The 72,089-nt window shown below is 43.5% G+C and overlaps 3 protein-coding genes across 3 annotated transcripts; 2 read left to right on the top strand and 1 right to left on the bottom strand.

Moving 5' to 3' along the window:
- The first annotated feature begins 14,699 nt into the window (after window positions 1-14,699).
- LOC149088367 (uncharacterized) lies at window positions 14,700-15,581 on the top strand. Its single transcript, XM_089251967.1, has one exon. The coding sequence runs from the start codon at window positions 14,700-14,702 to the stop codon at window positions 15,579-15,581; it is 882 nt and encodes a 293-aa protein (XP_089108093.1).
- A 1,619-nt stretch (window positions 15,582-17,200) lies between these two features.
- Window positions 17,201-18,277, top strand: LOC149088366 (uncharacterized). The gene has a single exon (XM_089251957.1). It carries the CDS (start codon window positions 17,201-17,203, stop codon window positions 18,275-18,277), a length of 1,077 nt encoding a protein of 358 aa, XP_089108083.1.
- Window positions 18,278-27,441: 9,164 nt separating this feature from the next.
- Window positions 27,442-31,855, bottom strand: LOC149088365 (uncharacterized). The gene is made up of 2 exons (XM_089252921.1): window positions 30,305-31,855; window positions 27,442-27,901 (listed from the first exon to the last, which is right to left on the bottom strand). The coding sequence occupies exon 1, from the start codon at window positions 31,671-31,673 to the stop codon at window positions 30,366-30,368; it is 1,308 nt and encodes a 435-aa protein (XP_089109047.1). The 5' UTR covers window positions 31,674-31,855; the 3' UTR covers window positions 27,442-27,901; window positions 30,305-30,365.
- Window positions 31,856-72,089: the final 40,234 nt, after the last annotated feature.

Below are 72,089 nucleotides of genomic sequence, written 5' to 3'. Positions count from 1 at the left end.
CAGATGGATAAACCAATTGCATTCGCAAGCAGATCTCTGTCGGAGACCGAGCGCCGGTACGCACAGATTGAAAAAGAACTGCTAGCAGTTGTTGTGATTCTTGAGAAATTCCACCATTACATTTATGGGCGGAATATCACCGTTAACACCGACCACAAATCCCTGGTGGCTATTGTGTCTAAGCCTTTGGCCTTTGTTCAAAGCACCAAGGCGTTTACAATCTCTGTTGCTAGGAGCAAGACACTATGACTTCAACTTGAGGTTCGTTCCCGGAAAGCAAATTCCTGTGGCAGATGCTCTTTCACGAGCTCCTGCAAGAGACTCACTCCCTCAATTCCATCATACGGCAGATGTGGTGGATTCGATTATGAACATCAGCTTCTTACCAGTGTCTGACCATTACCTACCTATCATGCAACAGCATACGCGGAGTGATTCTACTTTGCAGGAAGTTAAAACGTCTTATATTGGAAGGTTGGCCAGAGACTACACGAATATCATATCGAGATGAATTGACTATCTCCAATGGCATTATTGTCAGAGGAGACCGCATTGTAGTGCCAACAACACTTCGAGCTCAAATGAAGAAAAAAATACATGCCGGGCATCAAGGCATAAATGCATGTCTCAGACGAGCGAGAGAAGTTGTCTTCTGGCCGAACATGTCAGGAGATATTCGGCAGTATATCGAGTCATGTGGCACATGCGCTGCCTTCGCTCTAGCCCAGTCAACTCCAACGATGATAGCTCATGATATTCCTCCGGGCCCGTGGCTGATATTTTTCAGCTGAAAGAGCGAAATTATTTGGTCCTGGTGGATTACTTCAGCAAGTTCATAGAAGTAGACTTCTTGCAAAATACTCTAGCTAGCACAGTAATCCACAAATTGAAGCATCATTTTGCTCGGCACGGAATTCCCTGCACGCTCATCACAGACGGTGGTCCGCAATTCAAGAACAAACAGTTCCTAGATTTTGCCAATGGCTGGGGCTTCTGTCATCTCATGTCGAGCCCAGGAAACAGCCGCTCCAATGGACAGGCGGAATCTGCTGTTAAAATTGTGAAATCTATCTTCAAAAAGTGTGCTCGCTCAGGAGAGGACCAATACCTGGGCTTATTAGCTCAACTTAACACGCCAGATGATCAACTGAGGTGCAGTCCAGCGCAAAGGATCTTTGGAAGACCTACACGGACGAGCCTTTTTTTCTTTTTTTCAAACCGAGCACAACTCAGGTCTATTGCCATAGGCAATTTACTACCAAGTGAGTTGTGCCGGAAGTGTAAGTGCATGTACCTAACAGTCTGAGTGCGTATCTAGTGTTGTGTATGATTTTTCAGAGCTGCCATCTATGTATATCTTAGAAGTGAAGTGAGTAATGTGTAGTGACTGAATATTTGTACTGTTTGTAGGACTGTTGCTCTCTGTGGCGAGACTTTTTAACGGGGAGATCTGCTCGCATTTGCGCCTCGAAGTTGGGAACCACAGAAAACCAACTTCAGCCGACCACCACTGTGGTGACGGTGGGGCTCGAACCCGGGTCCCCGCGATGCGAGTCCGTCACTATGACCACTCGACCACCACAGCGGCACACGGACGAGCCTGCCGACCAGTAGCCAGCGTCTACAATTCACTCTACCGCAGGTTCCTGAAGTCCATGCAAAGTTGTTAGAAAGGCAAGATGAGATTGCTCAGCGACATAATAGAGCATCGCAAGACCTTGTGCCATTGCATCCTGGAGCTTCAGTGTGGCACCGGAACCCTCTACATCAGAGACCGATTTGGGAAGAGGCCTGCGTAACAAAACAGATCAGTCCGCGCACGTATGAGATCCGTGCAAATGAGGGCTCCGCGTTGAGAAGAAGCAGACAATTCATTAAACCACGTGTCCAACAAGATATGGAAATTAAGCAAACAACTTCACAGCCAGCCTGTGAAGACAATATGACATCCCTACCTGAGATGCAAGAGCCTGAGTACAAGCCAGACAGAAGTGGTCCTAAATCTCCAGCAACCAAGGATGAGGTATCACCCCAATGCCAGGTTCCAACACCACAGAAACAGGTAGCAGGCCCGTCATCACAGACAACCCGGGATAATGGATCTTACACGGTCACAAGATCGGGTCACCTGGTAAAGCCTCCATCCAGGCTGACTTATTCTCATAAATTGTAAGAAACTTATGGTTTTCTCCTAAAGGAAGAAAGATGTTGAAGATGTTATTAATGTACCATCATTATTATTATAACGAGTCGCGGAATGGCAACAGTATGGCATTCGAATGTCGTTTCGGTTGTTATGGCAACATATGTCTAGGCCGGATGTTTATTATTAAAGTGTCAGTTATGTTCTCGTTCGTAATCGATGTAGTCGCATCACTAAACATACTTTAGCTTTGAATTTTCAATATAATGTACCATACTATATATATATATATATAATAAAAATGACTTCACAAGCGGGGTGACTTGGAGAAATTAAAATTTGCTAATTGTGCTAGTAGGAGTTTTTTTGCCGCTGTGGTGGTCCAGTGGTCATAGTGACGGACTCGCATTGCGGGGACCGGGTTCGAGCCCCACCGTCGCCACAGTGGTGGTCGGCTGAAGTCGGTTTTCTGTGGTTCCCAACTTCGAGGCGCAAATGTGAGTCGCTCTCCCCTTTAAAAAGTCTCACCACAGAGAGCAACAGTCCCACAAACAGCACAAGTATTCAGACGTTACACTTCACTCCTGAAATATAGATGACAGCACTGAAAAATTATACACCACACTAGATACGTAATCAGACTGTTAGTTACTTACATTTCAGGCACAATTCACTAGGTAGTAAATTGCCCATAGATGGCAATAGACCTGAGTTGTGCTCGGTTTGAAAAAAAGTAGGAACCTTTTAAAAAATCACGTTGTAGACGTTATACCAAGATCCTACTGTACTTTAAACGGTCAATCTTGCCATCTTTGGGTGCAACTCTCCATAAAGCGAGCCAATGATGAAGATTAGGGCACTATCAGTACCCTACTTACTGGAACATACATGCAGGAAACATAATTAGGTACCGCAGAATATCATTTTACTCGGGGACCCATGGCGCTGTTAAGGCGGTCCTGCCTGTATCCTCCAAATGCTTACATTAGACTTTCCCAACTGCGACCATTTCAGTTTCAATTGATGTGCATTTCAAAAAAAGAAAAAATAATATAGTGTTCTCTGTGTTGAACTGAAACATTAATTTCTGAAGATTTAGTAATATGTTTGTCTACTTTACTGCACACCAACTCCGGCCATACGGTAATTTTCAACCAGCGGAGTTAGGCGGGAAATGAAGGCGTCATCTATTGGTGGTTGCCCCGGGTTCGGTAGTTAAAGAACTTGTTTCTGATGTTCTTTAGCTGGATTCTTACTACTGCGTCACTCGGGCACTAATACGTTTATCTGTCTTTCTGAATAAAAAAAAAAATTATACTTAAAATTATTATTTTCACCAAATTTATTACAGTTGAATTAAATTATGAAGAAATCTGATGCAGTCAAGTACCGGTTAACATATATATATAATTATATATTATATATATTATATATATATATATATATATATATTTTCATTTTGTTCCAGTGGAAAATTTTTTCTAGACTATGTCCATAACGATATTTGACAAAATAAATTAGTTTCGTTTTTAGCGTATGAAGTTTATTAATATTTTTTTTCCTTTTTTTTCCCCCATTACTTTTTTTTAAATTTTATAAATCAATATTCAATAATTTCAGTTTCCCATAATCTCATTTCCATTTCTCAATGTTTTACTTGAGATGATTTACTCAATGTCAATACTTGATAATTTCGATTCGTTGCGCCCACTTATAAATAATCGGAAAACTGAAAGACCGGTTAATACGGCTGCCTTTCTTCTGCCTCCACATGAGCTTAATGATCATTTTTTTATGTAATGTTCAAAAACTTGATTCCCTTTGCAACGTATTTCTGTAGTGCTTAATTATTTTGTCTTATGAAATTTCCGGAATGACAAGATCTAATTCCAACTGGCATTGATTTTTCAAAACGGCTTTTTCTTCCGATTTTCTTTTAGTGCCATTGTATATTATTTGGTTATGAGTTGATTCCGAATCAGAAATTTGTTGCACCATTTTTATTTTCAGTGGCAGAGCCGTACTCTTGACATGCTTACAATGGACTTTAGGGATAACGCTGAAAACATTGGAAGGAAAAATTTTGGAAAGACATAGTTGTCTTTCCAACTATTATGTTATTGCATGAATATCCAGCTCAAAAGTAGGTCCGGCTAATTACTTTATATTTAATCTCCTAGGCTTCGTATCTCTAAGCGAACTCAATACTTCAAAAATCGAGAATTCAATACAATTTTTAAAATTATTGATGTGGTGGAAAATTCACTAAATTTCCGCATTTCCACAGTAAAATCGGCAGTGTTAACACTGCTTTCTATGGGGATCATCCTTTGCCTGTCCCTCAAAGTGATGCTGATGATGATTCTGACGACTTGAAAAAGTGGCAAACCATTGTAAAGGCATAAAATATTGTAAATATACATTACAGCATTAAAGCATTAAAGAAGTGACAAACCATTCTAAAGGCACATATAAGTTTGAAACGCAATGCTAGGGAACCACGGTAACCAAAGTAAACTTTCCGAAAGTGATTGTTGAGACCCCAAACCCATTGTTCCCCAACAGTTTTTCGCCCATTTTGGGCATTTGCCCTGCTCTGACGAAATTTTAAAGTAGCCTATCGTTCAAGTCGGGTCCCATTTGGTATATGTGCAAAATGTGGCGACGATCGATCTAAAATTGTAGATTTGTATAGAGAACATATACATGCACACACAGATAGATAGAAAATTAATTTTATATATATATACTAGCTATACTACCCAACGCTGCCCGGGGTTTCGTCAATGAGGCTTTTTGGATCACGTGATATCTCCCTCTTTCTTTGAGGGACATGCAAACCGTGTCTAAGTTAACCAATATGGCGACTTCCTGCGCGAATCATGAAATAAAGAAATCTAGATTCAAAGAAACGTAGAAATGAATATTTTTCCTTTTTTAAGGGGTTGCTAGGTATTTCGATTCCCCCGCAACTTCAAGTTATCCATCTGCCTGTTTCTGCTTCAAAAAATGCTTAATTAAAGCTGTGGAATTTCTTCGATGTACTTTACGGACCCATAATTAATTTTAAAATATCCTAACCCACATGAATTTATGCAGTGCAATATCAAAAGACAATATGGAGACTTTAATTTTCATGCTTGAGAAGATATAAATAAAAAATTGAAATCAATGTTATTGCCTGGATATATCGTGGTATTATGAGAGGCATCGGTTGTATTAGATGGTTGCGTGTAGTTTCAAGACAGAGACATGCATTTTTGTCTTCCACGAAGGGACGGACTTTATTTACACATCATACTATGTACAGGACGAGAAACGAACTGCGTGATAACTCGAATAATCACATGATGGTGCTTTGAGCGCGTACATCAATCATCGCTCTGAGGAAGTGGCTTTCTTTTCCCACTCGTGTCGGTGGCGACGCCATAGACTATCCCCCCAGTCAGCGAGCGAACGCTAATGTAGGAAATAAGAGATTGACATTCACATATTGATGATTCAAAATTATAACAAATAATAAGCAATATGCATGTGTGTATAAATATGAGCGACAGGTTAGAATTCAATATTTTACAAAGGGGTCATTCAAGTCTTACGTCATCATCGATGGGGGTGGGGAGTTTCCGATTTGCTGACTTTTGATGACAAGGGGGGAGGGGGGTTTTGGATAATGCTTATGTCATCAACCACCCTTTTTATGAAAATATGAGTTAGGATTCAGAGGGGGTTCAGAGGATTCAGAGAGCTGATGATGAAATTTTGCTGACAAGGGGAGGAGGGGGGTCAGCGGTTTGCTGACTTTTGCTGACAAAAGGGGGGGGGGTCAAAAATGGCTAAAAATTTGCTTACGTAATACTTGAACGGCCTCAAAGACGAATGAAGAACTATGAATGCATACGATGTAAACACATTTGCAAAGGATTTGAAAAAATGATGTAAATAAACACATATGCAAGGATGTGAAAAAAAAAATTTAAATACTTATGCAAGAATGTGATAAATACTATAAACACATATGCGAAAATATAAATACATAATATAAATGGGCGTAAAAAACATGTGCAATCAAAAATAAGAAACAAATCGTTCTGGAAAATGAACTCTTCGTCCATAACGAGTTGTTACTGTTTTTTCTGCGGTTGACACTGGACTTTCAGAGTCCTCTTTAGAACTAATATAATTTATATTAGTTCGGTGACTGCAGGTAGTTCTCTGTCATCCATGGCGAATGAAGGTTTGACGCTGTCAATAGACACTGAGATAGATTTACCATTCACTTTGATTACAAAAACTTTGTCGGTCCTTTGCACTACAGGATATGGTCCAGTGTAGGGTGCGCTTAATGCAGGTCGAACTTTGTCTACGCGTAAGAACACATGAGAACAAGATTTTAAGGAAGGATGAACATAAATCTTGAAAGCATTCTTATGAGATGGAGAAACGGGTTATAAACTCCTCATGAGCGAAGACAGCTTTGATGAATTCAGATGGCAATCTAATAGTGGTTCCATACACCAGTCCGGCACAGGTAGCTTGAAGATCCTCCTTGAAAGCGGATCGTAGACCCAGGAGGACTATAGGAAGCGATTCTGTCCATTTGGTATTGTCGTGAGCAATGATAGCACTTTTTAGAGTGCGATGAAATCGCTCGACCAGACCATTGGCAATTGGATGGTATGCAGTGGTTCGTATACGATCTGTTCCTAGTAGTGCTGCGAGCTGCTGGAAGAGATGAGATTCAAATTGAGTTCCACGATCTGTGGTCACTGTTGAGGGACAACCGAAGCGACTGATCCACGAATTAAAAAAGGCTTTGCAGATGGATTCGGCGCGTATGTCCGGTATCCGTGTTACTTCGGACCATCTTGTAAATCTGTCTATCATGGTGAGGCAGTAGATGTTCCCGTTTGACGGTGGATATGGACCTATAATGTCAATGTGCACATGTGAAAACGAGCGTCGGGAAGTGCGAAGGTGCTCAGAGGTGCTTTTGTGTGCCTCTGGATTTTTGATCGCTGGCATGATTGGCAGCAGCGTACCCAAGCTGTGGTGTTTTCTTTCATGTTTGGCCACACATATCGTGAGCAAATGAGATTTTTTGTTACAGCGGTTCCGGGATGCGATAGATAGTGAAGGTGGTCAAAAATCAGCTTTCGATACGAGTCTGGAACGAAAGGTCTGGGTGAGCCAGTTGAAATGTCACACCATAATTCACCATCTGTTAGATGACATGGTTTCAGTTCCAGCTGTAGAGATGTGTTGTTACCCTTCAAAATTTCTTTCAGTTCCGGGTCGCTTGATTGACATTCCCCAAATTCTTTGAAATTAATGTCCTTAGAATCAATTATTGCGTCGATTTCGATTCTTGACAGTGCATCTGCGACATAATTTTAAGAGCCTTGGACGTGAGTTATCGGTTGAATACTGGGATATCAAGTCCACATGACGAACCTGTCGCGGAGAACATTTGTGTGGATTCTGCTTCAAGGCATAAATCAGGGGCCTCTGATCTGTGTAGATAATGAACTCCCTGCCACCGAGCATGTGCTTGAATTTTTTTATAGATGAAAAAATTGCAAACAGTTCTCGGTCGTAAGCGGACCATTTGTTTTGACTTTTGGACAATTTCATAGAGTAAAATTCAATTGGTTCCCATTTTTCGGCTAATTGCATGAGAGCACCACCCACTGCGACATCTGAAGCATCTACCCAAACACTTAATTTAGCTCCAGGAAAAGGATGTCTCAGTAGTGTGGCATTTGCCATGGCATCCTCGGCCAAAGTGAACGACTTTGTTGCTTCATCGGTCCACACGAGTTGGTCGTTGGTACGAGCAGAACGAGATGATTTTTTATTTTTATGACCTTCGAGAAATTTTATTAACGGATGTAACAAATCGGCAGCTTTCGGAATGAAACGTCGATAAAAATTGTACATACCGAGAAATCTTCGAAGTTGTGTCAAGGTCGTTGGGTGTGGATAATCCACGATACACTGAACTCGATGCAGATAGCCGGAATCCAAGGAAGTCGATGATTTCTTTACCGAAGTTGCACTTGGAGACGCTGACGCAGAGTCCATATTGTTGAAGAGAGTCTTGAGATGATGGATGTGTTCATCAGGATCTTTTGATGCAATTAGGATGTCGTCGACGAATGCATAAACTACAGAAAGTCCTCTGGTCACTTCATCGATGAATTGCTGGAAGGTTGCAGAAACGTTGCACAATCCGAATTGCCTCCTGGTGCTTTCAAACAATCCGAAAGGTGCGCATATTGCTGTTTTGTGGATGTCATCAGGATTTATTGGGATCTGACGGTAGGCTTTTATGAGATCCACATAGCTGAAAATTTTAGTACCATGCAGTTCAGCAGTGAAATCAGCAGTGCAAGGAATGGGATATTTGTCTTTTAATGTTTGTGCACGGAATCCCCAACAGGTCTCCATTCCAAGGTACCCCTTTTTGGAATCATATGAAGTGGTGAGGCGCAATTACTCCTCGAAGGTCTCAAATGCCCCAGTTGCAGCATGTTGTGAAATTCCGATTTCGCTACTTTTAATATGTATGGAGCTAACCTACGAGGGTTCGCCACCACAGGCGGTCCTTTTGTGGATATATAATGGATGGTGTTGTGCTTTACTGGTGCATTTGGATTAGGAAGTTTAGTGATCTCCGGGAATTCAGAAATCAGCTTGTGATACACTGAGTCACCGGTAATCGTTTTCACCGAATGAATGCACGTTGCGTTTGAGACGCGTCCGGGACTTTTCAATTTCATTTTCAAGTCACGTAGGAACTTGTTACGAAGGTACGGGGCCAAGTCGAAATAATGAAGGAAGCGCGATGTAAAATGGCCAGGAAAAATTTCGTCTCAAGCCTAAATCCACGGAAAGAATACGTTGGTCGTACACCTCGATGAATGATAAATTCGCGGCTGCGAACGCTTGAACAGGCCGTTGCTTGCGCTGAGAAAGGCTTGCCGGCAAGATCGAAACATCACTGCCCGTATCAACGAGGAAGGATAGATTCGTTTCCATGTCTTTCACAAACAGGCGACGTGACGTAGGTGGCAAAGAGCAAGTCGCCTCTACTCTTTGCTGAGTTCGTTTCCCGAATATTTGCAGGGAGAGACACATTTCTTGGCATCGGTGCCGAATCGTCGATGATACTAACACGTGTCGCGATATTTCGATCGGCTACGCTGTCGCGGGTAGCGATTTCGGTACGGGCTACGACTTTGCCCTCGGGAAATTTCGTCGATTCGCAGATGCAGCTTTACGATTTCCGACAACAAACTTTCCTCGGTGGATTTCGCGGAAGAGTTGGAACAGGCACTTACCGCTTGTGGTGCTACGTCCATGACGCGATCGGCGATGTCGGCCGCTTTGTCCAACGTAAGTGGTGTGACCGCAGCCAGGATGGATTGCACAGATGTCGCCAAATGCTGAAGAAACAGTTCCAACATGAGCTCGGCCGGCACGCTGTGAGATTCTGCACGACGTCGCATGGCACGCAAAAGTTCACTTGGGCAACGATCACCAAGTTGCTCCCCAGTGAGAAGCTCCCGTATCTCTTGCTGTGACGATTCACCGCTGCGCTTGATTAATTCCGATTTCACGTAGGGATCTGTTGCCGTTGGATTCGTGATGGCATCGAGGATGATGGAAGCTGCTTCCGGTGGTAGATGGGCCACTATGTAGTTGAATTTTGTGCGGCTGTCCGTTACCGGTTTCGGAATCCCCAGTTCGAAAGTTGATTCGCACATCAGAAACCATAGTGTAGGATCGGCGAAATTGTACGGTGGTATCTTTGTACGGTGGTACCAGATCGGTTAGGCTTAGTTCGCTGTTTGCACTGACGAACTTCATGATGAAGGGCTGTAACTCGGTAGGAGACCTCTGCGGGACTGTACGGGAACAGGACGTGTTTTCTGCGCGCTCCGTCAACGTGATTTATTATCTTTGATATTGTGTCACGACTTCGAACGTTCGGATTGCGGCCTTTGAATTTGTGTTTAGTGAACATTCATGTGTACGCATGGGAAAAATCGTGATGTTTAACCGTACAAAACATGGGAAAAATCTCTTTTTTGCATCGTGTTATCGTAGTATCAAGATAATCGATATAGCCCTAGTAATTCGAGACCATTTTCACAAGCGGGAACTTTTCTGAACAATTAATGCTATATAGACTGACCATATACGTGTGAGACATTTGTGGTACTGGGTATACGTCGATTTGTTATTCTGCACAGATCAAACTGTCGCGTATTTTTTAATGAGTTTTCATGTTGACGCTCATTTAGGGGTTACCTGTATTTCATATATCATTCCCATATTTTATATATATTAACTTGCATACTTCTGAACGAAATTTTTGATTTTTAGGAGATTGTTAAAAATTCATCACGTATACATATATCCTGGCATTTCTCATGTATCTTATATCGATTATGCATATTTTTCAAAAACCACATCATATTGTTGTGCTGTCCCGTATTTTGCAGCATTTCCCCCCCCCCCCACTCCTTTTCATTAGTCATAAGATGAGCTACAAAGTTCGTCTGGCTTATATGTTCTGACCCACTATCGTTGTAGAAGTGAACTCTGAATAATCTCAACAATTGTATCTGTAATATTGATAGATAATTGTCATAATGGCAGAGGGTGGTAAACCACCAGGAAGGTCAACAACTCTTAGTGTGGATTCAACACCGAAAAGAACAGATGATGGACGTTTCCAATTTCGAAGCAAGAGAATCAATGATTCATTTGAACTTAACTGCTACAATAAGCACTCAGCTAATTCAAAAAAATTAAAGACGACGACAAAAGCTGATAGGTTTCTTGAGATGAATCCTCATCGGACTCAGAAGAGGATTCGCTATCCAGCTCGTTGGGCAATATGTACTCACACCTATCACAGGAAAGTTTGAACTCTGAACGTTTAGGCAAAGATATAAATTTTGATAGGAACTCTAGTCCAAATCTACAACATAAATCTCGCTTAGATGATTCTTCAGATTTCGGGGAAAAGTCTTTTCTACAACAAAGTGCTACGGAAACCCAGATGAATAATAATATGAATATCCCAACGTTAGAAATTTTGTCGAGTTTCCTACAAAGCACGGTTTCAGAACCTGGAATAGACGATGAGGTCCGCGATCTGGTTATTAACATACATGATACACGAGGTTTCTCTGCAAATTCATGAAAGTAGAGACACTGAGGAACCATTTTCTAAGGGCACGTCTGATGAAGTGTGGAGTGATTATTCGTGGGAATTCGAGGACATGGAAAATTCTTCGAAGCAATCTAAATTCTTCACACGTCCTCGGGACACAGCCAGTTTCCAAGACAAGAGGAATGCTAACGGGGATATCAGTCCTTCTGATCAAAATATGAGGAACTCTGCAGAAACAAAAAAAACGAATAACTTTTTACTTACTGATCCTCATACAAGTACTTCTGAAAGAGACAGGAAACGTATTAATGGTAGGCAAAGAACAAGCACCAAGAGAAAGCAAGTATTTGATAATTCTTAACTCCAAATATTTCCAGCGAACCGGATGGAACCTCAAATCCTTCAAACAACAAAAAGCCGTTGAGAAGGAAATACAGCGAAACTCTAATAACAGACAGATGAATAGAAAAATACTTCCTGTGGATGAACTCAAAACGTCCAAAATGAGTGATGTTATCAGAGATCTGCAACAAACAGATCACCATTATACTTTGGTTTCACTTCAGCCTCTTCCTAAACCACAAAGAGTTCCCAAGAAGAAAGAGTTTAAAGCTACAACACACCGCGAAAACTCTTGCATACAAACAAGAAAGGGGAAGCACTCCGAGGATTCCATTAAGAGAGAACGGTTTAATCAAAACCTCTCCTCTTGCACCATCCAAGAAATACACCGTGAATCAATGGCAAGTTGTGATGGGATTACTTCGGAAAACAATACAGAACGTTTTTCAAACACTCAAGAACTTCGGAACAACGTAGCGCAGAACCCTACTAAGTTTTCTGCCACAGATCATCCTTCTATCAATCAAATTTCTGAAGATAATTTAGAAAAAGTTCTAGATCCATCAGAGATCGAAGATGACCTCTTCCAAGAATTCCTAGACCGCATCTATAAAACGAATCCAGCCCGTGCAGAATTGGGAACTCCCAATCTTAGATCCAATCATCGACTTTCAACTATCCAACAAATGCTGGACGGTATTCTAAGTATAGTTAATTCAACTACAGGTTCAGATCCTCGCACTCAAAAATTTAAAATTCCAAGTGCCCCTCGAAGAAGAGCCAATACATTACTTTTTGCAATCAAGGAATGGTTGGATAGCAGTGATACTGCAATGATGTATTTCGGAAAATTCAACCAATCATGATTGCATTACAAATACAGAGGAAATATATCCAAACGAAGTGAACAATGCGAACAAAAATATACAAAATGAAGACCAGTTTACGTTGGTTTCACGAAAAAAGAGAAGGAAATCCAGTAATAAATCTAATGTCATTACATGTAATGAAAATGCGACTGATCAGTCCTTTGATAATTCTACACTTTTGGTCTACAATGTACGGAGTAAGACTTCAGCGGCTCTAGATAGAGATGATCAAAGACTGGGATTTTTAGATAATTTCCAATCACAAATATATTTGATACGGAATATTCATAGGGGCATTGCTATCGATTGTATTGACAAGAAAGCTAGATAAGACATTTTGAATTTCATGGTGCAAAATCAACTTGTTGGACAACAATTCTATGACATCCGACCCACCAGAAGGAAATGGAATGGTCGAACCGTACAAGAACAGACTGTTCCTCCATATCGAACTGAAAAATCGGGTTTTCCAAAGCAGAAAAATACAGATGATGAAAAAATAAGCAGATGACATACTTGCAGCGCTTTGGACGATCATCTCACAATGCTTGTAAGTGTGGTGCTACGGGCTCGCTATGGCATTACGTCTGCCAATGTCCACACACATCAGCGTTTCATTTTGGTCAGATGTCACAAAGTCAGATGACGGCATTCAAAAGAAGAATACTAAAAAGTCCGATGAACTTCTCACGCATTCAAAATTTGATTCAATTTTTAGACCATAACCTATATTTGCTGCACGACAAGATGGGTGGACTACGGAAGAAGCAGGATGAATTTCAGCCTTCCAGACCAGTAAAGCTGATACCAGGGAGAGTCTACAACTTGCGGCCACGTAGGGGTACCGGAAATTCACGAAACTGATACGTCGTTGAACGGTGAACTTTATTGGAGAAACTATAAACACTTAACATGTTAACGTTGTGAATCAATGCACCCCATAATCCAGCTAGCCAGCCGATGTAGCTTCGGGAATGATGAAATCTCCTAATTGCCCAGGAGAATTAAGACCTAGGATGCTTATGGAACAGGAATGTGTTCCTAGAATGAGCTGAAACATCTGGGTGTCCGAACATTGGCTGACTTGGACACTTGGACCAGGACATGTGACGCAAACATGACACCGATTCATCGTTGTACGGCCTACATGACTAGTGACATCCAACGAACGCGGACGGACCGCCACCAACGGAATTTGATTATCGAGTCTGGACGTGCCCCAAAGACGCTATAATATGAATTTAGATTTCGATTCTTAGATCATGATTTATCATAATTATTTTGTTGATTTATACTCCTGTAATTGGACTTGTTATTCCGTTATACAAATTTATATAGATATATATACATATACATATTTAATAAAATTCCGGATGCACCCATCTTTCGGGAACGCTTTGATATCTCCTTGAGATGGGAAGCGGGGTGTGTCCGGTCCTTCAATGTTCAATGCCCACACCGTACTATCATTCATATTTCAATCGAACACCTCCAACCAGAGTAAGAACGAGAGATTCGGGGAATCGAAGTGTCTCACATAGACAAGCAGAAGAGATCCGGCAGAATAATTCAACTATGCATTATCGTCGATCGTATATCGATCGTCCGAAATGGAATCTCAAAGATCCCCGTTCTCCTACATATTCCAGCTACCGAGATATGGTGGTCAGATCTTCTAACGCATACGATGGGAATCTTACTCAACGAGATAACTCTTGGCAGACCAATATCCGGTTGAATTATAACGATCAAATACCCTTCTCTCAACCTGGAAGATCATCTGTGCAACATTCGTCTAGTCTTGACCAGCGAACTTGGACCCGCTCTGTAACTGTAACCAAAAAAAAATAGAAATACTTTGGACACATTGGAATCAAGTCGCGCGAACAACATTAGAGCACTTTTTGTCAGCAATCAAGATCCGAAATTCACTGTGGAAAATCTGGTACAACAACTTGAATATGCCAGATTGACGAGCTTCATCGGAAAAATTTTTAGAGATAATCTCGGAATCTCGATCATCTGTAATTCCACGTCTGGACACCAATTTTTGACCAAAGAAATTTCCAGAAATTTTAAACTCAAGCGTCATCTTTCTATTGTTAATTATCAATAACCACATAAAGGTCATTTCAATCCCGCTCATCGACTTGGTATAATGTCAAATGTTTATGCAATGAATATAGAATGTCAAAACAAATCTCACAATTCACGAAGAACTCCCGTCATCGTATCATCTTCCTACACAAAGACAACCTGTGTCAATTCTGTAAATGAACACAGGACTCAAAACCAATTCGTCAGGTTGCTACAGTTCAACGCAGACAGGACCAGAGCGGCCATGACGCAACTGAAAGAATACGTTGATAAGAACAAAACAGATATAATACTCTCGCAAGAACCGTATCTGAAAAGCGCCACAACGAACGGACAATCGTCAAAAGAAATCGGAAGTGTCCAGCAACAATGGCTGAAATGGGAATCTAGGAATAAAAAAGCTGCTATTCTCGTACCAAATAGAAATCTGTCCCCTATGACATTTTTCATCGGTGAAAATCTGGGTGCAGTAAAAATCTCATTGCGAGAGGAAGACCTTGTCCTAACAAGTACATATGCCTCCCCTAAGTCTAACATCAACTCACTGCTGATAGAGACTGACGCGTTGTGCAATAGCATCACCCGATCTAGTATGATTTTTGGAGGTGATCTCAACGGAAGGGCAAAAATATGGGGTTATCCAAACGACGACAGAAGAGGAGGGAAAATTCTTGAGTTCATCAATAACCACGATCTCCATCTCCTGAACCACAAGAACTCCATTCCGACATTCCAGACAATGCACGGGAAAGGTTGGCCGGATCTTACGATCACGAACTACAACAGAATTGCCACTGAATCGGAATGGAAAGTGATAGACACGCCCACCCTGAGCGGGCACCGATACCGATACATTCACATCGATATAAAAGGATCTATGAACACTCATCACAGATTGAGATATCATACAACTACTCGAAAATTGCGAATCTTCTCCCGTTAGAATACACACAGCACTGGCATCTGCGACGTCATGTCTCAAAATCACAAAGAACTTCGAAGATTTTGAGCAAAAGGTGAATAACGTTATGACAGAAATCGAAAACCATTGCAAAACGACATTCAAACAACATCAACCGCCCAATAGTCAAGCGAACCCGTGGTGGACGGACGCCTTATCAGCAGCCAGAAGAAAACTAAGGGCAATACAACGCACTCTCAACAATAGCAAGAGGAAAGAGGATATAGCACGATTGAAAACAGCATATAACAAACAGAAAGCAAACTACGTTAGAGCCATCAACGATGCCAGGAAATCATCCTGGAAAAAAGTTTGTGAACAAGCAAAAGAGCCCTTTAGTAAGCCGTTCAAAGTTATCACGAACAAGAACCGCATTCAACCTCAAATCCCCGCAAACGGCAACCTTGGGGATATCACTATGCTTGAAGCAGCACAGGCCCAACTAGATGCCATCTTTCCCCGGGACTCCGAATCCCACGGTCGATGTACTGATTTTCCAAGACTGAAGGAAACATCCTCACGGCATCAGGAGGAACCACCGTTCACTGCAAAAGAGATAAAGAGGGCGCTTCATTCTCTAAATAACAGCAAAGCACCTGGCCCCGACGGTATAAACAATCCTATACTGAAAACAATATGCGAGACATCGCCAGAATTCCTTCGAACTCTCTTCAACCTGTGCCTTCAGTTTCGCAGAATACCTTCGACTCTGAAGAATGGGCAGGTAATACTTCTACTAAAACCGGGAGGGGACCCTATACTGACCAATTCGTACCGACCAGTAACTTTGCTGAACACAACCGGAAAGCTTTTAGATAAACTCATTACACAACGTGCCACATTCCATCTGGATAGCACCAACTACATGAATCCCAACCAACACGGATTCCGGAAGGGCTATTCAGTTGACACAGCACTTTCGCAGGTCACCGACAATATAAAGAACAAAAGGAAATCAGAGCATAACATCGTACTTATATCGTTGGACATACGAGGGGCATTCAACAACATCAGGCACTCATCTATAAAGGAAGCCCTCAGTAAGATCCCAACTCCATTGAACCTCCAATACCTCATATTCGACAATATTGCCAACCGGCGGATCGCCCTGCACACGAACAGCGGTGAAGTTTCAACGGTGCAAACAATGGGGTGCCCCCAAGGGTCATGCAGTGGCCCCTTGCTGTGGAATCTCATTGCAAACGATCTGCTGAATCAGAGCTGGAATGAAAACATGGAATGTCAGGCATATGCTGACGATTTTCTCTTGATAATCAGTGGCATCACAATCACTGAAGTGACGAAACGATCACGTGCAGCAGCAGCGATCGTTGAAAAATGGCTTGATCACCACCATCTCTCAATAGATTTGGATAAAACAAAATACCTGTGGTTCTCGAAACACAAAACTCGGCCATCCATAAGGATAAACAACAAGCCTATCAAACGGGTAAACCACTTGAAGTATCTAGGTGTCACCTTCGACAGCGAACTCAACTGGGCAGAGCACATTAGAAATGAAAACAAAGGCAGACGCCAAGTTGCTCAACCTGAAACGCATCGCAGGTAATAATTGGGGGTATTCTTCAAAATTCAGGAACATGCTCTACAAAGCGGTCGTTCTCAGATCTATAGCACACGGCGCAGTTGCATGGTTTGACACACCAACAGTTCGGATGAAGAAGAAACTTGAGTCCATCCAGCGAAGATTTTTGCTCTATGTAACAGGGGCCTACAATACCACAGCAAACAGTGCTCTTCATGTCATAACGGGTAATGCGCCCATTGACATGCAACTCAAATATGAATTACAGTGCGTCAAGCTCAGGCTCAACAAGTTAGTAACCATAGGAGAGACCACACTTAGCCCCAACATAGTTGAAAATAAAGCAATAGGGTGGACTCTTCATCCGGCTACCAATATTCTAGACAAACAGACCATCTTTAGGGAGACGAACAACTCCGGGACGTATACCATATTCACGGATGGTTCCAAAACGGATAAAGGGGTAGGTTCAGCTCTTGTGGTTTATAAAAATAACGAAGAAATGGAAACATGGAACAGCAAACTGCGGGACACAAATTCAGTCTTTCAGGCTGAACTGAGAGCAATTTGCAAGGCCGTAGAAATCGCTCAGTCACTAAAGTGCACGATAGTAATCAAGTCAGATAGCTTATCTTCCATCAAAGCAATCAGCAACCCTCTTTCACCGCACCCAATGGCCAGAGAATTGAGACAGCAACTTCTTACGAACAGCCACATCAGTATAAAGTGGGTCAAGGCTCATAATAATAACGTTGGCAATGAAAGGGCCGACCGGCTTGCGAAGGAGGCCACACGACTGCAACATGAGGATAGCTCCATTTTGCCGCCCAGGTCATGGGCCAAACGAATCCTCCAGCAAGACCTGCTCTCGACATGGCAAGAGAGATGGACACATGCAATTACTGGAAGGTCCACCTTCGCTGTACGACAAAGGGTAAATCTCAAAAACCATCCGTGGAGACGAAGCAACACTTTGTTCGTAACTGAACATGGACCCTTTCAGGCGTACCTACACCGATTCCGCATTGTTCCCACTATAACGTGTGTATGTGGACAAAAGGGAGATCTCAGACAGACACTACATGACGGAGTGCGTGACTACATCGTCCTATCACGTCAAAGTACGAACTGAAGATCGCTCAGGAAGTTGAAAGAAAGTACTTCTCAATAATCCCACTGAGTGCAACAAAATACATGATATGATGACTTTTTTAGAACAACACGACGACCTCCTCATCAGAAGGCACAGGGACTCGCTTGAGGATTCCGAAGATGAGCCCTACGACGCCGAACCACGTCAAGCGAGATATTATACACGACTGCAGCGAAGAAAGGAAGTGGAAAATATGGCAAGCACCCGTGGTGAACAGTGATCTGTGCCGTGACTTTTCGCGCGCGTGTGTATGTTGGTATACTATGATATAGCGCGCTGCTCTGGTGAATGCTTGCTGGATTCTGGTTCTGATTCAACTGAGTCTGACAATTTTTTTTTTTTTTGTGTGTGTCGAGGTATGACGGGCTGCACTGATTTGCGCAAGTATTTTTCAGCCAGTGAATGTAATACTGAAAAGTTGTACAACACTGTATTTTTGTTGCTGTTATTATTATTATTATTTTCTTCTTCTTCTTCATATGCAAGAATGTAAACCTCAGGGGCACTAAATGTCTGCTCGCGAAATGTTAATGGTGCTTCCTGGGGTAAAATAGGTGTTGTTGTTTGTTTGTTTGTGTTTTTTCCCCCTCCTCCTCCTTCACAATCGAGTCTGATATCAGGCTCTCCGAGACCGTCCATCCCTTTGGGAAAGAGCGCAAACCATCCCAAGATGGTCTCTCTGGGCGGTCAGCGGTCATGTCTCGTCTGTCTGTAACTCGGCAGCGTCGTCAATTGGATCGGCATCACTGTCCAAGCTTGTACCTGGAGAATAATCAGGAGATGCGATTTCATCTGGGCAGTTACGCTCCTTTCTTGATTTTTTCCACACATGAGTTGAGGTTGCAGGCGTCTTTTTCACGATACGCATTTAAGGCCTTGTTGACGGTCTTTCAGTAGACGTTTTTTCGGCTTGTTTGAAGTTCTTGCTATACGGTGAAAACCGGCACTTGCGATAATTCGCCGTGTGAAATAGCAGGCAGTTTGTGCATTGTGGCTGATCAACTCCACGCACGTTGGGGCACAGTCTCGACGGATGAGGTAAAATACACTGCCCCCACCTTTCGGTCGCCTTACATCCGGAGCTGTGATGACCCCAGTTTTGGCATCGGTAGCAGATCAGGAACTTCTGCATGCTTTTTTTCCTGAATTTCTCGACCTTGATATGGCCAATGGTCTTCAAGTCCAGGATCCGCGAAGACTCCGAGATTTTCGGGAGGTCCACCTTCCAGATAGGCAATTTCCTTCCGTCTCGACGTCTCCGAAGCTGTTGGACTTTCAGAACCTGAAATTTAAATCCTGCAAGGAGAGAGAGATATCCTCATTTGAGGAATTAATCTCGAGACCCTTGATGACATAAGAGTCTGGTTTTTCGCAGTCCAATAGATATGTGCGAAATTCAATGATATTGGCCTCACAATACTTGGTAATGAGGCGATGATCGTTGACACTTCCTGGAATTACCGTTACCCTGTCATTAACGGTATTTGCTTGGTAACCAGATGTGCAGATTAAGTCCAGATCTTTCGATATTTTTCTCCAGTTACCACTGCTGGAGACGTGAATTGGAGGAATTTTTCTAATTTTTCCGCTATTCGTCAGTCACAGTCTCCATTGGACGTCTTCTTCCTCACTCTTCACCTCAATTGAGCATGCCACCGTAGGATGGTACAGTGGTTTGAGAGGAATAGTCTGGTCACCTTCACTCGAGACAATTTTTTCGGGCGATGAAAAAGGAACAGGAGAGAAAACCGGAGCCACCGGTTTTTGTGCAGATTAGCACAAGCTTTTTCTTCGGCTTTTTCTTCCGTGCTATGTTGCAGGAATCACTGAGACATCGTAAGAGTGTAGAAGTTCTCAAAAACATGATTAGAGAGCTTTTCTCTATTCCTTGACATCTCCATGGATTCCATGTGCTTCACAACTCCGAAAGTCCTTCTGAATAGTAAATCGTCTCTGCAAGTTCTCTTGGTCTGAGGAAAATCCCGAGATTTCCTTGGCATCATCTTCCAGGGACTTCATAAGTAGTGTCACGGTTTTGACACTACTACACGGTCAGCTTTCTTCTCGGCTTCCCTGTCATCAGAATTTTGATCAGTGAGTATCTTGTATTTTTTAGATAATACAAACCACGTCTTTTTATGCGTGCGGATTAGCGTTTTGTGAACTTAACAGCAATTAAGAATTTTGCTAGCCATAATTCGCAACAAAATTTCACACGATACTACTACCTTGTGTACGCGTGTAGTTTCAAGATAGAGACATGCATTTTTATCTTCCACGAAGGGACGGACTTTATTTACACATCATACTATGTACCGGACGAGAAACGAACTGCGTGATAACTCGAATAATCACATGATGGCGCTTTGAGCGCGTGCATCAATCATTGCTCTGAGGAAATGGATTTCTTTTCCCACTCGTGTCGGCGGCGACGCCACAAATATCCAACTCAATTACTCAAAAGTAGGTCCGGCTTTTTGGGCTTCGTATCTCTAAATCATAGTTTCATAACCTTTTATGTCCCATCGCCCCCTTCTTCAGAATTTTTTTTTTCTTCAATCGCCCCCCAACGCAATCTAACCCATAGGATCCTATGTTAAACCCGTAGCTTCTACCCCCTCCCCCGGAACATTCCATCGCCCCCGAGGGCGAATGAACGAACTCAATATTTCGAAAATCGTGAATTCGATACAATTTTTTTTTAATTATTGATGTGGTGGAAAATTCACTAAATTTCCGCATTTCCACAGTAAAATCGGCAATTTTAACACTGCTTTCCATGGGGATCATCCTTTGCCTGTCCCTCAAAGTGATGATCCCCCTGCCGATGATGATTATATGATGTCTATTGAAAAAGTCTCATTACTGGGAGGATTGAAAAAGTGGCAAACCATTATAAAGGCATAAACTATTATACATATGGTAACAGGATTAGAAAAGTGACAAACCATTGTAAAGGCATATACACGTCTGAAACGCATTGCTAGGGAACCACGGTAACTGAAGTAAACGTTCCGAAAGTGATTGTTGAGGCCCAAAAACCATTGTTGTCCGAAAGTTTCTTGCCCATATGGGGCATTTGCCCTGCTCTGACGAAATTTTAAAGTAGCCTATCGTTGAATTCGGGTAACATTTGGTATATATGCAAAATCGTGTGCGGAAAATTCACCGCCAGCAATTCACCGACCAACAATTCACCGCTAGGAAAATTCATCGACTAGCAATTCACCGACAACAATGCAATGCGACTCAGTTAGCGAGGGAGTGAGCGATGGAGTTACTGAGTGAGTGAGTGACCCACTAAGTGACCGAGTGACAGAGTGAGTGAGTGACCCAGTGAGTGACCGAGTAAGTAAGTGATTGAGTGACCGAGTGAGTGATTGAGTGACGGAGTCAGTGATTGAGTGACCGAGTGATTGATCCAGTGACCGAGTCAGTGAGTGAGTGACCCAGTGAGTGACCGAGTGAGTGAGTGACTGAGTGACCGAGTAAGTAAGTGATTGAGTGACCGAGTGAGCGAGTGACCCAGTGAGTGACCGAGTAAGTAAGTGATTGAGTGACCGAGTGAGTAAGTGATTGAGCGAGTGAGTGAGTGACCCAGTAGTGACTGAGTGACCGAGTGAGTAAGTGATTGAGCGGGTGAGTGAGTGACCGAGTGAGTAAGTGATTGAGCGGGTGAGTGAGTGACCCAGTAGTGACTGAGTGAGTGACTGAGTGACCGAGTAAGTAAGTGATTGAGTGACCGAGTGAGTAAGTGATTAAGCGGGTGAGTGAGTGACTGAGTGACCGAGTAAGTAAGTGATTGATCGAGTCAATCTTTAATTCGAGAAAATTTTTAATTTTTATCAATTTTAAAACGAATAAAATCCAGGGCCCACATCCAGTAACGGGGACCCAATACGCAGATATTTAGTGGGGCACCCAGACACTGGATTTATCTCGGGCTTCCGCTGTTCAAAATTCTACAATGTTAAACGACAGAAAAGAATGAGATTCATCCAGTGCCCCCAAAATGAAACGGGGCCCCTGACTCGAAAGTCAATCGGGCTTGTGAGGGCCACTGCAAATATTCATTTTACCAACGAATAAAATCCAGCCCCCCCCCCCCACCTCATGCAATTACCCTTGACCGAATTCGCAAATTTTATGGGGTCCCAGACTGGATATACCTTGGGCTTCCACTATCGCAAGGACCCCTGGAAATGAAACCTTTTAACTTCCCCATGAAGGTATATGTGCAATCCCCCGGGTACCCCGACCCTGTATGTTGGGAGCACTGGCGATATATGCATATTTTACGTATACATACCTCTCGGCATGACCCCCCACGAGGGCAGGGCTGACAGGGGCCGGAACGTTTCTTATCGATTTTTGATATTTTCACACTATAAATTAAGCACAGAGGGGCCCGTGAAAAAGTTGGTTTGGGGGCCCGCCATCTATTTCAGCTTAGGGGACCTGCTGTAGGATGTGGGGAAACTCTGGGTACATGTTCATTATTTGGTCCCGATGTGTCAAATGGGTCCCGATATATGCAAGAGTTAAATGAAAACTTGACCCCAAAATCGTAACCGACTTCCGTAACACAAAAACGTAACTGATTTCCATCACTCAAAAAACGTCACCGACTCCCGTAATAAAAAAATCGTCACTAATTTCCGTTGCATAGGAAGTATATATATACGTATATAGTAAATATAGAGTACATATAGATACGCACTAAGGCGGGATTTTTGAAAGTTCATCACGTGAAATCGCGGGTAACAGCTAGTTCAGCATAAAAAAAAACCATTGGTTACTGATGATCAGCGATGTTTTTTATAATATCAAAGGAGATGATTTTAAGCATTTTTAGGGGGTTGATTTATCGCGTATCCACTTACTTTATTATCTTTTAATTCTGTTATTATCCCTTTTAACATTCCATTAGAAGTTTCTGAGTAAAACCGAGTTAATGGAATTTTGTTGAATATACTATCTTGTATTGGACAACAGCAATTTGTAATTTATACAAATACAAGGCCACAACAGGCAAAATGCCCAGCGAGAAAAAGATGACCACAATAAATATGGATGTTATATATTTCAAAAATACAGCAACCCGAATCCGTATCATCTGAATTTCTTCTCATAAAGTTATTATTTAAACTTAATTACTCACTCAATAGATCACTCACTCACTTAGCAGCTCGCTCACTCACTCACGGACTGACTTACTCGCTCATTGAATCAGTAAACCACTCGCTCACTGAATCACTTGCTCACTCGGTCACTGGGTCACTCACTCAGTCACTGGGTCACTCACTCACTCAGTAACTCAATCGCTCATTCCCACGCTAACTGACTCGCATCGAACTGTCGTCGGTGAATTGCATGGCGGTGAATTTTCCTAGCGGTGAATAGCATGGCGGTGAATTGTTGTCGGTGAATTTTCCGTAAACCATGCAAAATTTGGTGACGATCGATCTAAAATTGTAGATTTGTATGGAAAACATACACACACACAGAAAACCAATTTATATATACAGGGTGGTAACTATCGACCGCCCAATAATTACACACGTGATTCCTTTTGAAAAACTAATATAGAAAAGTGTTTCTATATTAGGACGAATATTAAGTGAGTTATAAGCTTTTAAAATTTTGTGACGTGCCATTTTTCTAACGGTCAGTTATATGCCAAATACCGAACCAAAGTGCATTTCTCCGCCAGCAGCGGGTTGTCATTTCCTAAAAATGAACTGAAATATTCAATCCCATTAGAAGCCAAGTTCGGCCTTCTTCTTTCACGATTGGCGCTTTTACTCTCAATGTAGTGTGACACTATAACCTCGTTGTTACGTGTAATTACGTATTAGTTTCATCCACTATGTTGGCAAATTTATCACCAGATTTTTAAAAGAGTTCAACTGCAAAATGTCTCAGCGCTTCTATAATTTTCACATCAGTTGATCAAACTTGGCAGTGGAAGAATACCCATGCGCCCACGCACTGGACTGATTTCCTTCCCAAATGGATTTTGCGAGTTGTTAAACTTAGTTCAAGAACTTGCAGACAAACTCTTCCCGAACATTCAACAAAATCACCGAAACCATGAGTGGCTTTGTGTGAGAGCGATTCTGGCACCGAAAAGTGACAGTGTGAACAAGATCAACGAGAAAATCCTAAAAACTATTCCGGGAGACTCCACATCTTACAAATCGGTTGACACTGTCACAGACACAGAGCAGACAGTTCTGTATCCTGCAGAATTTCTGAACTCCTTTGGATATTCCGGGTGTGCCACCACACAATTTGACCCTCAAAGTCGGAGCACCTATAATGCTTTTAAGAAATTTGGACACACCGAGACTCTGCAATGGCACCAGACTCTGCGTGAAGGAATTGCACAATTACATCATCGAACACCGATTCTAACTGGATGTGCCAAAGGAGAAGACGTCTTCATTCCACGTATCCTAATTATCACTGAAGAAATGCCATTCACTTTCAAGCGATTGCAGTTCCCGATTCATTTAGCTTTTGCTATGACAATCAACAAAGCGCAAAGCCAGTCGTTAGCAGTGGCAGGTATCAACCTGCTTGAGCCCTGTATTTCTCACGGACAGCTTTTCGTCGCCTGTTCGCGTGTTGGTAATCCCAAAAATTTGTACATCTACACACCAGATGGAAAAACAAAAAATATTGTGTATCCAAAAGCAATTGTCGGAAGTTTTTAATTAAAATATTTAAAAATAAAAGTAATTTTCTCTTACTTGATGCAGAAATTTTTTTGATCAAGAAATAATTAATAAGCTATACATTTATAATTCTTTTTACGGGGCGGGCAACGTTGCCAGGTATCAGCAATTCCATCGTGAAACGTCTTGATACTGCAAGAAACCCGTTCTCGTTCTATTAATAAGGTCAAGTTCGCAAGTTTTTCATTCTCTCCAGTTATAAATTTGAAAATAAAATAGAATTGAATTAATAATGATTTGCTCCATATATTAATGGCGTCATTCTCGAAATCCCTGTTCCCGTTTAATTAACAAGGCCGAGTTCGCATATTTGCTAATAGATCGCGCTGAGAAAAATAATACCGAGTGAGGTACGTTCTGCTCGATAGATGGCGCTGCGAGATGATTTCCTAAATAACCGTCTTCGCCTTTGGCGACAGAAGCCCATTTCCTCTCTACGGCGATTTCATTCTTTGGGGACAGTATGGGGGGGGGGGGCGCCTTTATATTCACCTCTGGTGACAGGGGCCACTGTATTGGCCTCTTCATATTCGCCTCCGGCCTTTTTTTTTATATATTTTTGGGGCACCGGAAGTTATGAATGAGTTTCAATAAAAAAAACTACGTAAACACACTGATATACCTCTTGAAGAAAACTTTCCCACCCCCCAAGCCAAAAGTAATTTCGAAAAAAAAAATTTACTATACTTTTCGATCCACCCTAATGTTCAGCATACCGTTCCCCCTTATGCCAGAGACATGAATGTGCAAATTTTAACTTTTGGGGTTTTTTTAATTTATTTTTTTATTTGGATCCTTCAGAAACAACTCCTCGTGTTCCACAGAGTATGCCACGAGGCTTACAAACGTAAGTAACAACAACAAACGTATACGGTTCAAGAAACTCAAAATTGCAATACAGCGTAATACAAAAGAAAGGATAAATCAGATCAGTATGTACAATAACAACATACGGATTCAATTCGAAAGCACAATATTGCACCAGTGAATGCCATATGGTATCGATGCAAACTTTATCAGCTGGTTGGATCACTTATTTTGCTAAGTTTTGCCAGAAACGCGCAAATGTGTATCCCCTATTGAAACACATTTTGAAAAACATTTTACACATTAACTCATAGAAGAATATTATTTTAGAAATATATGACATCCATGTTTGTTATGGGCACCTTTTTCTCAGCCACCTCATCGGGCATTTTGCTGTTGTGGCCTTGTATTTGTATTGCATTTGTACTTACAAATGATGCAACTGGAAAAATGATGTTCCGAGGCTAGAAGGACGCAAAAAGTGTAAAGGTAGAGCAAACATTCAAAAGTCGTTTTCCAAGTTCTAGAAGTTATATCTATTCAGTGGATAGATGCGTGAAATGAATGGAACATATTGTTATGAAAATTATGTAAATAATGATTATTTATCATTTATTATGTGATCTTTCACCTGTAAGTAATCAATAGCGCATATATCTGTAAAAACCATCCAAATTAACGACAAACTTGGCGCGTTTGGCGACAGCTCTAACATGATACCAAACAAGATATGTATAGATGCGAATAATCGAGATTTTTCTAGAACGTTTATGTTTCCTTTACAAGTGGTGCCACTTTTAAGGAACTATGCAGTCGTTAAAATTATATCGGGAAAACGAGACCTTGTCTGCAGATCGCTCTCTCTATTTATAGGTCGTGTATCGTCGAATCGCTGCTTGTAAATACGTGTAAATAGCTAATTGCTAGTAATATGTAATTTAGTAATGGTAATGTAAATAGCTAGTTCTACGAATAAATCTGTGACGTCCTGCATTTTGTTTCATCCTCTGCTCATTTCAAGGACTTGTGATGAAATTATCCCGAACAATATTTTTATGACATCAATTAATATTACATAGTTACCATCACCCCGTTTGCTATGAATGAATGGCATTTGAAAAAATTCGATTAATCGATTAAATTTTTTTCGATCAACCGGTTAAAAATTTCAATCGATTCCCAGTCCTAGTTATAGACGAGTTTGACTGTATTAGAATTTTGTGTTTTCCAAATAAAACTTCCGATTCCCCAAAATTCGTAAAATTTCCTCTGGGAATAACTGGGGGGGGGGGGATTGATTTTTAAATCGGTTTTTATTTGCCATATGCATATGTATATAAATAATGACCATTTGCATAATATGAAAAAACGTCTTCGAACGAATATAAGAGCGAACGACGACCTCAAACGGTGTTTGCGAAACTCGAAACAGTGAACAAATAAATAATTGGCTGCTATAGTTTTTTTTCCAAGAAATCCGTCAAATATTTAAAACGCTATTTAAATCTCGGTTTGTGTGTGCGTGTGTTTTTTTTTTTCAAGGAGATAACGAGCAGTAAGTATACACAATACCGTGGAATAAAAACAACCTTGGATAAAACAAAAATCAAATTTAATGATGCGTTCAAACGACGGCAACAACAACAAAAAAAGGTAGCAAATGAGGTTCCAATTATTGTCGATGAGTCAAGTCGGACGACGAGAGAACCCAAAGTTACGTAATCGACGCGTTTTTTGTATCTCGAATCATACGAATAGCTTTAAATTACAACACAAATGGAAAAAGGAGAGAGAGAAATTACTTTACATTTATTTTAAAATTATTCTCTTAAAGAAGAAGAAAAAACGTAACATGATCAGCAAACTGCTAAGAGTTTTTAATGACCCGAAATAAAAACAAACGTAAGAGTAAAACGCATGTTCGTTGCCACGTGGGTTTCTGCTGCACTTTCTTTTCAAGTTAACAGAATCGATTCGGCATTTTATCGAGGCAGAAAATATGGCCATCGTGCATGTGCAATATCTGTCTGTGCGGGACATCATCTCTGCCTGACATCTACGAATAAATAAAATTGCTTTAGTTATTACTCAATTAATTACTCAATTATTCTCTATTATTATTTTACTGAATAAATAAATACATGTCCAAAATGTATGCAGTGATGAGCAATCGTGACGGAAAATTCACGGTAGGAAAATTCACCAAACCAAACCTAAAAACCATGGCCATCGCTCTGTCCCCACGGAGTATATAAGCTGGCTACCTCGCAATTCATTGAAAGGAAAATTGTCCGTGAATTTTATAAATTGGCATGGTGAGTGAGTGGATGAGCAGATGATTGAGGGGACATAAGTGAATGAACGAGTGAGGGCCGTATTCGCCGACATGGTTAAAACTGTAGTCACAATTTTTGGATAAGAGACTATAGTTTAAACTATGTCAGTGAATACCACCCTGAGTCACTCACTCGGTAACTTACCCATTCACCAGGTTATTCATACCGTCACTCACCCACTCGCTTAAATGTTCACTCACCCATTCGCTTTATGGTCACTGACCCGCTCACTCACTCGGTCATTCATACGGTCACTAGTCCACTCAATTGCTCACTTCACTCAATTGTCACTCGCCCATTCGTTAGTTCACTCATACGGCCACATTACCGCTCACTCACATGATCATTCATATGGCCATTCACTCGTTTCATAATTCACCCTCTCAACTCAATCACTAGTGCGGTTACTCACTATGTCACTCACCCAAAATCACTTGATTACAGTCAAACCTCGTTAATGAGTCACTCTTGGTAGAGCAAAAATATGTAAGCGGAGTGACCCGTTAAACGGAGTAAGCCATAGCTTGCCAATTCCTGCATGAGGACAATTGGGACTTCCAAAAAGTGACCAGATAAGCGGAGGGACGTGTTAACCGGGTGACGCACTAACGAGGTTTGACTGTATTTATATGGTCACTCATTCAGTCGGTCACTCATATGGTTAGTGAAGAGAGAAAGTTGTCTTGCACAACAGTTCTGGGAGTGAAATAGTCATCATCAATCATATTGTTCGATGATAGATGATACGATTTTCCAGGAACTACGAGAACTCTCGAGAAATTTCTCTGAGCCTATAAAAAACGATACTAGGACGACAGCAGGAGAATGAGAGAAGACAGAGACTCTATGAAAAGTCAGTTGTGATTGAAGATGTCGCCGGCCGTGATGACATTGCCACCGCCATCGCTGGGGTGAAGAATGACATAAACACTGTCGTAGCTGCAGTGAAAGAACTCTCTATAAAAGATATTTCAAGAGCCAACAAAAACACACTAAACACAACAAAAATGCAGAGAAGATCGATGAAATGCGCAGCGCATGACGCATTTGACTCCTCCAGAACCAGTTGGCCAGTCATATCCGAGGTAAAGCGCTGGCGTGAGGCGTGTTGCACGTTGGAGGAAAACATTCAACGCGCTTTTCCTCTTGGTGAGTGGACGGCTTGTCACGCTGGGCGACTCACGTTGTACGCGGCGGAAAAAACCTGCTCGTACAAGGCTTAAGAGGGTTGGTGCACTTTCCAAGAAACACATTTTTCAAGATTTAAATACTATGAAGTTTTCTGCGTCCAACTGTTCAAGTTTTTTGTTCTACCCTATACTAGAAATATTTTTAAAATATGTCAATATAAACTGTTGGCAGGCATTACACATGCTAATATTTTTCACTAAAATGCTTCTTTCTCAAACATTAAGTTCATTGACACGAGTTACAAACTTTGACAATCCCATCCGGCGGACGGCGGAGTCAGTCGGTCATCGCTTGTTGCCTCCTAAAGTAGGTCGCTCAAGATCATTTGTTCTCTTGGAACTCCGATTGGGAACGTAAAGAGCCAGTTTAAAGCCAAACCAAGCCTCTACACAATTAATTTTGATTTTTTTAATCATTCATTAATGGAAGAAAATGTCCATTTCATCAGCGGTAGATGTCTCCCTCAGACATTCACCGAAGGATCGTAACTAAGATTTTTATGGAGGGGGCAAACGAAAATTTGCCGTTCCCACAATTGCAAAATTCGATGATTTCGTAACGGTGTTTTTGTTCTCTCCCAAAATATTTGTCTCCCCTGAAAATTGTCGCCTGCTATAATTTGTCCCTTTTGCTCCCCCTTCCCCTAGTCATCTACCTAGTGGAACTTAACAGTTTATCGACACTAATGGGGTCTCTTCCTGGAGGGATAGATAGTTACAGATAGCTGCGCTTGTGTAAGAATACCTGCATCATATCCAGAGGCGAGTTTATGGTTTTGTCCCACCCTTCTCCCGTTCTAGTTCAGTTTCCTTGACCATTAATTCGTCCGAAATTGCCTTGCCTACTGAGGCTATATTACTCCCTTAGCCACCCCCCCCCCCACCTCTTTAGCACATACGTCTCTGCGATTCGTGAAAGAAATCATCACTCACCTCTAGCTTGTGAGATCGGTGATATGTGAAACTTTTTTTTCCGACGAAATGGTCGAATCATTTATACGTCTTTCTGGAGAACGGCTTCCTCGCTGAGCGTCTGTATGCCGTGTGCGAGCTGAGTTAGTTGTTTCCAGCGCTGCCCTTCCAGACGAGTCGCTGCTTTCGAGCTCTGGATGAAATCCTCGACGGAGGAGTGCATTTCTTGCACTTTTTGCTTCAGCTGCTGTACCTCCGCGTCCCGATTCTTCAGCTGCTCTCTGACCACGACCAATTCGTCCCTGAGGGCTGCATTGTCTTTCAGGAGCACCACATTCTCTCTTTCGCGGGTCCTTATTTTATCGTCCTTCTGTTCTAGTCGCTTCTCCAGGTAAGACACTTTCTGTTCCTCGCGCTGCTTTGAGCGCTGCTCGTCAGCGTATTGTGTCGCCAGCTGGGAATTCCTCTCCTTCCGCTCTTGTAGCCGTTGCTTGACGTCTTCCAGCTGACAACTCACGGCGGACAGCTTGCTCTTTTCTTCGGAGCACTCTACTATCGATTTGAGGTGTATCTCTTCCAGAGAAGCCCGGAGACTCTGTTCTTCGCGCAGCTTGGCTTTGACTTCGGAGAGTTCCGCTTCGGTGTTCGCGTGTCTTTTTATCAGGTTTTCGTTGTCTTCCACTAAACGATCCTTGAGAAGTTTCTCGTGTTGAGCCGCCTGGGTAGTGACGCTGAGCTGCCCCAAAACTTTTTCCAAGTCCGCTCTCATGATCGCCGTGGTTTCGTTTCGATCGACGACGCATTTGACTTCCAGTCGCATTTTGGCGTCGAGGAGAGACTTCTCCAACTCGAGCTTGCGTTCCTGCAAGCAGTCCATCACCTTTCCTGTTTCGCTAAGTTCCTTGTGCATTTCTTCGACCTGCAGGCGTAGACCGTCGCATTCTCCCTGGAGATGGGTTTCCAGTTGTCTCTTCTCTTCGAGCTGGCGCTCTAATTCGAGGCATCTGTCGGCGCTGTCGTTCTTCTCTTTCCTGAGTGTGACAATCTCCTCCACGTAGGCACTCTTTTGATTGAAGAACGCACCCTCGTTCTCCTCGAATTTTCTCGATATCCTGTCCCTCTCGGACTTGAAGAAGTCCAGGGAGGTCTGCCTTTTTTTCATGTCTGACTTCAAACTCTGAATTTCCTTCTGGGCTTCGGAAAGCTTCTTCACCATCTTCTCCGCTTCCAAATACACCGACGGCTGAAGTCTGTTCTCGTGTTCCACGAGCATCCGCAAGCACGAGATCTCGTTCTCCAAGAAATACACCTGCTGCTGCAGATTTTCGATGCACAACGATTGAGAAGCGATCAACTCGTCCGGCAAACACTGATTAGCGGCGGAGCACATATTATATTATATTTGTGTACCGATTCAATTGAAAACTCGAATTACATGATGCACAAGGTGTGGTGGGAGAGAATCTAAACGGCTAATCGAGATATTTAACATAGTTCTAGATACGTTACCTCAACTGTTTGCGTATGTGAGACATTAGTGAACGGTACAATTGAAGACGAAAACGAACTCCTCCCTTTCTGGCAGTAACCACGTTTAAAATTTGTTTCGGTTTGTTTGACGGTAACCGAGGAAACGGTTTCCGTTTCTCTCTCAGAATTTGGAAAAAAGAAAAAAAAAAGAGGATGAATGATTGATCCTCGTGCTTCAAAGTCACTGACGACCGTTCATAACACAGAAAACTAGAAATACGGTCCACGCCGCTTAATGTAATCACATCGGGACTCGGGGTTTCAACAATATCCGAAAAATCCCGGATGCAAGCACGATGACTGTGTTTCGTTTGGACGAACAGGACGTATGGAAACGGGACCAATCCGTTTTTGATTGCCACTTAAGGCCCCTTTCACACGGAGCGGATGCGGACGCGGGTCCGCATACCCTTTCAAACGAGCGCTGAAGATGCGGACGAATCGCCCGTATCTTTAGTTCGAAATTCGTGCATAAAAACTGTTTTTTCGCAATTTTTGTAATTATTTTTCTCCTTCACCCCTGATTCAGTGCCCATAGGCAGCCTAGAGGCATTCTTTGGTGGTTTTTATCATTGAGCCTAAAGATGCCTCCATTCCGATCCTCACAAGTAGTCGATGGGAGAAAATATCTTAAAATATTTTCAAAAAAGTTTGAAAAAAAAATCTGTCTTTTCGGAAAAATATGAAAGAAAATTCTAAAAACACATCCAATGTTCGAAAAATCCAATCGAAAAACATCCAAAACATTCGATGTTCCAAAAAAAAAAAAAAAAAAATTCAGCAAATATCAAAGAATTTGCAAGTATGAAAAAAAAGGTGGGGGGGGGGGGGGAGGACTTTCAAAATGTCTGTGCTTAGAAATATTCACATCACAATTCTGTCTTAGGCCGGGATTACACTATAAAAGTTTTGTAAAAGCTCTTTGATAAAACGTGAAAAATTCAACCATTAAGATCACCGGTTGCATTTGCTTGAATGCAACCGATGCGCCTATTGGTTGAATTTTTTAACTTTTATAAAAGATCTTTTACAAAACTTTATAGTATAATCCCGGCCTCAAGTACGGATTACACTATAAAAATTTTATAATAATTCTTTTAAAAAAGCAACTAATAAATTTATCGGTTGCACTTGCAATTTATTAGTTGCTTTTTTCAAGTTTTATAAAATAACTTTCATAAACCTTTTAGAGTGAAATCCCATCCTTAGATTAGTCACTTCTGAAATATAAAATTTCATTTTTTAAGTTTATAGACTGAATATTGAGTAAAATATACTTGTAGGTATTCGGGGGGAACCACCAAAACTATTCAAGTGCTAGGGTCTTCAAACGTCTTAATCCGGCCCTGAGTGAACACCGTACGTGGATAACGTTGTTTAATAAAAGTATTTTTTTTTAAAGTTTAAAAAAATTAACAGATTAAAAATTTAAAAACATAACAAATATTTAAAATAATATTTCAGATATTTATATTTTTTAAATAATTTTAAAAATTTAAAAAGAAAAAAATTAAAATTTTTAAATTAAATTTGAAAGTTATTAAAGTATGTATAGTCAATTAAATATTCGTAATGAACAGAACGGCTTATAATTTTGGTCCCGTCAGTGGCCGTTGTTGTCAGGTTTTATCGTATAAAATTGTAAAGTATGGACAAAAGGCAGTTAAAGTTGCTATATATCTCCATCTCAGAAGGAAACAAAGGGATAGACGTATGTGGGTACATCATATTTGATGAACAGGAACCCTCATATGGTGTTTTTAAGGGTATTTATGGCAAAATAATTAAAAAAATTCCGTGCAAAATCACCTTCAAAAAGTAGCCAAAGATGCGGACGAATTCGCTCCGCATCCGCATCGTCTGAATAGCTCCGAATAGACCTATTGTCAAAAGTTCTATGTGCGGATGCGGAGCCCGCACTTAGGTTTTGACACATGCGGACGACGTCCGGACCCGCATGAACATTTCCTAGGTGCGGAGATTTTTCGGCTCGTCTGAAAGGCGCAGTATATTCCAATTGTTAAAACTTCTTCCGGACCCGCATCCGCATCCGCTCCGTGTGAAAGGGCCCTAACAGGTTTCAAAATGTGAAATAATTCATTTTTTTCCAAAACCCGATTTCCCTTCACCCCCTTGAGTTGGAATATTTTTTTTTGTTCAGAAATTGTGAGGAGTTAGAATATAACTTTCTAATGCGTATTACGAATAACGATACTTTTTATAATGTACGGTACGTTCCATAAACTGTAAAACCAGTCATAACCCAAACTCTGTCCCATGAGGGAAGTGCGTTCCATAAACATGAGTGGAAAGTCTTCCGGCCGAGGAATCGTGAATGTGGTCAGTTGTAAAAGAAACTAATCATGTGAATTGAAGGGGAAACGAACTTTTTTTACCTTACACATACTTTCACTATAGGAAAGAAATCGCAAAAAGAAGCGATACACGTACTTGGATTACGGTTCGATTTGGACATTATGAATAGAGCACGGGAATATTGTCACAATCCGTGATTCTAATAATAACGTCGACGACCTTAAGAAACTATTCTAAAATTATTATATAGAAACAGGCTGAAATTTTTGTCGGGTACTGAATTTGTTCACTTGTGGGCTGCCAAATGTCCGAAATTCCTGAGTAATTTTGATCGATGGTGTCGACCTACTATAATGTATAGGATATTAAGTTGTTATATCTATCAGGGAGGGGGAAGAGACATGGTTGATGTACTCGTGCAGGCATATTTACGAGGGGAGGGACTTAAGACTTGGCCCAGGGCAGCAAGTCCAGAAGGGCAGCCAATTTGAGGAATGATTCGTCAAGTAAATTTGTAAAATGGAAGAAAGGTGATGAAATTCGTTGCCCGCAAGCGGTAAAAATAGAGTTTTGTGTTCGGTTTGAATAAAAAAAACAAAACAAAAACCTCAAGAATCTCCGTTAAAAAGTCTCGCTATAGAGAACAGCAGTAGAACGGTACAGCTTACAACGGTAGAAATATTCAATTATTACACTTCACTCACATAGTTCGAAAAATAAATTGCTGCACTATAATAAGCATTAAACAAAAACAAACTTCGGGTTCACAACACACACACACACATTCAACATGTACCGATTCGTTAGAGGTTCCGTAGGGGAATATGGACAAGGTGTGCCTGTGTGGTTTAATAGCACAAGCTTAGTGTTAATGAGCTGGAAATAACTCTGCCTGCTTCTGGAGCAAAGAGCTTTATAACGATTGCGCGCCTCTTTATAGGTACTAAATTTCTCGGTACTGAAATTTCGGTGCACAGCGCGAAGTAGAGCTCGAGCTTTTTTTCTGAGCAGTCGACATTCTTCATATTTACGAATACGCGCTTGAACTTGAAATACCAGACAGATACCCATGCTAATACCCACGTTTACCACAGATATTCAATTTTTACCAATACGAGCTGGGGATTATTCATAATCATCGATAAATGTGAAAAACAAAATTTATTATACTTGCAAAAACGGTTGTGTGCAATAAATTGAGAGTCCACCGCCACCCAGGTTCGACTTAGGTGGCCGTGAGGAGGGCGGCTGAAAGAGAAATGAGTTAATTAAGAACTCCAACACATTGATGGATCATGAGTCAGGCCATGAAGATTAAAAAAGGGAAAATTTAATTTGTCATAATTTCTCCTGTTGCTGTTACAAAAATAAACCATTAACTTAAATCGGAGGATCATTGATGCTACTTGTTAACATGGCAGGTCTAGCGCATCGTTTTATCAAAAATATATATATATATACACTTTATATTTTATATCATTGTTAAACAACTAATATTCGCCGATCGGTAATTAAATAGTTATGATTAAGTATTCATTTTAATTAATTAAATTTTCATATAAATAATGCATATAAATAATTTCATTTGCTAGCTGATTTTAGTGCCCCCCCCCCAAAAAAAAAAAACGTCACACAAAACTTATCTCATTTGGTCCGTGACGGTTTGCTGGAACCTCTTCAGATTGTGCGCCCCGCACACGCACCGTGGCACATGCGATGAACCGATGACCCGTTATTATGGAAAATTTGCAGGTGCTCTGTAGACTAACATACTGTCGGTGAGTTGACAATCGACTCTAAGGCATTCTGGATATCATGTTTGCTTTTGCCACCACCATTCCGGCAACAGGGCGGGCGAGACTTCGAAGATCATGGAAAAGGGCTACCTTTTCTTCAAGCGTCTAGCATCGTTCTCCAACTGCTCTCCACTGAGCGAAACTCAGTATTTTGTCAGGCCGCTGTGGTGGTCGAGTGGTCATAGTGACGGACTCGGAACCGGGTTCGAGCCCCACCGTCGCCACAGTGGTGGTCGGCTGAAGTTGGTTTTCTGTGGTTCCCAACTTCGAGGCGCAAATGCGAGCCAAATCTCCCCGTTACAAAGTCTCGCCACAGAGAGCAACAGGCCTACAAACAGTACAAATATTCAGTCACTACACATCATTCACTTCACTTCTGAGATATAGATGGCAGCACTGAAAAATCATACACAACACTAGATACGCACTCGGGCTGTTAGGTACACACACTAACACTTCCGGCACAACTCACTAGGTAGTAAATTGCCTATGGCAATAGACCTGAGTTGTGCTCGGTTTGAAAAAAAAAAGTATTTTGTCAGTATACTTTCTCGGGAGCACGTGACTCGAGGCCCTTCATTGGTTGAGGGCCCCTGTTCACATGTCCTCAGTCAGTATATCCGGTATTTGTCCACGTGATAGTCTTCGGAGGCGAGTGTTTGTTGCGATGCTGATGATGGTGTGGTGACTCATATACAGGGTGGTAACTATCGACCGCCCAATAATTACACACGTGATTCCTTGTGAAAAACTAATATAGAAAAGTGTTTTTTTCCGTATTTCGATCGGACGAATATTAAGTGAGTTATAAGCTTCTGAAATTTTGTGACGTGTCATTTTTCTAACGGTCAGTTAAATGCCAAACACCGAACCAAAGTGCATTTCTCCGCCAGCAGCGGGTTGTCGCTTCTTAATAATGAACTGAAATATTCAATCCCATTAGAAGCCAAGTTCAGCCTTCTTCTTTCACGATTGGCGCTTTTACTCTCAATGCAGTGTGATACTATAACCTTGCTATTACGTATCGCTTACGTGTTAGCTTCGTCTTCTATGTTGGCAAATTTATCGCAAGATTTGTACCATGTTAGCCAAATGAGATCTGTTTGAGATTTTTTTAGCCAAATCGACACTCTTTTGCCAAAATGTACAATTTTTTTACCTTCACTATTAAGTCTAATCTTCTGAGGGAAGGTGCATACAGTGCGTACGTGTTTACTGCGCGAACGTTATTTTACGTTGTTGTTTTAATCAGATTACAATGTTGATCAATAAAACGGCAATATATATATATATTTTTTTTTTGGTTTTTTTGAACTTTCATCGAAACTGTTACTTGTAAAAAGCTCCAACACGAGGGATGTCAAAAAGTCGGCTTGACGAAGGTGTGCCTTAGTGGAAACAGTAAAATAATAACAACGATTCAATCAGAAACTTTTAATCAAACTTATTACCTTACGAATTGACGTATTCAGAATAATTTTTGGTTTCGAATTTTTCTGTTGTGATTCACACTATTCAACTCTGATGTTTTTCTCAACGATATTTCAGTAATTTTAGGGTGTTTTTGGAGCATGATTCTGGATCTGACATTGGTTTTAAATGAACGTTGAATTTCGATGGTAATACCATAAGCAAAACGCGTATCTATTGCGGGTGGAGGGGGGGGGGCGAAGCAAAATTCGATAATTCATGAAATTTTCGGAACTTCTACATGATAATATTGCATTCAATCAATCAGTTGAAAATTACCTGTATCAACGTCTTTGATTAAATAACAAATTCAAGAAAACTTTGACTAAAAAATACGAAAAATCACTACATATTTTTAAAAAATATTCGGGACGGAGAAAAAACAGAAATAACGAGACTATTCCCCGGAATATACGAGACAAAATGAAGGAAGTATGGTCACCCTATTCACAGTGACTAGCTCATTTTATTTATTTTTATTTTTTACATCATAAAAACTCTTATTTTTAAATCTTCCTCTCCCAACAGCGAGCTCTCGATCCGCTCAGGCCATAAGCCAGCATGCAAATCACACTAGAACTGTACTAGAACTGTATATGTGTGTGTGATCATCATTTGATCATTTTTGTCTCACCACGGTCATTTTCTGCATACGAGGCGGTAGCAATCTTTTTCTGTGGTCATGTCACCGTTTCTGTTGTACCCCTGCGTAAGGAAAGTTTCTCACGATAACGAACCGGGTATCGAACTCGCGACACATCTAAACATCCTTTGGTACTTTTAGGCGAGTATCTTATCAACCTGGGACACCGCGCCCACTACACTTAATATCAATACATAAAGATCACTGATGTCTGGTAATGATATAAATGTGATAATGAGTTGAATAAAATAGGAAAGTGAATAAAAATTGGAAAGAAAATTTCTACGTAAAAATTAGTGACTGCAGACTACATTGAAATATTGATAGTGTACCGAAACCATCAGCAGTTTTGAAATCAGCCGCCCTTATATACCCTAAAACCATTAAAATTCCCTTGGAAACATCAAAATGTTTTATTTTCAGACCTAAAATTCTGATATTTCAATCACAACGTTTAATTCCCAAACGTTTAGTTTTATGGTAGCCAATATTAGAGCCAATATTATTCGAAAAAACAACTTTGAAGAATAATTTCATTACTCTCAAAATTTTTTAAAATCACTTTGGAAGTTTCTTTCTCTCAAACCGAACAAAACTTCGATCTATCGCTATCGCCAATTTACAACCGAGTGAATTCTGCCGAGAATGTGAGTGTGAGTGCCTGACAGTCTGATTGAGTATCTAGCGTTGTGTCTGACGTTTCAATGCTGTCATCTATATTTCAAATTGTGAGTGAAGTGTAATGATTGAATATTTGTACCGTTTTAGGTCTGTTGCTATCTTTTGCGAGACTTTTTAACGGGAGATTGTCTCGCATTCGCACCTTGATGTTGGGAACCACAGAAAACTAACTACAGCCGACCACCACTGTGGCGACGATGGGGTTTGAACCCGGGACCTCGTGATGCGAGTCCGTCACTATGATCACTCAACCACCACAGTGGCTAAAAGGAAGATTGCATCTTACATTAGTAAGTGCTCAAAATGTGCTCCGTCCATTGACATACATGAAAAAGCACGGCGTGGGATGGAAAGTTGAACCCGCTCTAGCATGGAAGGCATCACTGTTGTCATTGCCACGTGCAAGGCGGCAACAAGGTCTTCTTGCGAGCCAAGTGTATGCCTATAAACATGCGCTTTGAGATGGCTCCACAAGAAAAAACTAAAGGGGACCTAGCAGGCCACTGTATTGCGCCACCGCGGCCAATCCACCGATTTGGGTATTCATGATTTAACCACTCGCGGACATTCGATGCGTAATGAGCCGGTGCCCTATCATGCTGCAGCCAAAGATTTCGCAAGATAGCCAAGGGAAGGTCGTCAAGAAAGTCTGGGAGGCAATCTCTCAAGAAAAAGAGGCAGTTTTCAGCAATCAGACGTTGTGGAAGCAGATATGGTTCCAGAAGACTGTTTTTTATATAATACCGCACAAAACATTAATTCTCCAATGAACCTGATGAGCATTTGGACGTGTTGCATAGGGATTTGAAAAATCCCAGATATGGCTGTTAAAGACACTTTCACGAATAAATGTTGCTTCGTCAGTGTATAGAATCCTATTTAGGAAAGTGCTGTCATTGGACTGCTGTTGAAGCAGCCATTGACAGAATTCTTCGCGGATAATCTTCTGATGAAAGTGCTTGAACCCGTGTGTAATGATACGGATGCAAAAACTCATCGCACAAAATGTTTAAGACCGTTACGTGACTTGAATTTAATTCTCGTGCGATCGCTCGACTGCTGGTGGTTGGATCCGATTCAACCAACGACAACGTGTTATCTTCGAAAGCCAGTGTTCTTACAGGTGATACTGGCCCAGCGTCTATGTTTGGTTGTGGTAATACACACCCTGACTCGCGCAATCGGCGGTCCAATCGCAAAATAATTTTATGGTCTGGGTGCTTTCGCGTTGGATACCGTTGACTGTATAACCTTGCTGCTTGCAAGGCTGATCCGTGGCACTCACCTAATATAAGGTGCATGTCACAATATTCTTGTATACTGAATGCCATCAAATTAGAAATTATAACAATAAATAATTAGATGCACTACTTTCTGGAGAATAAAACAAAACGACTAACGCTTATCTATAAACTCTGTGAAGCTAGGTTTGTGAGATGCAAACAACCTGTTCTGACTTGTAAAAAAAGTTTTTTCTTTCCTGAAAAGTGCGAGGGGAAAAAATGGTTTTTATATCTCTTTCGTTTTCTGTATAGCAGGGTTAATACATTTTTAGTATTGTCTAAAACGCCAAGTTATACATTTGGTGAATTTTTTCAAGTGACGCGATCAATTTTTAAAGCGTTATAACAAAAAACGGAAAACACTTTTCCATATTAGTTTTTCACAAGGAATCACGTGTGTAATTATTGGGGGGTCGATAGTTACCAATCGTCCTAGGTATATCTGTATATAGGACAGATTTCAAGAACCAACTTGCAGAAGATTTTTTTGTATATTGCACACAGGGTGTTTCAAAGCATTATGTTATTTCTTTAACGCGCACTCTCAAATTTCTTAACTTGACGTACATTTTTCGATTAATTTTTTGTGGAAATTGAATTCACATAATGTACATTATCTTACATAATGTGTACACATCTTCATACACTTTTCAATTTTAGAAAAATTATTCATTTTATATTATTTTTCTATTAGTACATTTCATATTTTTAACTTTTCATTGGTCTGTTGTGAGCCGCCTCACGGTACTGCACAGTTGGTAACTATGCATAATATCTGGTGATTATGCATAATAACCGGATTTATAAAATTTGTGTAACATATATAATTAGGGTGACCATAAATCCCGTATTTCCAGGTACAGTCTCGGTTTTTTCTGCCTTCCTGGATGTCTCGACTTTTTTGCAAAAATGTCCCGGTTTTTCTCGTATTTTTTGCGAAGCAAACTTGATTTTTTTTCTCTATTTTATTTTTCACACCAGCTATTAAAATTATCTTCCAAACTCAGAAATTACATTATGGTAATCACGATTACAAGAATATTCATCTTACATATATGTGTCGTTTTTTTAATTATCTGCAATTTGCAGTAGAGCTTCAATTCCCGCGGTTGGCGACTTCTTTGGGATGTCAGCGTGAGTTGGCAACTTTGCTTACTTTTGGCATAATTTTTGACAATAATTGGCGACGTCCCGTATTTCGGAGACCACTTTCCTGTATTTTCCTCGAGCAAATATGGTCAGTGTATATATGCTCTCGGGAAATATAGCGATTTCCTTTCTTGGTAAGAAAAGTGGCGCCATCTATTGCAAAATTAGGGAAAATCACGTCTTCAAGGCGGCCGCACAATGATATTTTCATATATTTATATATTTTTGTGATATTTTCTTTGAGGTCTGGGAGGAAGCGTTTTCAGAGAAGTCCTAGTTTTATGATTTCCGCAGTTGCGCGTATAACACACATTTTGACGAGGTTTCGACGTCATTATTTCACAATAACGACGTTTTGACGAGGTTTCTTGAACGTCGTTATGTAGAGGTCTTGAGTTTCGGAAATACCAATTCCTGGCGACAAGCTCCCCGGACACCGTTGGGGACGGACGCATAAATTTTTGCTCTTGAAATGATAGCTTAACTTATCATCTACGGCCCGTACCCAGTCGGAGCCTTAAATATACTAAATGTTCAAACTTAATTAACTTTAAACTGTCTTATAAGTATAACAATTAAAATGTCTAGCAAAAGTAAAATTCGCTGCTTCTTTCACGACATCGTGATGGACCCACAAAACTGGAGATGGTCTGACGTTGTCCAGCTATCCGAGGACCCAGAAGCCGAGGTCAAAACTCGTGCTAAAGCTGCCAAAGAACTTCTCAGGTTCATTGAGCGGAAATTCTCAACCTTCCAGAGAATGAAAAGAAATGCAAATCTCCAACAGACATGTAAAGGTGATGCGGTCCTTCGCAAGGTCTTGGACTATAGCAAGATGAAACCCATGGGGAATGGACCGATAAATCCGGATGAAATCCACTGGATCACTTTCAGTGAACTCTTCGATATGCACAGATGTGGACTTGCTACTGTGAAAGCCCAGATTGGTCACACTGACGCTCTGGAACTTCAAGATTTCCTGGAACTCCAGGCGAATCAAGCAGGAAGAAAGCCGCTCAAAAAACGGGAAAAAACCGGAGACGAAGCCAAATCTCGTCAAAGCAACGCACACAACACAGCAGTGCACAAGAGCAGCCAATCAAAAAACGGCAGCAACACAGAGGCCCCACCCACGTCCGAAACTTGCGTTGGAACCAAGCGGATGCCGGGACGAGTGGAGGACGGGAAAGAACGTCGGAGGACGCACAGCGAGTACGGGGAAACCCAAGCTGGACCACCGAGGCTTCCAACCGACCTCCCGCGCCCTGCGTGCCCCGATGGGATCCTGGACCGAGCCGAGGACAAAGACGGCCAAGGCAAAACTTTCTCCGTTGAACTTCGAATTGAAGGTAGCTGGTTTAATCTGGCGCCATCTATCGAGCTAAAGTGCAAATCTAAGTTCGAAGTGAAATTTTTGAAAGACAGCTATAGAATTTTACTCCAGAATTCTAGGGATCAAAATACTGTGCTCCAGATATGCCGAGAAAAAGGCGTAGAAATCCTCAATTTTACGAAGGAAGAAAAAAGCACCGCCAACTACGTGCTAAGAGGCCTCGACCCAAACACGAGCGCCATGGAAATACAGAACGAACTTGAAAAAATGGGGTTCAAAATTTTAAACATTTTTCAGCTCAAGAACACATTGAAATTTTTTCATTCATTCAGGCCCCTAATCTCACAGGGGACGGTCGCAAAAATTTTTGCTCCCAGATGCTCTCTTAACTTAATAGCTTCTACAGCCCGTACTCAGTCGGCGCTGAATTAACTTAACCATCAAGTTAATAATTATCCCAATGAAAAAATACATAACAGTCTAAGCAAGTGAAGTAAATATTTTCCCATGATGTCTGATTTTACCAGTCCAATCCAAGTGCCCGTATGTCTTTTTTCACGACATTGTCAATCAGCCCACCAACAAGTGCTGGAGTGAACTGACAGCGGTGTACCAACGGAAGGCAAATCGTGACACCAAGGAGAAAGTGCTTCTTCTGCTTCTCAAAGATACTATCACAAATCGCAGCCCATACATCGAGGCAATTTCCACTTCGGAAAAGCCTGCAAAAGTGGACACACTTTCAAAACAGCCCTGCTGGACTTCAAAAAAATCCAGACTCTACAGGATCGTGCAGAGATCACACGACTTTCGAATCTCGTCGAAGGAGCCATCAAATATCTCCTCAATTATCCCGATCCCTGCTACTACGAGGACTACCCAGGGCTAGCAAAAATGAAATGCGAAGAAGTGATAAGCAACCTCGATCAGCTGAATACCAGAACCAGAATAAAAATTTTAAGGGGATGCCTGGCCCTTATGCGGGTCATATATTCCCCATACAGGCTGGGGGCTCGTCGCGTCCCCCTGATGAAGGGAAAGACAAGAGAGTAATGTTTGTGTTTTTATGTAGTGAATGTATGTGGGAGGAAAGGTCATCATCATCATCAACATTTTTTTTTTTTTTGTCATGTTCGGGAGAAGATTTTTCGATTAAATTAATGGTTCTTGATTTTAACACATTTGCAGAAAAAATGCCGGCACAACCTCAGATGTTAGTGTTAACATGAGAAGGGAGATAGCGAAGTTGAAGCTGTGAAGAAAACGTTTTTTTTTTTTTTTTTTTCCGATGTTACAATGCGACATGAAAATTGGCAAAACCAGCTGTGGTGCAGGAGAGCCTGGGCGGTGAGAAGAAAAAGTGGGAGATAGAGGAAAAATATTAGTATGTTAGGGGAGGGGGGAAGAGGGTGACAAAGGAAAGGGGGGAGAGAACAAGAGGTGGAGAGAGGGTGGGAGACACTGGCAAGTGACTCGGTTGTATACTTATCAAAATTTGAAATGAGAAAAACGATTAAGAGCGGGGGAAAAACGATGGAAAGCCGAGAGAACTACGATTTTCAGTGCTGCCATCTATGTGAGTTTAATCGAACTAGGTTATTTCCCAACCGAGATCAGTGAACTGTCTCGGGTGACGATATTTCCTTCGTTCACCAGGGTCGTAGACCAGACCAGACCAGACTCAAATTTTTCCGATGGTGACTGGCCCTTAAAGCGGGCCATTAGCCAACATAAGGGCTGGGGCCCCTTGGGGACCCCCGATGAAGGGACAGACAAGAGAGTTATGTATGTGTAATGGTGTATGTGCATGTAGAGAGGGGAAAGGGGTGCCCAATGGCTCTTTTAAAAAGAAATTGCCGAAATAGAATTATATATATATTTTTTTTTTTTTTCTCTTATAACAAATTATTTATAAGAGTGGTCAAATGGTCGGTGGAGAAATTTTAACAAATTTCATAATTTTATGCGATGACAATGCGACAGGTAAAATGGCGGCACAACCTCACGTGTTAGTAGTTAAAAGCGAAGTGAGCTGTGAAGAAGAGACGTCCTCGTTGAGACTGGAGAAGAGATGCGATTCGTTGTTGGACCTGCAATGCAGGGATTGGTCGATGGTGAAGGGGGGTGAAGAGGAAAAGGGGAAAGTGGGAAAAGGTGTTAGTACATGGTAAGGGGGGGAGAGAGCGTGACACAGGAAAGGGGAGAAGACAGGGGAAGAACACAAAATGGAAGACAAAACAAGTGGCCAGGCATAGGCCTCTCTCTCTCACGATTGTGTGTAGACGATGGGGGGGGGGAGCCGAAGAACGATGGTGGAGCGAAAAACGGTGAAGTATTTTTGGTTGACGAAGAAGTGATGAAGTCGGAGAAAAATGGTGCTGCCCTCTATGTGGAGCAGAAGTAATTATAGTCTGTCCCAGTCGAGGTTATTGATCTGCTGGGCTCGACGGTCCCAGGGTCGTAGTCAACGATGGCTCGTATGTGGGCGTGTTCAGATTCGAGCATACGATTAAATTGGGCTTCGTTCAGTGAATTATAGATTTAAAAAGGATAAGTTTATTTTTAACGGTGAGTTTAGCGTTTGGGAAGGTTATTTTATTCAGCATTCCGATGATTCCTGTTGTTTTATTTCGGACGTGGGCGATATGTTCGCGAAAAAGCAGTTTTTTATCGAGTGTGACACCCAGATATTTGACTGTTGTTTTGGGTTGGAGGCGTTGTCCTTCAAAACGGAGGGGGGCGCGAGGTAGCTTTGTTTTCCTGGAGAACCAGGCGAAGACGCATTTATTGACGTTCATAATGACGTCAGATTCGAGGCACCATTGTTCAATCTTTTGAGCTTCGTCTTGGAGGTTCCAAAGGGCGTAAGATGCATTTCTTGCCCCACAGAGGGCGACTGCGTCGTCGGCGAAGAGTGCTAAGATTCCGCTCCGGGGGGATGGGAAATCATTTATGTAGATTAAAAATAATTGTGGGCCGAGGACGCTACCCTGGGGGACTGAGGCAGTGATGTTACGTTTTGATGAGAGGACCTCGTTTTGTTTAACTTGAAAAGTGCGTTGGGTGAGATACCGGAAAAAGAAAATTATGAAGTGTGGAGGAAAATTAAGATTAATAAGTTTGTGAAGAAGCGTGGCGAAGTTACATTTATCAAATGCTTTAGATATGTCGCAGAAGAGTGCAGCCACGGAGTCGTTGTAGTTAAATGAATTTGTTATGTATTCTGTTACCCGGAGCAGTTGTGTAACACATGAGTGCTCCGGGCGAAAGCCGTGTTGTTCTGGCCGTATAATATTGTGATGTTTGTTAAATTCGGACAGGCGGTTTGCCACTATTTTTTCAAAGAGTTTGGAGAGGCAAGGGAGGAGGCTGATCGGTCTAAAGCTCTGGGGACTGAGGGGGTCGGCCCCTTGTTTGGGAATCGCTTTTACAATGGCATGTTTCCATGGGGATGGGAAGTAGCTTGTGGCGAGGCAACAGTTAAAAATGTTTGTAATAGAAGAAATTATGTTCGGGGGGAGAGATTTTATTGCCCTGTTTCCGATTCCGTCGATTCCTGGTGATTTTTTGGGGGCGAGCTGCTTGATGTACTGTAAAATTTCATCGGTGTTTGTGAGGGACATATGGTCAGTGTTTTGTTGGAGATGACGATGTATGTAGGCGGAGCATCTCTGCCGATTTCGCCGTGACGTTTCAAGTGGTTGAACACGATTGGCCGAAAATTGTTGTTGAAAGGTGTCGGCAAAGGTTTCAGCTATTTCGTCATCGTTAAATATTAGAGTATTATCCCTTTTAATTTTATTAATTCTGGGATTTCTTGGTTTGCAAATTCGCCACGCCTTCCAAAGATTCCCGTTTTCGGATGTGGCATTACTTATAAATTCGGTGAAGCGGTTATTTACAAATTCGTCGATTTCTTTTTTCAGTTGTTTTTGGAGACGGTTGACAAGCATTTTATCTATACGACGTCTGTATCGCTGCCATTTTCTCCTGATCCTGTTTTTGAAAGCAATTTTTTTCTGAATTTCGTGAGGGATTCCGAAGCGGAGGTCATTTCCGACAATTTCGGCTGTGGCACCGAGGAGAGCAGATTTAATTCGCTCGGTGATTTGGATAACGGCCTGGTCTATGATGTTGGGTGTTGGGGGCGAAGGCTCGAGAGGGGGATCCGAGGACAAATTTTCCTGGAATTTGCACCAGTCTGTTTGTTTGATAATACGTTTTGTTCTTGGAAGAAGGAGTTCTATCTCGAAGAAGACGGGGTTATGTGGCGAATTTAGTAAGGGCGCTGTGTGTGTGGATATTTCGTGAATAAAATTTTTTGATATTCCGAAATCCAGGATATCACTCCGGTGTCCCGGGCAGTTTGGGAAATGTGTGTCGTCTGTAGTGGCGTGTATTTGGAGAAAGTGTCTGAGGCAATATGTCCGGAGCCTTCTTCCCTCGATGTTGGTTTGCTGACTATACCATAAGTTGCTCTTCGAGTTCCAGTCGCCCCCTACGAGAGTGGGGGTGCGATCTGTGAAGAGCGAATCCAGTAGTTGTGTGTCAATTTTTTTGTTTGGTGGTTTACAGATGGCGCAAATATTAAATGTGAGCCGGTGAGCATGTATGGTGATAGCTATTGCTTCCATATCTGAGGAGGGGGGGGAGAGACAGAGGGTGGCTGGGAATACCGTTTCTCAGGAAAATTGCTACGCCACCGCCTTGTGCGTGTGTTCGATCTTTGCGAAAGATGGTGTATCCTGGAAATTTGATTCTATTACTCGGAAGAAGCCAGGTTTCATTGAGCAGAAGAGCGTCTATTTGAAGTCTAGTGGCGTCTGCGTGGAGTTCACGTAGGCTGTTTTTTATACCATTGCAGTTCCAGGCCATCACTAGAAATGGCCTGGGGGGGGGGCGACTCTTGTATTAGCTATTGTTTAAGTGCAGATAAAAGTTCGATTAGGGCTGATATGGTGTCCTGTGAAAGTGTGGCAAGATGGGTTGCGATTTTTTCGTGAATGTTAATTTTGGGGGCGGGGGGCAACTGGTGGATGTCCGTGGAAATTGGGTTGTTGTCTGCGACAGTGTTGATTGGTTGGGTTGGGAGAACAGTGGGTGTGGGCAGGAGGGCTGGCCGTGGGGCTTGAGGAGATGGGGCACTTTTGGGGGCGACTGGGGGCGAGTTTATTTTTTCTTGCGAGACGTCGATGTCACTGATGCCGCTTATGTTGAGTCTGGGCCTCTGGTAAATAAGTTCATAGAGGCAAAGTTGGAATTTTTTTCGATTATTACATGTTTCAAGTTCAATTTCATACTCCTTCTGGGATTTGACTTTGAACGGTTTTGCAAAAGGGGGGGCGCCGGGTCTGATTTTATCGTGAAGTTGTTTTTGTTTTTCGATGTCATTGTTGATTTTTTGGGGGCAGCTGGTTTGTTGGGGGTCGTCTTGTGGTATTGGGGGCGATCTGAGCGGGGAGTTGCTTGGTCGAACCTCGATGGGGGCCGTGCCCAATATGAAGTCTTCATCAATGTCGTCGATGGGGGTGGCGCTTGGTAGCGTTGGGAATTCAAATGGATTGGGGGCGATTAGTGTGGGTGATATTTTGGGTAGTATTGTTCTACCCCGGGCATTTAATGCTTGGGGGCGGTTTTTGCACCCTGGAAAGGTGCTCGTGTGTTTGCCACCACAGAAGAAACATTTTAAGAAATTGTTGTCCCCTTTGCGTATGCACCTGACTGTTTCATGGCCCCCAGCGCAGAAGGCACACACAGGTAAATTTTTGCAATATGGGGCTGAGTGCCCCGGGGCCATACACCGCCTACATTGCAATGGGGAAGTTCCTCCTTTGAGTCGTTCAACCTCGATGGGGGCGCCTTCGATGTTAGTTATGTTGGCGAAATTTTTATTGGCGATGTTAACCTCCACGAGGAAGAGAGGGTATAATCTTCCAGTGGTATGATTTTTCATGGGCGATATTTTAATAGTTTCTATGCCCTGGGTGCGGAGAGCCTCCTCGATTTCGGTGGTTTTTACATTAGTGGGCAAGCCTCTTATTACGAACTTGAGCGTTGGTTCTCCCTGTAATTTGTACGTGTGGTATTTGAATTTTTTTGTGTCAAAATATTTAGTTACTGCGCGATGGTCCAACTCTGAATAGGCTTGGAAGACAATTGAGTTTGATGTGGGTTTTGCCTCGGGGGCGAACGTGCAGAGGGCTCTGACTGCTGCAAAATCGCGGAGCCAGTGATCCCCCCATTTTGTTAGGATGATCGGTGGTATATTAAACTTTTTCCTCCCTGACGTTTGCGCTGAAGAGGGAGGGTTTTGAATTGGGGGCGATTGTGTTGTGCTCGATTTTTTATTTTGTTTTTTGTAAGAAACAGTGGTGAAGCCGTCCTGGTCCACCCCTGGAGTGGTGTCCGTTTCCTGTTCCACTAGGGGGCCTGATGAAAGGGGCGAGCCTTGCAGGGGGGGCGAGCATTGTTTCGAAGTGCCTGCAACAGGATTTGTAAGCTGGCTATTATCTGGTTCTGTATTTTGTAACAAAATATCTGCCTTCTGCGGGACAGATGGTATGTCCTTTGGGGGCGATTTGGTGGGGCTGTCAATGCTGCTTGGATAAACATTTTGTTTGGGAAGTGCAGAAGTTTCGATGGAGTGGTCGGTTGAAGTGTTTGGAGAGGATTCCGATGCATTATTGTTGGTTGAACTGGACAAATCTGTCGAATTATTCTGACTGCTGGATGAATGGTCAGTAGAATTAGTTGATGAATCTCTGCTTGAGTTTAGTTCACGGGGGGTGGTATCCGTTACAGAGAGGTGGAGGTCGAAACTGGGGTTTTCCTCTTCACTACAAGTGCTATCCATGGGGGCGTCAGCACTGGGGGTGTCCGTCCCGTTTTGGGGGCGACGCTTCTTTTTCGTTTTTCTTTTCGGAGTGCTGTCTCCGGGGTTTCGTGAAGTTCCCTGGTTTATTGGAGTCGATGTTTTTTGTACTCTGAACATCTTCGATTTGTTGTGAATACAATTATGTTGTTGGAAGAAGTCCAGAAAATCGCGTGTTTCGATAACGAAGGAGTCCATTATCGATTGTTCTGAGTCTTCGATTACTGCAATTGACGAGATATTATTTACACTCTCGAGGCGATTACTTAATTCAGCGTAGCTGATTACGAGTGATTCGAGTTTAGAATCGATGATACAGCTGTCATGCTGAATTGTTGGCGAGTCGTTTATGACTCTTTCTTTCGATTGGAGCCATGGAAGGAGAACCTTCAAGAATGCTAGCTGTTGCTCTTTCGAGAGCTCGTCGTAGTTCTCGTGGCTTTCGATCAGTTGCCTAAGGATGACGTCATCCCTGGCCGAGGCATGGGGGCACAAAATACTCATTTCAAAAATAGATAAGCGCACAACAAAAGTCACTTACCTGTTTAGAGTTATCCAATAGTAATCCATTGGAGGGGAGGGGGGGGGGGAAACAGTCACTGAAAAAAGGGGGGGGGAGGAGAAGCGTGCACTGTGGAGAATCTGCGGCTAGCGCACCGTTGCCGTGTGCCGCCAGCCTTGTTTATCACTACCGGCGAAGAGCACTCGATCTCTTTTGCGGCGTGTTGAAGTTTTCTCGCTGAATTTGGAGATCAGTAGACAATAATCAGTGGGACCCGTCCGGTCTGACTGTGACCTAGGTCCCCGGGTACTCCCTTGGCCGGGCTGAGATATCCTTCTCACCCGGGCCCCTACGGGAGAACGTTGGCCAAGCGTACAGTGTCTGTCGGAGCTGAAAATCTCGTCCAGACCAGACCAGAATGAAATTTATTTTCCCGGGCCTGGCCCTTAAATTAGATTGAAAATCTCGCGGAATGCGGAATGCAAGGATTTTCACGCCGAGTCCTGCCCTCAGGGCTATTGCAGCGGCTTACGAAAGGCCTGGCAGCTAGGTGTCAATGGGCCAAGAAATAAATTTCCTGACCCAAGGGCCATGGTCAAAGTTGGGTCGAATCCGCTTATGAATTTTAAATTTCGTAATTTTTTGCAGTCGGTGCACAATAGTGCCGGGGGTAGAAATTTAGTAGACAATGCGACAGGAATATGCGCTGGGCTGAATTTGGAAGAGTGGTTCTGAATCTCGGAATTAATAAAATTAATTCCGGAGTGGAATAATGCCGTCACAACCCCAAAAGGTTAGTCGTTTTACCAATACCAATACCATACGTAGTGGGTACGGGGTGCCAATTGTCACTGCAGTAGTGACACATACCCCCTTTATTTATCTTCGCCGTCTGCTAGCGTTTAGATGCGTGTAGCCATAGTTGTTTACAGACTAAATTATATTTAGTACTTCTCTTTTGTGAAGTTATTGCCCTTGCGGGCTTGGCACGGTTCAGTTGTTTACTTTCTCGATCGCTTGGGGAGCCCTGTGGCGCCGCTGCGAGATTCGTTATTTGATTTTGCCTTGGGCCATTAGCTGTATGTCTTCTATTTCCTGGGGGAACGAGTATTTGCGAGTAAAAAACGGGTCTTCTAAGGGCCTGCTATTTACAATATTTACACTTGCATGTTTTAGTTTGTTTGCAAATTTATCTTATCACTTTCTATTTATATATATTTACATTTACATAGGTGCATTAAAAGAATTAATAAGAAGAATATAAAGGGTTAAATAAACCTCCACCGAATATATACACGTTTGGATTGGGCGGGCCCATTCCCTATCTATTTACAAGTGTAGGTGGGTGGGGGCGTTGCCCCTTACCCCTTCACTGTTTATTTACTATTGAGCTGCGACAGTAGCTCCCCCTGGTGGGAGAGCTGCTCTTCGCTTTAGGGTTTCCACTTATGCTCTTTTCCCTCTTTTTCTCTTCTTTCTTAGCTGCTCCTGATAAGAGCTCCTTCCTCTTATCTGCGGTGTATTTTACACTGCTCCTATTGTTCTTTTGTCCCCGCGTTTCTCCCCGGCTTTCGCAGTGGGGGGGGGGGGATGTGCTGCTCCTATTGTTTCCGGAGTGAGGTTCTCTCTCTTTTCAGAGTAGTGCTCCTCGCTTCTTTACCTCATTTTTATTTTTATTTCGCTTCTCTACTCTCTGGGCGTTGTCATGGTGATCTTGCTATGCGCTTTTTAATTACGAACGAGATGGGAGCTCTTTAGAGTCCTGGGACGTTTAGAGTCCTGGGCGTGTTAAGCTGAGAATATTTTTCGGTCTCCTTCTTGAGAGGATTTGGCCACTATCATATGGTGAAATCTGTTTTAGGTGCTCAAAGTCGGAGCTGTCGATTTTTTCATACTGGCGCTTGGCCAGTTTTTGGATGAATTCGAAAACAGTTTCTGTTTTCATATCTTGTCGTATGTGGTGGTTCCTCACGAACCATGGTGCCTTGAGCACTTTACGTAGATATTTATTTTGTTCTCTCTCTATTTTTATAATGATGCCATCCCTATGAAAGAACCAGGCGATGGCACCGTATGTCATTGTAGGTCTTACGACCAATTTGTAGAGAATTATTTTATTTTTGGGTGAGAGAGATACCCTACCTTGGCATCTCTTTTTCATGATCGCTGCAGCTATATTAGCTCTTCTGATGGCCTCATTGCAGTGGGCCCGTAGGGAGAGCGGTCTGTCAAGGATAATTCCGAGATATTTGGCTGTATCGGACGGAGTGATCCTGGTACCGTTTATTACCAGAGCTGCATTCTGTGGTAGGTTCGTCGGTCTTTTCCCTGTTATCCACATAAAAATCGTTTTGCTAGCGTTGAGCTGCGCCCTGCTTTTTACGCACCACTCTTCTATTAGCCTTGCATTCTCTTGAAGGGCATTCAATGCCCCCATAGGGGACCAATGACTCTCGGCGACTGCGCTGTCATCCGCGTAAAGGGCCGTGAGGCCTGTGTCGCTCACCGGGAAGTCGTTCATAAAGTAATTATGTAATGCCGGGCCTAGAACGCTTCCTTGGGCAATAGATGCCCTAATGGGGCGAGCGGACGACATGGTCTGGTTAATTTTGACTGCGAAGGTTCTCCCTTCGAGGTAATTTTTGGTAAATTTAATTAAGCTGTGGGGCAAGTTCATGCGAATCAGCTTATACAATAGCCCGTTGTGCCAAACTTTATCGAAACTTTTGGAGAGGTCGTATAGGGCTATTGCGACAGTTTTTTGTTTAAGTCTGGCCCTTTGGAGGTATTCAATGACCCTCAAGAGTTGCGTCGTAGTAGAGTGGCCCTCCCTGAAGCCATGTTGCTCCGGGATCAATATGTTATGTTGCTCGTTGTACTCGTGATACCGACGTACAATTACTCTTTCGTAAAGTTTGCCCAGTGAGCTTAGGAGCGAGATTGGGCGCCAGTTTGTGGCAATATCTCGGTTCTGGTCTGCTTTCGGGATCAGTATAACTATTGCGTATTTCCAAATTTTGGGAAAGTGCTTATGTCGAAGCAGCTCGTTGAAAAGTTGAACTATTATTTTTATGATATTGGGCGGCAGCTCTTTGATGGCTCTATTAGTAATTGTATCGTGTCCGGGCGCCTTATTTTTCTTAAGTTTTTTGATGAGGGCCCTTATTTCTGTTTCGTCGGTTGGATAAAGCGCCGTGCCACTTTCGAATGATGTGGAGGCAAAGTATCTGTCCACCCCTCTGTTGACTTTGGCTATCTGGTTAGCTGGGGTGTTTGTATGTGGGCTGAACTGCTGTTCAAGTGAGTCCGCAAATATCTCGGCTCTATCCCTGTCAGACGCTGCTAACCCGTTGGGTCCTTGGATTGGGCCCATGGTCGGGGACCTGGGTTTACATTGCTTGTAAAGCCTGTAGAGCGACCCGTCTTCGCAACAGGCCTCATTGATGTAATTTTCGTATCTAGCATTGACGTAGTTTCGGATTTCTGCAGAGACTGTGTTTTTTAGCGTTTTGTAGTCTCTGTATTTTCTCCTGTCCCTGGTTCGCTGCCAGCATCTTCGTAGCCTGTTTTTCTCCTTTATTCTCTCCCTGATGTAACTCGGAAGGGACAACGGGTTGTTGTCCCGGGAGGAGACTCTCGTAGCGTTGTCGATGTTGGATTTAATGGTGTCTGTGAGGCTTTCTACAGCGGATTCGATCACCTCAAGTGGTTTGAGTATATAATCCGGGCTGGGAAGTGTCGACATTTGTCGTTTAAAAATTTCCCAGTTCACTTGTCTCTTCGGTGTTTGACCGCTGGCCACAAGGAAGTCCAAGTCAATGAAGAGAGGGTCGTGATCAGATGTAAATAATTGCTTGACTTCAAGAGACAAGGCGCAATTAAGATTTTTGGTGAGAGCAATGTCCAAGGTATCTGATGGTTTGCGGTTATCCTCCGGATTATATGTGTGGGTAAGCGTGCCGTGTGGTGTAATGTTGTTGCTTCTGCAGTAGTTTTCAAGCAGCCTCCCACATTTGTTGTATTTACGGCTATGCCAAAGTGTCGATTTACTGTTATAATCCCCTGCGAGAATTGCCGGGTGCCTACAGTCAAAGAACCTGTTAAGTAGGCGGTAGTCAATATTGTTACGGGGGGGCTTGTATATGGCGCCCAATCTAATCACGTTGTTGTTGTTGTTGTGAATGTCTATCGCGACTGCTTCGAATTCTCTCGAGTCTGGGAGGCTGACAATTCTGTATGCTAAGTGACGTTTGACAATCACTGCGATCCCCCCTCCCGAGTCAAAAAGCCTGTCCTTCCGAATTACATCGTAGTTGGCTATTCTAACGTTATGCTGAGGTTTCAGCCAAGTTTCGTTGATTAGTAGCACGTCAATGCTATACCGGTCTATAACTTCTCGTAATTCCGCCATATCACCAAGTATGCTTCTGGCGTTCCACGCCATTATCTTCAAATTTTTGTGCGTTGTGACGTACCTAGTGGCCATTGAAGATTATCCTCTGGATTTCTTTCATAAAAATATTAAAGAAGATTGTCATCTTCTCGGCTTTAGTTCTGGCCAGGGCAATTTTAAGGAGGCAGTCCGACACCGTTGACATTAGTTCCCCTAACGGGAAGTCATCGGAGTCGTCTACCTCAATGGTTTCGCTTTGGAGACGCCCCTCCCATCTGATGCTGTTGTTATTTATCTTGGCAACCGTTGCCACCTCTTTTTCCTTTCCCTCTCTGACTGTTGCCACCGGAGCTGGGCGTGTTTCGTCCTGTCTCCCTGCGGCGACCTTAGCTGGTTGCTTAGCAACAATCTTCTTGCGCGGCGGCAGGGGAGGAAAATTTGCGGAGGTAGACGGGAGAGGGGGAGGGGTCGTTTCGTGCTCACTGGGGGGCACTACGTTATCAGTTTCCTCCTCCGCTGGTCTTTTCTCTCTCGTCTCCCTGCGCTCCTTTTCTCTCCCTTTCGCCTCGCGCGGGTCTTTTTCTTTTCTCCTCACTTCTGTGGGGGCGTTCCTTATGTTCGCGGGCGCGCTTACGCCACTGCCAGTTCCTTGGCGTATCTTATCCTGCCTGCTGGTGCTTCGTTTCCTCCCTCCCTTGATATTCTTGGGATATTTTGGGCAGCCGCGGTATGAGGCCGGGTGCCGGCCGAGGCAGTTACAGCACTGTACATCCGCGGCTCCTTTCTCTTTACTGCACTGCGTCGTATGATGGCTTTCGATGCATTTGACGCAGCGGGGGGCGTTCCAACAATTTCTCGATACATGTCTGTATGACTGACATGAGTGACATTGGACCACGCCCTGTCTACGCCTATAGAATTCTATTTTAATTTTTAAGAAATTAATACAATCTATGTTGTAGATTTCTTTGCTTTTGTTCGTGCGTGGCAATTCGACGAGCCATATTGGCAGAAGCACGACTTCTTTATTTGGGTGTCTCCCACGGTAACTCTTAAGTTGGGAGATATTAATTGGGTCGAACCCAAGCTCTTTTAGGGCTTCTTCTATTTCTTCTTTTAGAGCGTTATGCTCCATGCCCTTTATTACCACTTTGATCGTACGATCCGATGGTAATGAATATGTACTAAAGCGGATTTGTTCTGCCTCGAAGGCCTTGGTCACCGCTCTGTGATCGTCCTCCGACTGAAGTTGGAGTATCAGATTTTTACCCGCGGTTTTGGCCGCAAAGGGTTGTTGACAAATTTCTTTTAATTTGCCCGAGACTTGTGCCCAGCTGCCATACTTGGTGATATGGAGGGGGGGTATCTTTCTTTTGGACCTTTTGACTAGGTTCCAAGGGTTTGGATTGTCCGGGTCCGGGTCCTCCTCGGTCGTAACGCTCTTTTTTGGCGCTGTGTTGATGTTTACATCAGCTGTGACCGTGACGTCATCGCTGCTGATGTTTACGTTCGTCGGGGCGCTTGAAGCGCCATCTGTCGATGTTGCTGGGCGAGCTAAACTGTCGGCCACTGGGGTTACTTCGGGAGCTCCCCTCTCGATCGTAATTTCGGCGCTTTGGATTTGGTCCTTATCCTTTTTTGCCTTTTCCTTCGTTTCCCCTGCTTTTTTCGAAAATTTACGGGGGGCTTTATTTTTTGGCTCTTTGCCCTTATCGTTTTTGCGAAATTTTCCGCACGTGGTGAAATCGTTGGCCACCATTAGTTTGAGGGCCCCGATTAGTTCTATCTGGGATGCCCCTAGTTCGTTATCCGAGGTACAGCCCTCGACTGCTATCATTAGTTCTAATACTTTGCGGAAGAGAACGTCAAGTGCACAGGGCACGTCGTCTTCGCGTATTAGATCCATGGCTCTGGACATGCTCGGACAGTTAGTTTTCACTATGTCTAGGCAATCCATAGTCGCCGCGTCGAGATTATCTATTTGATCCTCAGCGGACATTGCTGAGTGTTCATCGAGGAGGTATTTCACCTCGTTCCATCTATCTATCGTTTCCTCATGAATTATATGAGAGTGCACGTAGCACGGTTTAGTTTTCGCGGGTGCCATAACTTCACGCGAGCATGAAATACAGTTACCTACGCTACTGGCTACTTATCGAAACGCTAGCGGATAGTTACTACTAAATAAAGGCGGGTATAGTAATGGGACTTACCCGTTTATCGCCGCCGCAGCCTCGTCCTCGGAGGAGAATGGCACGGAGCGACAAAAACGCGTAAAGTTGGGTAAAACCTTTTACAATGCCCGGATTATTGCTTTCGTGTCATCAGAGAGTATTTCCTCTATGCAGCTATTCCTCTGTTACTAGCCAGCTCAGGGCCGGCTAGGGGCGAGTAGCTCTGTACTGCGCCCGGTGGATTTGCGCGTTCACCAGAGACGCTGTCACGCCACGCTGTCGAAAAGGCTTAGTGCTTGTCCACGTTGAGAAATAGGCCTAGATTTCCGTTGACCGGGAGAGCTTATTTTACACGTCTGTCCACTTCGGTGGTCAGCGATCGATCTCCGTTAGTCGTTTTAGTGAAGAAGTATAGCTGTTGAAGAAAGCCGGAGAGACTGGACCTCGGTGATTGGACCGCTTCTTCGAGCCCTGGGATTGGCTGGACCTCTCTGCTATCTAGGATCTGAAATGAGAAAAGTTTGGAAGACAAAGTTCCTAGACGATAGGGAAAAATGTTAGAGATAAAAAGTAAATGTTAGTTAAAAAATGGAAACGATTTTTTTTTTTTTTTTTTTTTTAAATTATTAAGTTTTTTTGAAGAGATTTTTGGGTTTTTGGAAAGAGGATACCAGGAAAATAAAGGAAGTTAGATAACTTAGAATAGGCCTAAGTTATCTCGGGTGACCATCTGCTTTTCAGTCGTTCTGCCTGTTGGTAAAAAGCACGAAGTTCCTCGAGAGCTATGCCGTCAATGATGTTGTCAGCTGCCATGATGCCGACGGTATGAGAAAAGTCCGATATGACTGTGGCTAGAGTTTTCGGTTCACTTCTCGAGCTGGCAGATGAGACGGTGTTTGGACTCAGAGCTGGCGGTGGGCTGGCCGATGGCGGCCCCGTGACCCTTAGGCCGGGGGGTGTCTTGGCACTCACCGCTGGAAGAGAACGTTCTTTGGACTTCTGAAAAAGAGCAAAGTTTTTTAGGACCTCCTTCGGAAGAACGGACTCCTTGGGTGTCCGGTTACTCCTGGAGAAGGACAAGGATGGAATGAGAAAGTTCTTTTCATGGTTGATGAGTCGCTTTTTTTTTTCTTGGGACTGAATGTCTAAGAAGACGGGGCATTTTCTGAAGTTGGCCGGGTGGGGGCCTGTACATAGAGCGCACTCCGGAGGATCGGTTCCCCGCACCTTACGGCATAGCCCCGGTTCATGGGACTCCGTGCACTTGACGCACCTAAAAGGCAGGGTACAGGAGGCCGCAAAGTGCGAGAATCCAAGACACCGGTGACACTGAAATGTGTGAAAGTTCCTCACGTAGCGTTCAACAGAAACTTCTAGGTGATGAAGAGACCTGATTTGGAAGATTTTTCTGTTCTCCTCGTTCTTGGGAAGAGAAATCTTCCAGACTCCAGATTTGGTGTGATTGGATTTTTTGAACAGTTCGATTTTTTTAGTCGTAAAGCCTAAAGTTTCGAGAGCTGTTTTGATGTCCTGGGCACGGGCTTTTTTTTCAAGACCCCGGAGAAGAATCGAGAAAAAGCTGGATCTTTTTTCTTTGGGCATCTTTAACTGTCCTTCCTTTTGAAGAGAGGTCCGGGCCAGGAGAAGATCACTTTCTGACTGAAATTGGATTTCAATCTGGTCATCAGTGATAGTAGCTGAAAAAGGATCGGAGCAAATTCTCGATAGTTGAATGTCAGTTCCAATCCAATTTCCTCTACTTTCGATGGAAATGGTCCAATTCTTCGATGTTTGACCTGATTGGCTGTTGGGTTCGGCATGGCCAATGAGGGAAGGAGTATCATTCTCAGGTGTAGGAACACATCCGGGCATGGATGACAAGGCTGTCACGGGATTGACAATGTCCATGATGTCTGTTGCCATGTGTCCTTCTTGAGAAGCATACGGGACGGGACGCATCTCTTCCCGTAGCTCCTCTGGGTCTGCCTGAAATTTTGGATCTGCTTCTCTGGATGTCATTGAGACAACTGCGATTACCTCAGGTGCTGCAATGTTAGCACCTGGTTCAGGAGATCTGGAAAGAGAAGAGCTGACCTCGGGCGGATCAGGCTGGGCCTGGTTCGTGAGGATTTGGGAGAGCGGTTTGTCATCGTAGAGGATGCAGGAGGTTCCCTCTAGGTCCTTGAGTTGGACAACCAGGTCCTCGCAGTAGCTGAGTCGGGTATGATCATTGACCATTTCAATGAAAGCTCGCTCAAGTTCACATCGAATCTCTTTGTCGATCCATGATTTAGTGTCCTTGGCGTGGTCGACAAGTAGGCTTACTGCTTGGCACTGGAGGTGAGGGTCAGATCGTACATCCTCTCGAGTACGTAAGTTCCAATTTCGCCGAGTTGAGTCCACTTCCGCGAAGTATTTCAACCATTCGATGGAGTGCTTTGAGAAAGCACCATGGTGTAAATAGCAGTTGTATTGCTTCACGGTAGCAGGTGCTGGCTTTGAGGCGGCTTGTCTCGGCTTCTTCTTGGTCCTTGCCATGACTAGAACCTAGAAAGACAGGAAGAAAAGAAAATGGCTCCCTAGTCGGAGCGTTCAGAAACACGTCCGTCCCCTACAGAATCTGGTGCGCCTCATCAAAAGTGTTGATTGAAAATCTCAGTTACAAGTTAAAAGATTTCTGGCGGGGCCTATCTGTTTACAGACATCTGCCGCCTTCAGAACCGGCCCTCGGGGGACCACTGTGAAGAGAAAGGCAAGGGTGCAAATGTTTGTGTAATGTGAAGTGCGTGTGGTAATCCAGAGTTGGGAGCATGTCTACGTTAATTAAAAACTTAATTAACCAGGAAAAATCAAACATGTCTTTCCGAACTTATTAGTCATATTACTTATTAATATTTTCGGCAGGAAAAGTAAAGTGGACTGCTTCTGCGACGCCATCTTGGTTCGTCGTGTCTCATCCTCATTGGTCGGAAGAGTTGCTTGTCAGGGATTGGCTGAAAAGGAATGAAAATACACAAAAATACAATTTATTAAAAATTATTAATTAGAAGGTGAAGAAAAAAGAGGAATAGAGTTAGTCATATTAAAAAAGTTCGTAGCGATAGATTGAGAAGAGAAAAAATAAAGTATATATTTTTTTTTTTTTTTTTTGAAAGTTTTTAAGTTTTGAAATTTTTATGGGATTTTTTAGAAAATATTCTCGAAAAGGATGGGAAGATGAAATGAAGAAAAGGATAGAATATGCAACGCTAATGTTGCTAATTATGGGAGCTGCTTCTTGGCTCCTTCATTCTCGTCGGTTATCTGCCGAGAATGCGACCTGCCTCTTTCAAAAATTTCTGCAGAGTTGCTCGTCTCTCTTTCTTTGAGCATTGCTGGACAGAATCCTGAATGCATGCCTTGGCAAAGTCGAATAAGTCCCGTGCTGAGTCGGGACTGGCTGACGATTCAGAGTCCGAGTCCGAAGACGTTGACGATGTCGAGGACGAGTAGACAGAGGCCGGGGAGGCGGGCTTACGAGCTTCGTCAGCTTCTACTTGGTCGGAGGAGGTGGCACTTGCGCCGCCGTCACTAGGTCCGGATGGGCCCGGGGAGCACTCATGCCCAGTGCCATCGGTTCTGGGTCGGGGCGGAGTCTTTTTCTTCACGCCTTGGAGCCTCGAGTTGTCTTCCTTCTCGATGGGGTGGCTAAAGTCCGTAGGCTGGGACTTGTGTTTTTTTGCTCCGCTGGTTTCCTTAACCAAGGGAGGTTCGAATTGCCTGTGGCAGCTTTTTTCTGAAAGTTCGAGTTCTTGTGGGTTAGGAAGCTTTCCCAAACTTTCCTCGGGATATATTTTGGATTTTTGAAATTTTTCCCTGATCTTCGGAAAATCGCGGGATGTATGGTCTCGGCGTCTGACGTGGGATTTTCCTGGTGTTCAAGGTTCCCCTTCATTTTTGCAAGTTCACTTTTGAACACTTTGCACTTTCTCGAGGTGCTTGGATGGTTTTCACCACAATTGCAGCATTCAGGGGGATCAATTCCACGCTTTTTGGGGCATTGCTTCCGGTCATGGGATCCGGGACAAAACATACATCTTTGAGGGAGCTCGCACGAGACACCAGAGTGACCCCAATTTAAGCAGCGAAAGCAAATTGTCGGAGACTTTCGGTTCGGATTACGTCGGTGCTTCTCGACAGAAATAGCAACTAGGAGAAGTTGCTTGAGTCCAAATATTTCTTTGGATTCGTCGCTGTTGGGCAGGTCGACTTTCCATAAGGGTAGGATTTTGGACCGAATCCTTCGTCTTCGTGATCTTATTGGGGTCACTCTGATCGGCTTGAAGCCCTCATCAGTAAGTTCCTGTAGTATTTCTTCAGCTGGTATTGCTGAATCGAGTCCGCGTAAGATTACGCTGAAAATGTCCGCAGCTTGAGCGGACTGCCTGAGAATTGGTATTTCCTCTTTGGACAGGAACTCGATTATTCTGTCACGGTCGTTAGAGTCCGAAAAATTGATTTTGTAATCACCACGCGAGAATTTCACTTCACACGCGGCGTTGCATGTATCCTTAATTTTTTTCGCCACCGTTCGCCATCGTCGACCGCACCGGATCAGTAGCGAGGGCCTGCTTCGCTCGGGAACCGGCTGCTTCTGGCCGTCTTGGTCGCCGACCGTTGTGGGCGGGGCTTCGTCTTCTGGAGAAGCGTGCGATTGGTCAGTTTGAACCGGTGCCGCCGTCGGATGGGAGTCCGGGGAGGCTTTAACGGTGGTCTCTTCGCCTTCTTGGTTTCCGGTTTTTCCGCAGATCGTTCCGGGACTTTGCCTGGTTGTACGAGTTCTGCGGGGACGTTCAGTCCTTGAGGCGTGTTGTTGTCTTTTGCAGCTTGATTTTCACCACTGCTTTTTGGGGGGATCACCTTCGCTGGGGCTGGTACGAGGAACTCCGGGATTTTGTCCCGCTTCCGGACAATTTGGTAGATTGCTTCGTTTATCCTCGTGTAGTAGTTTTCTGCAACTACCTTGAGCGACGGCTGGTTGAAAAAGCAGCTGCTGTCAGCCTCTTCTAGCTCACCCGGATGCGATATCCCCGTCCCAGATGACACAACGAACCCTATTGGTCAAGCCGAATGCAACAGCCAATCAGATGCAACGCCGAAGAAATGGTCCATCTCCATTGTAAGCACAGGAAATTGGATTGGTACAGACATTCACCTTACGAGAATTTGCGCCGACCCATTTTCTGCTTCCATTTCAGATAACCAGATTGAAATTCTCTTTCAGTCGGAAAATGACCTGCTCTTGGCACGGGACTGGCTCCGAAAGGAAGGGCGAATAGTGCAGCCCAAAGAAAAAAGATCCAGTCTTTTCTCGATCCTCCTCCGAGGCCTTGAAAAACAGGCCCGTGCTCAAGATATCAAATCAGCTCTAGAAACCTTGGGTTTCACTACAAAAAAAATTGAACTTTTTAGGAAATCCAAGCACACGAAATCGGGTGTCTGGAAAATCTCACTTCCAAAGAACGAGGAAAACAGAAAAATTTTCCAGTTAAGATCCCTTCACCATCTTGATGTCACTGTGGAACGATTCATCAAGAACTTTCACTCCTTTCAGTGTCACCGGTGTCTTGGATTCTCGCACTTTGCGGCTACCTGCACTCTGCCTTTCAGATGCGTCAAGTGCACGGAGTCCCACGATCCGGGCCTATGCCGCAAAGTGCGGGGATCTGACCCACCTGAGTGTGCTCTGTGCTCTGGTCCGCACCCAGCCAGCTACAGGAAATGCCCGGTCTTCATTGAACACCAGCTTCAGAAAAAAAAAATGAGACCCAACATCAAAGGCAAAAAGATCATTCCCACCATTACCTTCTCCAGGAGCAACCGGCCTCCAGCGAAGTCCGTGCTCCCGCACGTGGTGCTAAAAAAATTTGAACTTTTTCAGGAAGCCAAAGAAAGACCAACGCCAGCGGTCCTCACCAAGGAACCCCCCGGCCTTAGGACCACGGGACCTCCTCCGACCAGCCGGCCGCCAGGCTCGCCCACAAATCCCGTCTCACCGGCTCACAAGAAAAGTGACTCGAGAAATCTAGCCGTAGTCATCACGGACGTAACATCTATTATTAGCAACATGGCAGCTGACAAAGTAATAGACGGCATTGCTCTCGACGAACTCCGAGCTTTCTTTCAACAAGCCGAGATGCTAAAGAACCGATGGTCGTCAGAGATAACTTAGGCCTACTCTGAGTTATCTCTCTTCCTTTATTTTCCTGGTATCCTCTTTCCTAAAACCCAAAAATCTCTTCAAAAAAAACTTAATAATTCTAAAAAAAAAAAAAAAAACTTTCATTTTTAACTTACATTTAATTTATTTTCTAACCAACTTTTCCCTATCGTCTAGGAACTTTGTCTTCTATTTTCTTTATTTTCAGATCCTAGATTGCAGAGAGGTCCAGCCAATCCAAGGGCTCCATCCAGCGGTCCAATCACAGAAGACCAGTCTCTCCGGCTCTCTTCACCAGCTATTATCTCTTCACTAAAACGACTAACAACATGGGGTTGTGACGGCATTACTCAGCTCCGGAATTAATTCTCTTTTTAATTCCGAGACACAGATCCACTCTTCAAAATTTACCACGACTTATATTCCTGTCGCATTGTTCACTAAATTCTCTCCCCCGGCACTTTTGTGCAACTCTGCAAAAAATTACGAAATTTAAATTTCACTAGCGGATTCTACCCAACTTTGACCATGGCCCTTGGGTCAAGAAATTTATTTCTTGGCCCATTGACACTTAGCTGCCAGGCCTTTTGTAAGCCGCTGCAATAGCCCTGAGGGCAGGACTCGGCACAAAATTCTCGCATTCCGCATTCTAGCGAGGTATTTGACGGCAGCTTGGCTCTGTACCGCTGGTCGAACCTTCTGGTTGCTAAAGGTTTCCGCCATGGTGGACCATGCTTTGTTGCCCGGGGATAACGAGTGTCCATGAAAGAAACATATCGGTTGCTTCTTCAGTTCAAGTGCCATTATGGGAATTTAGTCAAGTCGTTTGGGGGTAGAATTACAAAATTAGATTAAATATAATTTTAAACCCTACAATTTTTCAGTTAGAGTGAGTCCGACTGGGTACGGAACGATGACTAGCTTCATGCCGCTAGTTCGGTTAGATCGGGCTCTACTGTACGATCATCAGAGCACTGTTCGATACGTGCTTCTCCTCTCGTGTCTCAACAGAGATTGCGTGGCCTCTGTGTTGCTGCCGTTTTTTGGTTGGCTGCTCTTGTGCACTGCTGTGTTGTGTGCATTGCTTTGACGAGATTTGGCTTCGTCTCCGGCTTTTTCCCGTTTTTTAAGTGGCTTCCTTCCTGTTTGATTCGCCTGGATTTCCAGGAAATCTCGAAGTTCCAGAGCGTCCGTTTGACCTATCTGGGCTTTCACAGTAGCAAGTCCACATCGTTGCACATCAAAGAGTTCACTGAAGGTGATCCAGTGAATTTCATCCGGATCTATCGGTCCATTTCCCATGGGTCTCATCTTGCTGTAGTCCAAGACCTTGCGAAGGACCGCATCACCTTTACATGTCTGTTGGAGATTTGCATTTCTTTTCATTCTCTGGAAGGTTGAGAATTTTCGCTCAATGAACCTGAGTAGTTCTTTGGTAGCTTTAGCACGAGTTTTGACCTCGGCTTCTGGGTCCTCGGATAGTTGGACAACGTCAGACCATCTCCAATTTTGCGAGTCCATCACAATGTCGTGAAAGAAGCAGCGAATTTTAGTTTTGTTGGACATTTTAGTTGTTATACTTTAAAGACAGTTTATAGTTAATTAAGTTTGAACATTTAGAATATATTAAGGCTCCGACTGAGTACGGGCCGTAGATGATAAGTTAATCTATCATTTCAGGAGCAAAAATTTATGCGTCCGTCCCCAACGGTGTCCGGGGTGTTCGTTGTGTGTTGTGTTGTTCTGTTGTGTAGTGTGTGTGAAAATCTCCAAGTTCCAAGTTCCAAGTTAAAAAGATTTCTGGCGGGGCCTATCTGTTTACAGACATCTGCCGCCTTCAGAACCGGCCCGCGGGGGACCACTGTGAAGAGAAAGGCAAGGGTGCAAATGTTTGTGTAATGTGAAGTGCGTGTGGTATTCCAGAATTGGGAGCATGTCTACGTTAATTAAAAGATTAATTAACCAGGAAAAATCAAACATGTCTTTCCGAACTTATTAGTCATATTACTTATTAATATTTTCGGCAGGAAAAGTAAAGTGGACTGCTTCTGCGACGCCATCTTGGTTCGTCGTGTCTCATCCTCATTGGTCGGAAGAGTTGCTTGTCAGGGATTGGCTGAAAAGGAATGAAAATACACAAAAATACAATTTATTAAAATTTGTTAATTAGAAGGTGAAGAAAAAAGAGGAATAGAATTAGTCATATTAAAAAAGTTCGTAGCGATAGATGGAGAAGAGAAAAATATTTTTGAAAAATTTTTAAAAGTTTTTAATTTTTTATGGGATTTTTTAGGAAATATTTTTGAAAAAGATGGGTAAAGGAAGCGAAGAAAAAGATAGAGTTGCAGCGCTTATGCTGCTAATTATGAGAGTTGCTTCCAACTCCTTGTTTTTCTCATCGGCTAACGTTCAAAAATTCGATCAGCCTCTTTTAGGAATTTTTGCAAAGTAGCTCGTCTCTCTTTCTTCGAGCATTGCTGGACTGTGTTCTGAATGCAAGTTTTGGCAAAGTCGAACAGGTCCCGTGCCAAGTCCAGGCTGGCTGTCGATTCGGAGTCCGAAGACGTGGATGACGCCGAGGACGAGTAGACAGAGGCCGGGGAGGCGGGCTTACGAACTTCGGAAGCTTCATCTCGGTCGGTGGGGGTGTCACTTGCGCCGCCGTCACTACGTTCGGATGGTCCCGGGGAGCACTCTTGCCCAGTGGCTTCGGTTCTGGATCGGGGCGGAGTCTTGACCTTCTCGCCTTGGAGCCTCGAGTTGACTTTCTTCTCGGTAGTGGGTCTAAAGTCCGTAGACTGGGACTTGGGATTTTCAGCTCCGCTGGGATCCTCCACCAGGTCCGTAGATGGGGTTAGGTTGACATCACAGTTAACCGCTGGGGGGTTAGACTTGGCTGGGACTGTTTTTTCCTGAGAGTTAGAGTTCTTAAATTTGAGAAAACTTTCCCAAACATTTTTTGGGATAAATTTGGGATTTTTAAAATTTTTTCCGGATCTTCTGTAAATCGCGGGATGGATGGTCTCTGCTTCTGTCGTGGTAATTTCTTGGTGTTCAAGATTCCCCTTCATTTTTGCGAGTTCTTTTTTGAACGCTATGCACTTCCGTGACGTGCTTGGGTGTTCTTCACCACAATTGCAACATTCTGGGGGACCACTTCCTCGCTTGGGGCATAATTTTCGATCGTGAAGTCCGGGACAAAACATACATCGTTGGGGGCGATCACACGTGACACCAGTATGACCCCAGTTCAAGCAGCGAAAACAAATTGACGGGGCTTTCCGGTTCGGATTTCGTCGGTGCTTTTCGACGGTTATGGCAACTAAGAATAGTTGCTTAAGTCCAAAAATTTTTTTGGATTCTACGCTGCTGGGCAGGTCAACTTTCCATAGCGGAAGAATTTTGGACCGGATCCTTCGTCTTCGTGATCTAATAGGGGTCACTCTGATCGGTTTGAAACCCTCGTCAGTGAGCTCCTGTAGTATTTCTTCAGCTGGTATTGCTGTATCAAGTCCGCGTAGAATTACGCTGAATATGTCCGCCGCTTGAGCGGACTGTCTGAGAATTGTAATTCTCTCTTCGGTGAGGAACTCAATTATTTTATCGCGGTCATCTGTGTCCGAAAAGGTGATTTTGTAGTCACCACGCGAGAATTTCACTTCACACGCGGCGTTGCATATGTCCTTGATTTTTCTCGCTACCGTACGCCATCGTCGGCCGCACCGGATCAGAAGAGAGGTACCTTTCGGGCCGTCTGGCTCTCCGACCGTTGTGGGCGGGGCTTCACCTTCTTGGAAAGCTTGCGATTGGTCCGTTTGAACCGGTGCCGCCGCAGTTTGGGATACAGTAACGGTGATGTTGTCGCCTTCCTCTCCGGTCTTTTTATCCGGGTTTTCCGCAGGCCGCTCCGGGAATTCACCTGGTTGTGCGGTAACTGCGGGGACGTTCAGTCCTTGAGGCGTGTTTTTATCTTCTGCAGCTTGTTCACCACTACTGCTTTTTGGGGGGATCACCAACTCCGGTAGCAGAAACTCCGGGATTTTGTCCCGCTTTCGGACAATCTGGTAGATGGCTTCGTTGATCCTCGTGGAGTAGTTTTCTGCAACTACCTTGAGCGACGGCTGGTTGAAAAAACAGCTGCTGTCGGCTCGGAGGAGTTGAACGAAGTTCTGCCGGATTGCAAGCTCTAGCTGGAGCGTGCTGCCATCTTTCGGCTGTCTCCGGAGTTCCAGGTATACCAGGAAGGCTTTCTCAAGTATATCGTCAGCCGGGCACGAGTGAGTTTTGAAATGACCCGACGTGTTTCGAGGATGGACTCGTCTCCAAAGGGTGAAGTGCTCAGCAATTCTAGCGAGGTATTTGACAGCAGCTTGGCTCTGTACCGCTGGTCGAACCTTCTGGTTGCTGAAGGTTTCTGCCATGGTGGACCATGCTTTGTTGCCCGGGGATAACGAGTGTCCATGAACGAAACATATCGGTTGCTTTTTCAGATCAAGTGCCATTATGGGAATTTTCAAAGTCGTTTGAGGGGAGAATTACAAAATAAGTTTTGAAGTTATTTAAACCCTAAAGTATTTCAGTTTGGTTAAGTCCGACTGAGTACGGAACGATGCTTTGCTCTAGCTTCATGCCGCTAGCTCGGTTAGATCGGGCTCTACTGTTCGATCATCAGAGCACTGAAAGAGACGTGCTTCTCCTCTCGTGTCTCAACGGAGAGTGAATCGCGCTTTGCAAAAAAGTGAAAATCTCAAGTTCAAGTTAAAAAGATTTCTGGCGGGGCCTATCTGTTTACAGACATCTGCCGCCTTCAGAACCGGCCCGCGGGGGACCACTGTGAAGAGAAAGGCAAGGGTGCAAATGTTTGTGTAATGTGAAGTGCGTGTGGTATTCCAGAATTGGGAGCATGTCTACGTTAATTAATAAATTAATTAACCAGGAAAAATCAAACATGTCTTTCCGAACTTATTAGTCATATTACTTATTAATATTTTCGGCAGGAAAAGTAAAGTGGACTGCTTCTGCGACGCCATCTTGGTTCGTCGTGTCTCATCCTCATTGGTCGGAAGAGTTGCTTGTCAGGGATTGGCTGAAAAGGAATGAAAATACACAAAAATACAATTTATTAAAATTTGTTAATTAGAAGGTGAAGAAAAAAGAGGAATAGAATTAGTCATATTAAAAAAGTTCGTAGCGATAGATGGAGAAGAGAAAAATATTTTTGAAAAATTTTTAAAAGTTTTTAATTTTTTATGGGATTTTTTAGGAAATATTTTTGAAAAAGATGGGTAAAGGAAGCGAAGAAAAAGATAGAGTTGCAGCGCTTATGCTGCTAATTATGAGAGTTGCTTCCAACTCCTTGTTTTTCTCATCGGCTAACGTTCAAGAATTCGATCAGCCTCTTTTAGGAATTTTTGAAGAGTAGCTCGTCTCTCTTTCTTCGAGCATTGCTGGACGGTGTTCTGAATGCAAGTTTTGGCAAAGTCGAACAGGTCCCGTGCCAAGTCGAGGTTCGCTGTCGATTCGGAGTCCGAAGACGTGGATGACGCCGAAGACGAGTAGACAGAGGCCGGGGAGGCGGGCTCACAAACTTCGGAAGCTTCTACTCGGTCGATGGGGGTGGCACTTGCGCCGCCGTCACTACGTTCGGATGGTCCCGGGGAGCACTCATGCCCAGTGGCTTCGCTTCTGGATCGGGGCGGAGTTCTGTCCTTCTCGCCTTGGAGCCTCGAGTAGACTTTCTTCTCGGTTGAGGGTTTAAAGTCCGTAGACTGGGACTTGGGATTTTCAGCTCCGCTGGGTTCCTCCACCAGGTCCGTAGATGTAGTTGGTTTGTCATCACAGTTAACCGCTGGGAATCTCGACTTGGTTGGGGCTGCTTTTTCTTGAGAGTCAGAGTTCTTGTATTCCAAAAAACTTTCCCAAACGTTTTTTGGGATATATTTCGGATTTTTGTAATTTTTCCCCGATCTTCTGAAAGTTGCAGGATGGATGGTCTCTGCTTCTGTCGTGGTAGTTTCTTGGTTTTCAGGGTTCCCCTTCATTTTAGTAAGTTCTTTTTTGAACGCTATGCACTTCCGTGACGTGCTTGGGTGTTCTTCACCACAATTGCAGCATTCAGGGGGTCCACTTCCACGCTTGGGGCATAATTTTCGATCGTGAAATCCGGGACAAAACATACATCGTTGGGGGCGATCACAGGTGACACCAGTATGACCCCAGTTCAAGCAGCGAAAACAAATTGACGGAGCTTTCCGGTTCGGATTTCGTCGGTGCTTTTCGACGGTTATGGCAACTAAGAAAAGTTGCTTAAGTCCAAAAATTTTTTTGGATTCTTCGCTGCTGGGCAGGTCGACTTTCCATAGCGGAAGAATTTTGGACCGGATCCTTCGTCTTCGCGATCTGATGGGGGTCACTCTGATCGGCTTGAAGCCCTCGTCGGTGAGCTCCTGGAGAATTTCTTCAGCTGGTAATGCTGAATCAAGTCCGCGTAGAATCACGCTGAATATGTCCGCCGCTTGAGCGGACTGTCTGAGAATTGTGATTCTCTCTTCGGTGAGGAACTCTATTATTTTATCGCGGTCATCAGTGTCCGAAAAAGTGATTTTATAATCGCCACGCGAGAATTTCACATCACACGCGGCGCTGCATGTGTCTTTAATTTTTCTCGCCACCGTACGCCATCGTCGGCCGCACCGGATCAGAAGAGAGGTGCCGCTTCGTTTCTGGCCGTCTGGCTCGCCGACCGTTGAGGGCGGGGCTTCACCATCTTGGGAAGCTTGCGATTGGTCTGTTTGAACCGGTGCCGCCGCCGACTGGGATACAGTAACGGTGATATTATCGCCTTCGTCTCCGGTCTTTTTATCCGGGTTTTCCGCAGGCCGCTCCGGGATTTTACCTGGTTGTGCGGTATCTGCGGGGACGTTCTGTCCTTGAGGCGTGTTTTTGTCATTTGCAGCTTGTTCGCCACCACTGCTTTTTGGGGGGATCACCAACTCCGGTAGCAGAAACTCCGGGATTTTGTCCCGCTTCCGGACAATCTGGTAGATGGCTTCGTTTATTCTCGTGAAGTAGTTTTCTGCAACTACCTTGAGCGACGGCTGGTTGAAAAAACAGCTGCTGTCGGCTCGGAGGAGTTGAACGAAGTTCTGCCGGATTGCAAGCTCTAGCTGGAGCGTGCTGCCATCTTTCGGCTGTCTCCGGAGTTCCAGGTATACCAGGAAGGCTTTCTCAAGTATATCATCTGCCGGGCACGAGTGTCTTGAAATGACCCGACGTGTTCCGAGGATGGACTCGTCTCCAAAGGGTGTAATGCTCAGCAATTCTAGCGAGGTATTTGACAGCAGCCTGGCTCTGTACCGCTGGTCGGACCTTCTGGTTGCTGAAGGTTTCTGCCATGGTGGACCATGCCTTGTTGCCTAGGGATAACGAGTGTCCATGTACGAAACAAATCGGTTGCTTTTTCAGTTCAAGTGCCATTTTGGGAGTTTTCAAAGTCGTTTGAGGGTAGAATTACAAAATAAGTTTTAAAGTTTTTTAAACCCTAAAGAGTTTCAGTTTGGATAAGTCCGACTGAGTACGGAACGATGACTAGCTCTAGCTTCATGCCGCTAGTTCGGTTAGATCGGGCTCTACTGTTCGATCATCAGAGCACTGTAAGAGACGTGCTTCTCCTCTCGTGTCTCAACGGAGAGTGTGAAGTGAAAATCTCGTGAACTGAACTGAACTGAATTAAAGTTGGTTTGCTGGTCCCGCGGCACAATTTTTTATGGCCGTTCTACCAGACTTATCCGCGGGCCACGAAGTACGTGACCTATATTGGATCGTGTGTGTGAATGAGTGCGAAGTGTGTGTATGATGTAGTGTAAGGACAAGATCGGGATTTAAAGTTCAAGTTCCGGTCGTTAATTTCTCGCTAGGTAAAATGCCGCCGAGTCCAACCAGCACCTAGAAGAAAGAAAAAGAAAAATTTTCCCAAGTCCAGCAGCGGAACGCTATTGGCCAAGGGCTCGCCTGCTCAGGATTGGCTGTTGACCTGTATGGGGAGAAAATGTGGAAAGGAAACAGTCCAGTGGTGAAAAGGAAAGAGAGGAGAAATAGAGAGATTTTTTTCTTTTTTAAAATTTTTAGATTTTTTTGGGGTTTTTTTTTTTTTTGAAAGAAAAATAAAATAAAGAGAGAAATTAGACATATAGAAAGGGGACGCTACAAAAAGAGAAAGAGGGAAGAAAATAGGGGGGGGGGTCCGGCCGGAGACAAGTTGTGAGGAATTAGGCGTCGGTGTCCTTCGACACCGTTTGATTGCGACGTCTTTCTTGATAACGCCGACAGTTCTCTTCCAGCTTTGCCTTAGTGCTGGGCGTTGAGAGTACCGCTCTCACGTACTCCTCCTGGGTGAAGAGTGCCAATCGCACTTCGTTGATGACTTCGGTTTTGGATTTGCCTTCTACTTCGACCTTCTGGACGAGGACATCCTGAAAAGCCAACTTTAGTTTGTCCATAGGTTCAATCTCGGATTCGTCCAGGCTAGTGTCTGGAGAATAAGAAGTGGAAACTTCAGCTGTGGCCGGGATTTCCGCAATGGGTTCAGGAACAATCGCCGGATTCGACTTCGCTTCTCTCTGATCACCCTTGGCGGGTTTGGAGCGTCTCGCCTTCTCCTGCTGCTTAAAGTCCTTGCTGTAGGGAGAGAAACTGCATTTTCTGTAATTTGCAGTATGGAATTTTTTGCAGTTTATGCACTGGGGTTTATCGACCCCGCGTACATTTTTGCATTCTCTGGAAGCATGTGGCAGGATGCATTTGACGCAATTAGCCGGTGCCGAGCAGGACGACGAGTGATGCCCCCAGGCCTGGCATCGGTAGCATTGGATGTGTTTCTTGGCTCCTCTTGCTCGGAACTTTTCCACCTTGACTCGGAGCATGTCCAAAGATTTCAGCTCCAGCAGTTTGTCTGAGCTCGGGACCGGGGGAAGCTCTGCCTTCCATAAGGGTAGCTTGGCTCCATCCCTTCTCCGGCGCATCTGCTGTACTCTGATGACTGCGAACCCTGCTTCCTGTAAAGAGATAAAAATGTCCTCATTGGAGGATTGTGGGTCTAGGCCCTTCACGACATAAGTCGCTGGTTTTTCGGAATCGAGTTGGAACGAGTGAAACTCAATTCCCTTCTCGTTGCAGTATCTTGTTACTGCTCTATGGTCATTCTCGTTGGCAGGAAAGATTAGCACCTTTCCGTTCTGGATTTTCGCTTCGAATAGCTCGGAGCAAGCTTGTACCAGATCTCGGGCCAGCTGTCTCCAAGCGCCATTGGCTGAGATGATGACAGGCGGGATCTTGGTCTTCTTGCCTCTTTGCTGCGTTGCTATTGGCTTGTCAGTCTTTGTGGGCGGAGCCTCAGGAGTCCCTTCAGGAGGTTGCGTTTCGATTGGATCTTGCAGCTCGTTGGGAGGAGTCTGCTGCCCATTTGAAG

The sequence above is a fragment of the Pholcus phalangioides genome, unplaced genomic scaffold (genome assembly GCF_987345545.1).
Source record: "Pholcus phalangioides strain wild (caught in Gottingen) unplaced genomic scaffold, Ppha-v1.0 ptg000003l_1, whole genome shotgun sequence".
In the NCBI taxonomy this organism is placed as follows: domain Eukaryota; kingdom Metazoa; phylum Arthropoda; class Arachnida; order Araneae; family Pholcidae; genus Pholcus; species Pholcus phalangioides.
This window is presented reverse-complemented; position numbering and strand designations above follow the sequence as displayed.

Bases quoted from the DNA above. Each gene is read 5' to 3' on its own strand.
- LOC149088367 (XM_089251967.1), top strand. From the start codon at position 14,700: ATGTCAAATGTTTATGCAATGAATATAGAATGTCAAAACAAATCTCAC.
- LOC149088366 (XM_089251957.1), top strand. From the start codon at position 17,201: ATGCTCTACAAAGCGGTCGTTCTCAGATCTATAGCACACGGCGCAGTT.
- LOC149088365 (XM_089252921.1), bottom strand. From the start codon at position 31,673: ATGTGCTCCGCCGCTAATCAGTGTTTGCCGGACGAGTTGATCGCTTCT.